This window comes from Bos indicus, chromosome 18, assembly GCF_029378745.1.
Source record: "Bos indicus isolate NIAB-ARS_2022 breed Sahiwal x Tharparkar chromosome 18, NIAB-ARS_B.indTharparkar_mat_pri_1.0, whole genome shotgun sequence".
Lineage (NCBI taxonomy): Eukaryota > Metazoa > Chordata > Mammalia > Artiodactyla > Bovidae > Bos > Bos indicus.
In genome coordinates this window covers 40,204,306-40,274,452 of record NC_091777.1, presented here as the reverse complement: position 1 = coordinate 40,274,452, position 70,147 = coordinate 40,204,306, and the positions used below count along the sequence as shown (strand labels likewise).

Here is a 70,147-nt window from a genome sequence, read left to right as displayed (position 1 = left end):
ACCATCAGGAGGGGGTCTATGAGGAGCCAAGATCTGCCCTTGGCCTTCGCTACTCTTTGGAAGCTAGTGCAAGCCTGGGGATCCTTTCTCTCCCAGAGGCCCACAGACATTCGCAGGTCAGTGCAGGGAATCCCACTCATCCCAGGAAGCATCCTACACGGATACACTCGTGTGTACACATAAAGCTGTGTGAACACAGGGGTCTATTACCAAGTTCTTTGGGATCCTGAACTTTTGAGAAAGAATGTGCTTCCCTAGGGAACAGGAAAATGAATCTTCTAATCTCTACAGTGCAATATTATACAACCAATGGGACTGAGGTGGGGCTTCTATACTGACATGGAAAAACACCCAAGATGTATTACAGACATTTTTTCCAATTGCAGCATGACACTATTATAGTATGAGCCCATTTTTGCTATTAATGAAACAAGTATGATGGAAAATATTAGAACATAACAATAGTGGCCTTCTCTGCAGAGTAGATGATGTCAAATTAAAAGGCATTTTCTTTAACTTTTGATGTTAATTTCTATAGTGTTTTACAAGAGCCTGTGCTTCTTGTGTAATTAGCAAAATAATAAAAAGAGTCAAGAAGAAAATAATTTTATGGGCACTGCCCCCCCAAAGAAATACATCTCTCTCTCCAGTTGTGGGCCTCTGCCCAGAGTTCTGCAGGCCTCTGTCTGCCTCCAGATGGCCCTGGTGATGCGGGAGGCTCTCAAAGCCTTGCACAGGGCCTGAGCCTTGCTCCATACGGTGTGGCCCCAAGGACTGAAAATTACTGACAGGGAGGACTACCAAGAACTAAGGAAGGCCCTGCCCAGTCTTCCCACCTCTCTCCACAGGGGTAATAACAGAAGCATCCTCCCAGCCCACCCCCTACAGGGAACACTGGCCGGCCAGACGGAAAGTGGCCAGGCCAGCTCTCAGTCACCAATGAGCTTGTGTCCCTGACGGGGAAGCTGAGGAAAGCTGAACAGCAGTGCCTCTCAGAGGTGGAGAGAGGCCTGGGCAGCTTGCCCTGGAATTCTCAATGAAGGCTTTTGAGATACTGAAAAGAAGACCTCTGTGCATAAAATAGGGCTTCCCTGGTGGCTCAGACGGTAAAGAATCTGCCTGCATTGCGGGAGACCTAGGTTCGATCTGTGGGTTGGGAAGATCCCCTTGAGGAGAGCATGGCAACCCACTCCAATGTTCTTGCCTGGAGAATCCCTATGGACAGAGGAGCCAGACAGGCTGCAGTCCATGGGGTCGTGACTGAGAGTCAGACACGACTGAGCAACTAAGCACAGCACAGTGAATAAAAGAGATAACTAATGAGAACCTGCTGTTGATCACAGGGAATATTACTCAATGCTCTGTGGTAACCTAAATGGGAAGGAAATCTGAAAAAGGGTGGATATATGTGTAACTGATGTACTTTGCTGCACAGCAGAAACTAATACAACAATGTAAAGCAACTGTACTCCAATCAAACTAGATAAAAGGAAAAACAAGAAGACTTGCCCAGAAAGGGTTACGGAGTATCCTGTACCTAGGCATTTACACAAACACGACAACTGTTACTGTGCAACACAACTGTGCTGTTCACAAGATGATCATGCTGCTAAGTCGCTTCAGTCGTGTCCGACTCTGTGCGACCCCATAGACGGCAGCCCACCAGGCTCCCCCGTCCCTGGGATTCTGCAGACAAGAACACTGGAGTGGGCTGCCATTTCCTTCTCCAATGCATGCAAGTGAAAAGTGAAAGTGAAGTCGCTTCAGTCGTGTCTGACCCTTAGCGACCCCATGGATTGCAGCCTACCAGGCTCCTGTGTCCATGGGATTTTCCAGGCAAGAGTCCTGGAGTGGGGTGCCATTGCCTTCTCCATAGGATTTATAAAAATGACTGCTTCTTAGAACATTAAAGTCAGAGGGTCTGAGGCCAGGAGGGAGCCAGCGCTGTCTGAGGGTGGTTTTCTTTTAACCCTGTCGGTGTTTCTCTGTGGGGTCCACGTGTCCCGTTTGCGCCTGAGGTCGGGATTTGGGGTTCTTTGGGAGCAGCGTCCCGCCCCACCTGGGTAAGCCCTAAGAGTAAGGCCCCCACCCCACCTCCGCTTTCACCCCCAAGTCCCCGTTTGTTTTGCCTACGGTGCCCTTTGGTGTGGATGGCCACAGCGCGCCAGCCCTGCACAGGGTGCCCTTCATGTGGACTCGTGCCCCATGGCCCAACCTCTCTGAGGGTGATGGTGCCAGCTGAGTGGGGAGGCAGCTGTGTCTGAGAAGAGCTGGGGCTCCCCAGGGAGGCAGCTATGGGGACGTTTGCACAAACAAGACACTTCAGCCTGCCCTGCCTCACCAGGGCAGCCAGCAGCGATCCTGCATCCCTGCCCTACTCGCCTTGTTTATCTCCCTCTAGACTTGAGTAGTTTCAGTAGCTGAGCCCCTGGGGGAGGTTTCCAGGGCTAAGGAGACCTCTCGGGGAAACCTCTTCTAGTACCCAGGGAGCCAGAATTAATAGAGCAGGCATGCGGCTCTTCAAGAACTGAGCCTCTCCAGCTCTGACCCACGGGGCTGATTGCATCAGATCCCGCCTCTGCCCAGCCAGTCCCAGCCGGGGCCTCTGGCTTCGGCCCTCTGCCTCCCCTCTTCTCTCACCCAATCTGTCCCATCCTTCTGGCCTCCACCCCTGGGAGTTGGCCCAGCATTAGGCTGCCAGATGTCCACAGGTTCAGGGGACCCAGCTCCAAAGCCAGTGTTCCAGAAGCAGCTCAGCGCAGAAACACAGATAAAGTCAAGTGTCTGAATACTCATGCAGTAGCTGTGCGCACTGGGTTCTTCCCCCAGGAGCCTCTGGGAGACGTATGTCTGTGTCCATCTGTCTGTGTCTGTGTAAGACTGACGAAGAGAAAAACCAAAACAAAACAGAGATATGGACAGAAGTTGCCCCTGGAGCAAGTCAAAGGAAAACAGGCTGTAAGCTGTGGTTCAGTCTCTTTCCCCTCAAACTCCTTCTCTCTAACGTGAGGTCGATAGCACCCGTCTGCTTACCTGGCAGGGTCCTGAAGACCAGATGGGACAGGAATTGGAGAGCTCTTTATATGGTGTACACTGTGCAAAGGTATATTATTAATACTGGAGCAGGGCCAGAGGAAGCCCGTTTCTTGCCACAAAGGGTGAGATGTGTCCCAAAGAAAACCGGGGCTGAAGGTAGAAGGTTACTTGCCCTTTCATAAATTTGAGCTCCTGACAGGGAGCCAGGAGGCATGGCCTCCTGGTTGCTTTCTTGGGCAGCTAACCTGAAACTGCCTAACTGCCCTCTTTGATTTCCTTAAACAGAAGGGACATAGAATAATACAGATTGGTGAGCACGCACCGCCACAGTCCCAGCTCCACGCTTCTCAAACTGGAGCATACAGGAGGGCTGGTTCAAAAGCACATTTTCGGGACTCACTGCCAACAATTCTGATTCAGCCAGTCTGGGGTTGGTTAGAAATCTGCATTTCTAACAAGCTCCCAGGTGATATTGACACTATCAGGCCCTGATCACTCTCTGAATAGTGCTGGTCTAGGCCACTCTTGTCCAAAGAGGTGCTGTCACTTAAAAGGAAACCCTGGTCTACCACCTCAGGGTTCACACCAGCCCTCCACCTCAACCTCAAAGTGAAAGCGAAGTCGCTCTGTCGTGTCCGACTCTTTTGCGACCCCATGGACTATAGCCTACCAGGTTCCTCCATCCATGGGATTTTCCAGGCAAGAATACTGGAGTGGGTTGCCATTTCCTTCTCCAGGAGATCTTCCCAACCCAGGGATTGAACCCAGGTCTCCCGTATTATAGGCACACACTTTACCATCTGAGCCACCAGGGAAGCTCAACCTCAAAGGTGAAACCAAAGGCATGGTCTCTCTAGGGAGGAGAGCTCACACTCAAAAGCAGCAGTTCCCAAATGTTCATGCTCCTATGTTGTTAAAATGCAGATTCTGATCAGCAGGGCTGGGGTGGGGCCTGGGATTCTGCATTTCTAACAAGCTACCATGTAATTCCAGTGTTCCCATTCCACAGACCACACTTTGATGTCAAGCTCTCATACTGCAGATCTGCCACGTTAGAACTTCCATTTTAACAAGCTCCCGGGTAATTCTCACATACCTTAAAATTGGAGACAGGCTGCTCCAAAGCAGTCCTTAGTCCTGACTGCACCTCACAGTTGCCCAGAGAGCTTTGAAAACGTGCCCGTGAGACACCCCCACCCCATTAAATCGGAGCTCTGGGGGCAGGGTCCAGGCGATGGTGCTGGTTTAATAGCTTTCTGGGTGGTTCTAATACCTAGCCTGGGCTGAGAACCAGGATGCTGAGGCTGAGCAGTAATACTGCAACTCTTTGGGCCAAAGGGTTTATAGCCATGGATTGGTTTAGAAGACCTTAAGAGCACAGAATATAAAATGATGCTTTTAAGTTATGTGAGATTTTACATTTTCCAGAATGCTATCACAGCTTTGTGTTGTATGGCTGTCACAATGACTCTATATAAAGTTTAAAAAAAAAAAAAAGCATAAGTAGTTTTGAGCATAAACAGTTACAGCCATTTTAGAGATCAAGAAAGATCAAGAGTTCAGAGAGACTGACTGGCTCAGCATCACGTGAACAGTCACAGAAATGGTGATAGCCTTACAGCTCTTACTCAGACTCCTCTTACCTGGTCAATGCTCAGAAAATCTGTACACACAAACGTCAGTGAGAAACAGACCCCTTTCTGCGTGGGGCAGGGCGTTCTTCAGTCAAGGTCGTCCAAGTGTCTGTGGCCAGATCAACTGTGAAGAAGTGCTGACTCACTTCAGAATCTGGGGAAACCGAGGTACGGTGGTGGTGAAGAATGGTAGCGACCCTAGAATGAGGCAAGATGCAGGGTCCCTGGCTCCACCCAGCCCCTCCCTAATGTTCACAGGGTGGGGTTTGATGTGGAGATTAGAAGGGATGGTTGTTGTGTTAACCACATCCTTATCAATGCCAATCCTCGAGGTCTGTGGGGTGGCCAGCCACCCCACCCCCATATAAGATGGTCATAGAAAAAGCAAACCACCTGCCTAGTGTTGAACTCCTCCCTGGAAGCTGGCAGGCCAACCTGTCCCCTACTCCCGCCTTGGATAACAGGTGCCTCCTGCCTGATGGGCAGGGAGTCACTCTGAGGGAAGCCAGGGTAGCGGAGGCCCTTCTCCCACGTCCGTGATGGAAGATGCCTCGTCTGCCCCCTGCAGCCTACCTAACCTCTGCTCCTCACCCTCTCCCTTCAGCTGGCAGATACCTCTGTTCCTGTGTGGCTCCCTCACCCCAGGAGACTATTAAATGCTCTTGGGGAACAGGCCTATGTCTAAACTTGGCTATAGTTCCCACAGTGTTGAACTTGTTATTCAGTTCAAAAAAAAAAAAAAAACAAAGGCTGTAGAATTGAACCACATTTCTGTTCCTCTGTTCAGCACAGAATGAGGTGCTGGTGGCAAGAGGGGTCATGCAGCCCCCTGCTACTCGGCCTGCACAAGTCGGACTCAAGGAGAAGTTTCTTTCCACTGGGGCGCTGGCCGGCTCCTGGCCCCCTGCTGCCTCTGCTAGTAGCTGGGGTTTCTCAGCGAGGCCTTCCCGCCCATGCTGTCCAAGTAGCCCCATAGTTATTTCAGCCTCCTCCTAGTACACTCGTGAAACAGACTCACAGCCACTGACTCACATGTCCATCCAGCCCTGGGCCAGCCCACCTCTGAGGCCTCTGCTACATTTAACCCCAGTGCATGCTCACTGTACGAGCTCCACACACAGCACCCCACTGCAACCTCAGCCTCGGGCTTCTCCTGGACCCAGAGGTGAGCTCAGCTTCCTGCCTGAGAAATATAAGAACAGCCAGATCACGGCAGGGAGTGACCCAGGGAGACACAACGTACTGGTTCCTCCAACTCAGAGTCACTGTCCACTGGCGACTGCCTTTTTGTCTAGAAAGCCCTTCATCTCCGCCCCCCTTTCCGCCACCCCATTCCAGCTGGCCTCGCTGGCAGTAGGCACACACTCGTGAAATTCCAGCTCTCCTAAGAAGCTTTGCAGAACATCCTAGAAGAAAGATGACCTCCCTAGCCTAAGGGAAAAAGGGGACTCAAATCTTTCCCCACCATGCACTACTCCCCAACCTGCAGTTACAATGGTATCTTTTCCCTGCAGATAAAAATACATAATTTATCTCACATGACGCCCTCCATACACTTTCCATATTGTGGCATTTTTCCTACTAGAGGGCACCAGTAAAGTTACTTATTATCATGGGGCACTGCAGGGGAGGCTGGGAAGAACATACACTCCCGCTCTGACATCCCCCTCCACCCTCCCCAAAGCCCCCACCAAGGCCAGGGTAAACACGTCTTCTTTATCCTCTTTGTTTAGTGTGTAACTCCATACGCCCCTGACACAAGCTACCACCTCCCTTTCCTTTTCAAGTTGAATACTCTCTCTGAGAAACTTCCTCAACTGCTTCAGTTCAGATTTGGAACTTGACCTTTAGCCAGTGGTTTCTTGCTATAGGCATGAAAATCACTTGGGGAGCTTTTTAAAACATCAGGTGCCCCCATACCATGGGATAGACACTCTGCCTTTCTCCTTCCACTCTTCCCTCTGCATCAGTTTCCTGGAGCTGCCATGACAAAGTACAACAAACTGGGGTTAAAACAACAAGAATCTATTCTCTGACAGTCCTGGAGGCGCAAAGCCCAAAATCAAGGTGTAGGCAGGGTTGGTTCCAGGCTCTGAGGGGCGGTATGTTCCATGTCCCTCTCCTGGCTTCTGGCAGTGGCTCACAACCCACAGCAGCCCTTAGTTTGGAGACGTACCACTCTGATCTCTGCCTCTCTTCACGTGGCCTCCTTTCCTGAGTATCTCTCTGTGTCTTCACGTGGACTTCTTTTAAGGACACCAGTCACTGGATTTAGGGCCAGTAGGATCTCATCTTAACTAATTACATATGCAAAGACACTATTTCCAAATAAGGTCACATTCTGAGTTCCAGGTGGACAACCTTCAATTCAGTATAGCCTCCAACTTGAGTACACCAAAGACTCAAGTTTTGCCTCCCACCCAATCCACCCTGGTGACCGGGGCTTGGCACCTGCCCACAAACCTTGAGGCTGATGACCTCTTGTCCCCTGTTAGAGCTCCAGCTCCTGCTGCTTGCCCAGCGGGCAACAGAGGGACAGCTGCCAGCCCCTGCTCCCTCTGAGGCATGGTCCTGACGCCAGCCCCTCCCAGTGCTTTCTGACTACTAAACGTACACTCCAAACACCGTTATTCATCTTGGATTTCTATGGTTGCAAATGCCTAGAGGACAGGACCCACATCCCTAACAGTCCAGGGTTGGCCCGGACACCTGCTTAATGACCAGTGAGGAGAACAAGTTCTCCGTGAAGGCCCCGACCTCCCCACCCCACCCACTGTAAATCTTACTATTTCGCTTGGAGATTCATTGCTTTTTTTTTCTTTGCTATCTTTGCAGGAAATGGGTATATTGAAGGTAAAGAGTTAGAAAACTTTTTCCAAGAATTGGAGAAAGCAAGAAAAGGCTCTGGCATGGTAAGCCCAGTCCCCTCTCCCATTACTTGGAATTTTCTGTCATCCTGACCATGGCTTTGAGTATCCTCTGTCCTAGGTCATGCATTCCATCAGCAGCCTGACATCTCTCATCTTGACCCTTAGAGTTTTTCTTTTATTTGGAAAGATTTTTTAAATTGATATGGTCCCTAAAAAGGGTACCTTACCTCACTATCCTTGGGTGTCTGGAACTGAGGGGTGTTCATGGCTACCATAGGTTGATAAATGCCCCCCAAACTGCAAATTTTGTGTCTGTGTCTATAAACATTATCTTTTCCCAGAGAAGAGTCCATAGCCTACCTAATATGCTTAGAGGCATTATGACTTAAGATTGGATGCCTAGGGGGTTTCCAGTGCCTTTATTCAAGACTAGAGTTTCTCAGCCTGAGCACTACTGATGTTGGGGTAAATGACCCTTTATCATGGGGGGCTGTCCTGGACACTGTAGGGTGATTAGCAGCATCCCTGGCCTCTACCCATGAGATCCTAGTACACCCCTCCAAACTGGAACAATCAAAAGTGTCTCCAGACGCTGCTAATATCCCCTTCAGGGGATACAGCATTGTCCCCACTTAAGAACCACTGTTCTAGACCAACCGAGGCTGGAACTCAGCAAGGACTTAGAGGAGATGGAGGACTGCTCCAAACCAGTATCTGAGCTGGATCGCACTGGCTCATTTGCGCAGGTGTCAGACTGCCCTTCATGGCCTGGAGTGACTCCAGATCACATCCCAGCCCCTTAATGGCAGGTACCTTGTCCCTCCTGGTGCCAACCTGCCACTACTGACACTAAAGCCCTTTGGGGGGAGTCTAACATATTGAAAAGGTAAGGAGATTGGAGCTAGTCCATTGTGATTCTCATGTCTGGCTCTCAAATATATGGAGTCAGACCAACTCCCTCCCTCCAGCTCCTGTGGGTCTTTTCACGGGAGGTCTCTCCATTCTCCCCTTATGCGTGTCTGCTGGCTAATCCACTGCTTATTAGCAAGTCTTCATGGAGCCTTTGGGAGATGAGTCACAAGCCCACCGGTGGGCGCTCAGTTCTGAGCTCGGCAGTGGGCCCCAGTGAGGAGGATGTCCAAGAGATGGGCTTAAGTGGTGGAGGTGATTCACGGGTTTGTTTATCAACAGTCCTCTATCACTCCTCATTACTAGGATAATGAAGCCCAGGTCATGGAAAACACAGGCTTCTCAGCTGGTTCTGGGATCTTGAGGTAGATGGAGGAATGTGATTTTACGAAGTGCTTCAAATCTGAAATCCTTCTCTTAGTCATTCCCTTCCTCAGATGGCATCAGGGGTGATTTTCAAGTCTGTCAACAACACTCTCAATTAACATCATCCTGGACTGGTTCTCAGAGCAGCAGGAAAAATGGCTGGTCTTGGAAATGGGAATCACGAGTTCACATTCTGGCTATACTAACTGGTGACCTCAGGAGAAGCCACTGCATCTCAGCCTCCATTTGTATGTAAAACAGTCAGGTTACTAGCTTCGTGGGGATTGTTGTGAAATGTAAACAGGGGTAAATAGACCCTTACTTGTGATAAGGGTCTAGGGTCATTCCATGCACATCTGCAAAGGTAAAGCAATAAGTATTGATAAACAAACACATATTGGCAAATTGAGACCAGTCCCAAAGGTTAAAGAAAAAAAAAAAAAAAGACAATAGAAGGGATTCAGAAAAGACTGTGAGAATTGGTAGAATTCTTCTAGGCCCAGTCCTAGGAAACACACACCCACTAGAAAACTTTCAGCGAAACAAAGAAAAGGCATCAAGTCCCAAAACAATTCATCACTGATTAAGGATAAGGAAGAGCTTGTTAATGGAAATAATCAATCAGCAGCACCCCAAACCAAGAGAAGCTCTGAGAACTTCAAGAAGGGCTTAAATTTAAGTTAGGTGACGATGGCCCAACAGAACTTGTGAAGTTCTGTGCTTTTTAGTAGTCACACTTATCTATGGACTATTTAAATGATCCCTCAGCTAATATAGACTTTCTCTTCACATTCTTCCTGGCCTAAAATCACAGTGAAAAGCATTGTAGAATTGCCAATTAGTCTTTAAAGAAGAAAACGAGCGATTCCCCTTGCTCTGGTGGAGTGCCTAGAACCTACTGGGGGGCCTTGCAATAAGCTGGGCTTATTAGAAGCTGCCTCAGTAAAATGTTGGGACCTGAGTTCTCACATCTGCAATGGGAATAAAGCCTCACCCTTCCATTCCAAAGGCAGAGGGTGTGTTTACCTATGTGGTACACAGCATCTCCACATGTCCTGTTCCCCTTTGCAAATTATGTGACTGAGCCTCAAAGAAGGCTTCCCAGGTGGCACAAGTGGTAAAGAATCTGCCTGCCAAGGCAGGAGATAGAAGAGACGCGGGTTCAATCCCTTGGTCAGGAAGATCCCCTGGAGGAGGGCACGGCAACCCACTCTAGTATTCTTGCCTGGAGAATCCCATGGACAGAGGAGGCTGGCAGGCTACAGTCCACAGGGTCACAAAGAGTCAGACACAGCTGAAGCACCTTAGCAGGCATGCACAAGCCTCAAAGAAGAGAACAATGAAAAGGAAGGACCCTGAAAAGGAAAGAGTACAGCCTTGATTACTCAGACCACTGGTTCAACCTGCATATTTGGGGTGCAAAATAACTCCCCATCATTGCCACACCAAAAGGGTGAGAGATCCCTGGTTTGAAGGGGACCTAGTAGCAAAATCAGTCCCCTTTGTCTTTCTATAGGTATCAAAGAGTGACAACTTAGGGGAGAAGATGAAGGAATTCATGCAGAAGTATGACAAGAACTCAGATGGGAAAATTGAGATGGCGGAGGTGAGTCCTAGTGTCTAAGCTGCTTATAGTCATCAGACCTGAGTCTTAGCTGCTAAGAGCTACGTGGGAAGGGTCATCAGTTGCTTGTATCTTTCCCATGCACAAGCATCCTTCCAGGAGTCTGATGAGGTGGTGGTCTTAAAGCCCCTAGCACTTAGGCTGATCAAAGAGAACAGATGGGACTTTTTCTTTGTCTCACAAAGAAAGAGGAACAAACATTGGCCTAAGACAGGGATAAAGAACTTTAATGCTCTCGGTCCCGTAGGCACTGTAAACATGTGATGAACTTAAGGCAGAAAACAGGGTGAGCACTGGGGAGTTAGGAGAGTTCGTGCCCCACCTAAGGCATCCACAGGAGGGTGTATGTGTGTATAACTTACATATGTAGTATGTATAACATTTATATATACACACACACATGTGTTTATATATGCATAGATATACACATATTGCTAAAAGATAAACCAAGGCATATTAAAAATTTTAAGAGTTTCTTTAAGCAAAAATCAATTCAAATGGGGCAGTACCAACCTGAAATAGTTAGGAACACTCTACCAACAGAAGCTAAGGGAGACTTCTGTAAAGAAGAGACAGTAGCAATCAAAGAAGTTCTTTGATGGGCTATAGCCTAAGTGGTTACATTATTTGGGAAAGCCTAGTTGGCTGTTTTGGTTGGGTGTTTAGATTTTGGTTTGCTTATGTAGGCTACTAAGGCATTAAGGCCACCTCAGTCCAAAGACTTCCTGTTTAACCATGGCAGAGGAGCCTGGCAGGCTACAGTCCATGGGGCTGCAAAGAATTGGACACAACTGAGCGAGTGACGCTTTCAGTTTTCATATGCACACTTATACATACACATATACACGTGCACCGGAGAAGGCAATGGCACCCACTCCAGTACTCTTGCCTGGAAAATCCCATGGATGGAGGGGCCTGGTAGGCTGCAGTCCATGGGGTCGCTAGGAGTCGGACACGACTGAGCGACTTCACTTTCACTTTTCACTTTCATGCATTGGAGAAGGAAAGTGCAACCCACTCCAGTGTTCTTGCCTGGAGAATCCCAGGGACAGGGGAGCCTGGTGGGCTGCCGTCTATGGGGTCGCACAGAGTCGGACACGACTGACACGACTTAGCAGCAGCAGCAGCATACATGTGCACATGTGTACAGGCCTAACCAAACTCTTCTGGAAATCAGTTTGCAACCCATGGTCAAGGGATCCAGAATGACAACTGGGCACACAAAGGAGGACACAGTTCTTCTGGGGTGGACTGGTTACCATGGCGCCTCAGGTCAGTGCCCTAGAAGCAGATACTGAGACAGAGATTCGAGTGGGTAGGACTTCAAGAGAAGGGAAGAGAGAGCAGCAAGAAAGGGCAGAGAAAGAAGCTAAGCACAGGTGTGGTCTCAGCTGATCTCATGGGGGCCCCTGGAGGGTGGACTGTGCCACAGAGCCAGTCCCACCTTGAAGTAAGGGGTGGTAGGGTGGTCCTTTGAACCCCTATGTCAATCAGGTATTGGATGCAGGCTGCCCACTCCAGGATGGGGGTTGGAGAGGAGGGTGGCTGAGGCAGCCCGTTTGGTGCAGGGCAGTTCTGCAGGGGGCAGCTATGAGCCACTAGCTCACAGCCTTCTCTGCAGCTGAGGGATGGCCCACCAGCCTAGCTAAAGGGGATCTGCAATAGGCACCAAGACCATCCACTATTGATGCCTAAAGTGCAGGTGTTGGAACATCCTGACTCAAATGGGCTTAAAGCAGGGGTCAGCAGGCTTTTTCTGTAAAGAAACAGACTGTGGTCAATGTTTCAGAGTTTGCAAGCTGTACAATCTCTGTCATGACTCTTCAACTCTGCCACTGTGGCACAAAAGCAACCATAAACAGTATGTAAATAAATGGGCCCTGGTGGGCTGCCGTCTGTGGGGTTGCAGAGTCAGACACGACTGAAGTGACTTCGCAGCAGCAGCAGCCACACTCCAATACAAGTTTCTTTACAGAAAGAGGCAAAGCAATTTGAGACGGGTGGTTGCTAGTACACAGAGGACCCTTTTGGGGGTGGAGAGCCAGATTTGGCTCACGGGCTGTAATATACTGACTCTTGGCTTAAACTGCGAGAGACTCCTAAGGAGAAAGGCCATTAGAAGGGTTGGCGGGTGGTCAAAGAGGCCAGGTCTCCAGCCTGGCTTCTCTGCAGTTCTCCTGGTTCTGTTCTCTGCCCCACAATGGCTTCATCCCCAGGCTGGATAAGAAAGCTAGCTACAGCAGTTCCAGACATCACATCCAGATACAGAAAGGGCCCACCTCACTGGTCCCTGATAAAAGCAAGGAAACCTTTCCCAGGAGTGCCCTCAGCAGACCTCCCCTCACATTTCATTGGCCAGGACTAGGTCACTCCTACCCAGAAGCCAATCACTGGCCAGGGAAATGAGATTATTACGTTTAACAGACTGATTAGGATTTGCCTGTGACTCCAGCATGCTGGGAGCAGAGAAGGGGGCGGGGGGCGGGGGGGTGGCGTGCGGTGGCACATCCTGCATTTTTTTAAAAACCAGATGTTTGCAGTATAATTTATATACAGTACGCAGCATCAATTTGAACTGTAAAATTCCATGAGTTTAGACAGCTGTATATAGCTGCAATCAAAATACAGCATCTCCCTCACCCCCAAAAGGTCCTCTGAGCACCAGCAACCACCCGTCTCAGACTGCTTTGCGTTTTCTAGAAGTGCGTATCCATGGAATCAGTAAGTGCTCCTTTGAGTCCTAACACATGCATTTCAAAGTGGCACTACTTTTGTCCCTTCAGCTACTCATACCGAGGCTTGGGGGCACCCAGAAGCGCGTCTTAGAAAATCCTTCTTCCCATTTAAAGGGCTGCCAGCCCCTGTTTTCAAGGAAGCAAGCAGAATGGAACAAAACGTGACTCCCACTGCTGCCTTGCACTGGCTGTTCTCCGTCCTTCCCTGGCAGGGCTGTAATGTTACTGTCACTCTCTGATCCCCACAGCTGGCACAGATCCTGCCGACCGAGGAGAACTTCCTTCTGTGCTTCAGGCAGCACGTGGGCTCCAGCACCGAGTTTATGGAGGTGAGACCAAGGCGCTGCCTTCTCTCTTGCACGCTGGGGCCTGCCTTTCTCTCACATTCAGAGACAGGACCACCCTATGCCTGTAATGGTCTCAGTAAGATACCAAACCCCTTCTGAGTAGCTGAGCTACTCCAAGTGTGGTCTGTGGACCAGGAGCATCAGTGTCACCATTAACTGGGTGCTTGTTAGAAATGCCGAGTCCCTGACCCGCTGAATCAGAATCTACATGTTAACAAGACCCCCAGGTGGTGTGTGTGCACATTAAAGTGTGGAGGATATGGTGAGAAGCAAGCTTGGGTGAAGTACCTTTTTGCTTCCCTTGTGTGGTTCAGCTGGTAAAGAATCCGCCTGCAATGCAGGAGACCTGGGTTTGATCCCTGGGTTAGGAAGATCCCCTGGAGAAGGGAAAGGCTACCCACTCCAGTACTCTGGCCTGGAGAATTTCATGGACTGTATAGTCCATGGGGTCACAAAGAGTCGGACATGACTGAGTGACTTTCACTTCAAAGTACCTTTGGGAAATCATGTGTACACCCTGCTTGCCATTTGGGTATCTGACATAGACGTTTGCATATTACAGGCTCTGGGAAGTCCTGCAGTAAGCAGACCTGTTTTACTCAGTTTGCTTCTAGACTCTTTCATGTTTTCATCTCACTCAATAGCATTAGTGTTCCTAGAATTCAGAGTTCCAAGAAGCATTCTTGAATAGGATGGATTCAGCTACCATGCTAAAACTGAAAAAGGCCAGTGAGAATTCCAGTTTCCAGTATCTTCCAGGCTTGATCTTTGACTGTGGTCACGGCTTCACTGTCCATCTTCAAAGGGACGTGGCAATCTCTGCAGTAGGGATTCTTTGAGATCTTCATGTGAACAGGACAATGAAACTCAAGTGTCTTCTGAGTAATATTCAAATAGATTGAACCATGAGAAACTGCTCATATTTAATCATTCTTTATTTATAAAAATCGGAAATTCCTTATAGTTTAACCAAATATATTACTAATCCAGCAAACTACCAAATATTTTCTCCTATTTTTCTGGGGCTCTGCACCTTAGCCACTCAACGTATGTGTCTGTCAAGGTGAGATTCAACTCATCCCCTCATCTTCCCAACACACACACACACACACACACACACACACACACACACACACACACTGCCTGCTGTGATAACTAACTGGCCTTCAACACAACTCCAGTTGCCATTTGTCATGTTAAATCCATTTCCAACCACCGGTAATCTCCTGTGATTCATGCTTAAAAATGACTGGAGAGCCAGTCCAGAAACACACATGGCAAGTGAGTTCCCCATACGGATGGAAAGTCAATTAGAAATAATGGATTCTCAGGGTAGAAGACTCATTTTTTTAAGTGGCAGTGTGCCTAAGCATTAGATATGGGTTTAATTTTATGGTGCTTTAAAGGATTTTCTCCGTTTTTTTCAAGATGGCAAAATCCCATAAGCTAGTAATTTGACATGCTGGATTCTGTTCTTAGCCCCCCTTGCCTATCTAGAAGGAGAAGTCGCGTATACATAGAACTTGTCAGGGGGGCTACTTTTCTGAGTGTCAATTTTCTGTCTATAGATAAGGGGCTTCCCTAGTGGTCTAGTGGTTAAGACTCTGCGGTTTCACTATAGGGGCACAGGTTCCATCCCTGATCAGAGAGCTAAGATACCACCTGCCACACCATGTGGCCAAAAAAGAGAAAAGAAAAGGGAGCATTTATACCTGGTTGCTCCTTTCTTGATAGGGAGGCAACCAGACACTGGCTCTGTTCCACTTATGATCAGGAAAATGGGAATGATAGCTTACAGGGTATAGAGACGCTTAAAGAGGAGCAAACCCCCCGCCCCTCTCTAAATCGTCAATGGTTTCTTTCTGTGTAGTTGACTTGGTTCCATGTTTTACCTGTCTCTATCCTTTAAGCTAAGCCCAGCATAACTACCGATCCCCGCCCCATCCCACAAGTTCCTGGAAACCCACTGCCTTACAGGACCGTCCCCTCCTGGGGTTGTGCATTGGTTCCATCTTTGTCAGCTGGAAACCTGAAAAGGCCCCTCTGTAGCCCCAAAAGCCTTGTGCTCTCAGATGGTTTCCATCCCACTGCTCAGAACCACATTTTAATTTCTAATTTTAGTGACACCTCAGGCTTTCTTTGAGATTTCACAAAGCCCAGGTCTCTTGAACTCTTTTCCTTGAATGGGAAGAGAACAATGACCCGCTGATGGCAGCGCACAAAGTGCTGGGAGGGAAGAGAAGTCCAGCATGAAGTCACGGGGCTGGGGTGGACCCAGGGAGGGAAGGCAGACCTGCTGGGAGGCTCTCACTCTGAAGGCAGCTGAATGCCTTGCTTTCTGTGAGCACTGGAGTCCCTTCAGTTTATCCCCACCTCAGGCAATTTGGGGGGGCATCTGACTTTTCTCCCAGTCAAGACTCAACCTAGAAACCAAATTCTAATGCACTCAATGCATGCAGGTGGTTGGTGAAGTCATATTTGAAAATCTGCACATATTTCTTTGTGCTTAACTCAAGGGTGCATTTTCAGAGCATGAGATGGAATATTTTGATGGAGCTGGGCATTTCTTTCCCCAAAGAAAGTTCTCTTCCCAAGTCAAAAGCTATCTATCCAAGTTTCATGTAGAATAAGTCTACAAGCAACATAATTTTCCAAAAAACCAGGATCAAATTTTTTGAGTCACTACTATATCAAAGAGTTGGACATAACTGAGCGACTGAACAAGACAAGACTTATACCATGAGAGTCACAGTCCAGTTTGGTGGTATGGAAGAAAGATCCTCACACACCTCACAATAAAAGGGGGATGTGCCACAGACAGATGCATATGTGGTACATACATACAATGGAATATTACTCAGCCATAAAATAGAAATAACGCCCTTTGAAGCTACGTGGCGGAGAAGGCAATGGCACCCACTCCAGTACTCTTGCCTGGAAAATTCCCATGGACAGAGGAGCCTGGTAGGCTGCAGACCATTGGGTCACTAAGAGTCAGACACGACTGAGCGACTTCACTTTCACTTTTCACTTTCATGCATTGGAGAAGGACATGGCAACCCACTCCAGTGTTCTTGCCTGGAGAATCCCAGGGACTGGGGAGTCTGGTGGGCTGCCCTCTGTGGGGTCGCACAGAGTCAGACACGACTGAAGCGACTTAGCAGCAGCAGCAGCAGCTACATGGATGGAGAAAGAGATTATCACACTAAGTGAAGTCGGTCAGAAAGAGAAGGACAAATACCATATGATATCACTTACACATGGAATCTAAATTATGACACAAATGAACGTATCTGTGAAAGAGAAACAGACTCCCAGACACAGAAAACAGACTTCTGGTTGCCAAGGGGGAGGTGAGGGGGGCAGGCATGGACTGGGAGTTTGGGATTAGCAGATGCAAACTATTATATATAAAATAGATAAACTATATAACGTAAGCCCCTGTATTTACAGGGAACTGTATTTATTATCCTCTGATAAACCATAATAGAAAAAAACATGAGAGAGAACATATGTGTGTGTGTTTATACACACACATATGTGTAACTGAATCACGATGCTGTACACCAAAACTAACAATATTTTAAATCAACTATAATGAAAAAAATTTGTTTAAGTGGAGGGCATGATGTGGAGTTAGGGATGCAGGAGATCAAATCTGGGAAAAGAATGAGTGCCTGCTGACTCTTAGAAAATCAAGTGTCGCTGGTGTCTAGGTGTGCTATTTGGGGTTAGGGGAGAAGGGAGTGAAAATTAAGGGAAGAAGACTTGAAAGAAAATCTAAGAACTATGGTCAGGCACCAAAACAGACCAAAGTTTAGGGAAACAGGGTTCCCTGGGCCTTCCTTCACAGATACACCCACGTCCATCACCAGCACCCCTCAACATGGCATTCCCTCCTCCCCACCAGGTGGCTTGGGTTTCAGGACAGCTGCACTCAGGACCAGATTTTTTTCAGGACCATTGTATTAGTTACCTATTGCTATGTAACAAATTACCCCCCAAAATTCACCAGCTGAAGGCAACAAACATTTTATCATCTCTCAGTTTCTGTGGAAATTTGGTAAGGCTCAGCCAAGTGGCTCTGGCTCAGAGTCAAGATGTCAGCAGGGCGGCAGTCATCTGAAGGCTTGACTGGGGCTGGAAGGTGCACCTCCGGGATGGCAGTCACCTGTGGCTGTTGGCAAGAGGCCTCAGGTCCTCACTCCATGTATCTTTCTATGGTGCTGCTTGAGTGTCCTTACCACATGGCACCTGGCTTCCTCCAGAGTGAGTGATCCAACGGGGAGAATAAGAAGGCAGCCTCACTGTCGTTATGACTTAGTCTTTGAAGCCACAACCACCACATCTGCCATATTCTATTCATTAGAAGTGAGTCACCGAGTTCAGTCCACATTCAAGGAGAAGGGAATTAGGGAGGTGCAGAATTTATGGGCATTTTAAAACCATTCCAACTGCTTTTCCTTGTTTCTCCTGTGTAATGTCTGCTCCTGCTCAGATGTACAGAACAGAGAGGAAAGAGGTGGTGAGAACCACATCACCTGCTGAAGCTCTGTTTCTCTCTGATCCTCCAGATGCTGTGGTCAGCAGGCAGTTCTCTGGTTTCTCACAGGGACCCAATGCACGTACCAAATAACTGGGACTCAGATCAGAGCCCAGAACCAGTAATGGAGCAAAATCCAGGGAGGGACTGACTCTCCAGGCCTAGGTCACATGTCTACCTCTGGAGATTGGTCAGCCCTTCTTGAACCATGTGTACTGAGCACAAGAGAGGGGTAGTTTCCTAAAAAACAAAGGAGGGGGGATGATTTTTATCAGAAAGATGGCGGAGTGGCCTTGGGATAGTCTGACCAAAATTCTGTTCCATCCTCAGACATGGCTGTCACAGGCATCGTGATGAGGGGTAGAGGACACAGTACAGTGAGGAGTGACAAAAATCTGTTTCTGCCCCTTCCAGAGGGGTCTTACCCTTGCCCCCAGGGCCCATGCAGAGAATGAGAGGCTTCCAGAACAGTAAAAGGACACTCAATACACCCACAACAAAAACAGGATCCACAGATCCTAGTGCTAGTCCTGGCAAAATCTGCCTGGCTGGTATCTAAGAAAACTGTAACCCTGGTTACAAGATGATCGTGAAGCCAGTTAGAGTAGGCAGACCCTGTCCCAGCAGGGTTTCTTCCTCCTCTATGTGACCTTGGCCAAGACACCTGCCCTCATTTCTTCATCTGCAACATGGAAGGCACTGGGCTAGACCATCTCAATGTCCCCGTCCCACTGTGATATTCTTGAATATCAAGACCCAGCCTGGTCCGTTAGACGGAGAGGGAGGGAAGCTTATAGGTGTGGATAAATCTTTGTGAATAGGTTGACATTCCCGTTGCAGGCTTGGCGGAAGTATGACACAGACAGAAGCGGCTACATTGAAGCCAATGAGCTCAAGGTAGGATGGGCCTTGTCAGGGAAGGTGTGGAAAGATGGAGAATGGGCCTGAGGCCCAAGTGGTGGTGGACTTAAGGAACCTGGGGAGGGAGGAGATGTTGGGTGAGGAAGTTGGGCGTGTGGCCTGATCAGGGATACCCAGGCCTGGCTCTGAATGGTCGGCCATGTGAAATCAGCAACCTGGAGCTGCAAGGTCCCAGAGTACAACCAGTCCACACACCTCAGCACATCAGTGCCCAGAAGAGGCATCCTCAGTCCTCCAGCAGTTTGGCCTTCTGGCTTGTACGTCTACCAAACTCCTCTAGACCCAGGGATCTCCAGGCACGACTTAGTATGTGTTCTGGGCTCTCTGAGGAGCCAGAACTGGTTTCTACCACCTGCCCTATGGGATGAGGTTGCATTTAGCAGCTCCTGCCTCCTTTGGGGTTACTCCACAAGCATTAAGGGGTGAGGGAATTATGAGGGCTGCAAGCTATGCAAACAATGGGCTTCAGAAAACAAGATCGAGTAACTGTCTGAAGAAACAAGTATGTGAGTCAGGGGCAGAGAGACTGGGTCAAGAGCTCTGAAGAGGCCTTTCATATTCCAGGGATTCCTGTCTGATCTGCTGAAGAAGGCGAACCGACCATATGATGAACCCAAGCTCCAAGAGTACACCCAAACCATAGTGAGTGGCCAGGGCACAGGACATGGGACCAAATCGGTGGGATTTGAGGTTTGCGGGGTCATTAGTTGGCTGATTCTTCAGGCTGGAGAGAAGTGAATCCCAGAGGCAGCTGGCAAGAGAGATGCCAGTTCATGGCCCCAGCACCTTCTCTCTGAGGTTCCCACTCAGCCAGATGCTCCTGGGCCAGAGTACGACCAGAGCATCTGTTTGTGTGGCAGCCTCCACAGCTCCAGGGGAGGGCAAACTTGGAGAGGGAGGCCTTCAGTGTTGGCCTCTGTCCTCTGCAGCCCTGTCCCTCAGAAAGCGGAGAGGAGAGCCATGACCAAGTCCCTGCTGATTTAGCCCATGCTGCTCCCTGCCTCCAAGTGACCTCAGAGGACACATGAGCATGCTCTGCCATGTTCCTCCCTCTCCAGTACAGGGGATGGCAGGTCAAGGTCTCACATGAGAGAAGGTCAAAGCAAATAATCCAAGTACCACTTTCTGTCCCCAACAGCTACGGATGTTTGACTTGAATGGGGATGGCAAACTGGGCCTCTCGGAGATGTCCCGGTAAGTGCCTGACCTCACTCACCCCAGCATCGCTGTTCACAAGACCCTGGCAGATAATCCCTGTGCTACCGTTCCATCACCAAGATCAACCAGTGGGGAAAGTGATGGGTCAGGTGTCCCGAAGCTCCAATCAAAGTTAGATCAAATAGTGACCATCATCCCCTCAATGTTCCGTCTCCCTCTTTTTTGAACTTTCCTCTGAAGTGCTCAGAAATCATTTCTGTAACTACAGATGCTACTTCTGCATCCCCCCAGGTCCTCGTTGTTCCTGCCTCTGCTCTGTCTCCTAATTACTGCTCTAACATTATCTTTCCAGACTCTTGCCTGTACAGGAAAACTTCCTGCTTAAATTTCAGGTAAAAGAGCGGCTTTGCTTTTCTTCAGTTCCTCCCTTCCCCTCGTCCCGCTGAGCTCACCCTTCCTCAAAACACACACACACATACACACACACACACACAGCAGGGCTTTGGTTTCTGTCTTTAATACCTTGGGCCTTCTAGGGCATGAAGCTGACCTCGGAGGAGTTCAACGCGATCTTCACATTTTATGACAAGGTAAGATAGAGGACAGTGTGGATGGAAAAGCAGGAGGCCCATCCCAGTCACCCCACCAGAATGCTCACCCTGGTCCTTAGAAGTAAACAAGCTGTTGGAGCAGCAGTCTGGGCCATGCAGTTCCTTCCTGCCCCTCTGGATTCCCTGCAGCATCTTCTGCTGTATGAGAAGATAAATGTCCTTAACAACGTGTGGCTTGTGGGACCCAAGGTTTTGGTTCCTTCAAAGTACAGGAGAGAATAGCTCGCGGAAGGGAAGAGGGTCATGGCCAGGACTAGGATGCGATTACACTGTTGGGGCCCAAAGGCAGGAGGTGCTTAGTACTGCCCCCTGGGGCCAGGTCATCACCTTGCTGTCCTTCTAGGAAGTGGGGAGAGGCCCTCTGTGCCATGTCACCCCTCTCTTAGCTGCCCTTGCCTAGTGACTCCAGTGGTTTTCCTCAGAACTACAGGTGTGGGGTAAATAGCCCCATGTTATCCTGACATATTATTGTGGGATTCAACACCCAGGGAGTTAGCTAAATGCTTCTTGAACCTCATTTACATTTTCAACGCAAATGTAAAATACCAGAAGGGAAGATTGCTGTTTGCCCTGGGCCCTCACATTGCTGCAGTGACTGGCAAAGTCAGAATGACGTGTTATTTGGGCACCTCTTTTGCTCAGAGTGAAGACCCTTAGCAAAGCTAGACTCTGGTCGGGGGTTAGCATGAGTTTTGAGGCTCTGTGCTGACCCTTGGCTCCCTTCCAGGACGGAAGTGGCTACATTGATGAGAATGAACTGGACGCCCTCCTGAAGGATCTGTATGAGAAAAACAAGAAGGTGAGGGGCTGAGCCCAGAGGTGGGGTGCTGCCACGGGGGTGGTGTGGAAGTGGGAAGGCTGGCCAAGGAGTGTATCTTGCTCCCCTCTGATTACCCCTAACAAGGCAACAGCAGTTTTTTGGGTTCTTTTCATGGTTGATTATTTTAAATACACATACCAGAGTTTGCCACCCTAACCACGTTTAAGTGTTCAGTTCAGTGGCACCAAGTACGCTCACAGCCTTCTGCAACCATCCCCGCCGTCCAGCACTCTTTTTGTCTTCCCAGAATTAAAGTCTGTACCCCGTAAATGATGACTCCCCTTGCTGCCTCCCCCAGCCACTGGCACTCACCATTCCACATTCTGTCTCTGTGAACCGCACTGCTCTAGATACTTCATACAAGTGGGATCATACAGCATTTGTCTTTCCGTGTCTGGCTTATTTCACTTCATGTACCTTCCTCAAGGTTCATCCGTGTTGTGGTATATGTCAGAATTTCCGTCCTTTTTAAGGCTGAGTAACGTGGTGTGTCTATCCCACATTTTGTCTGTTCGTCCACAGACAGACACGTGGGTTGCCCCACCTGCTGACTGATGTAAACAATGCAGCTATGAGGCCATGGCAGTCTTGACGTGGCACACTTCTTGGAAGTGTCAGTCACGTGGCCAAAAAAAAAAATTTTACACTAGGAGAGATTTGGAGGAGAAGGGCCAGTAGGAGTTGAGGGTATTCTGAATTGACTCTAGAATCTTGAGCTGGGGAAGGGGCTAACAGAAGTCCCTGACAAATCTGTTCCCTGGAAGGAAAGGCTGGGAACTGGACTCCATTACTTTGCCTGGTCATGTTGCCTCTTGGGCAGTCCTCAGGGGCTCATCTCGGTTCCCAGGATGGGAGGACACAGGCAAAAAAGGAACCAGAAGACAAGTCTTGGCAGTGTCTTCCTCCACCTCCTGGAAAATGTCTTTCTCTGAGCAAATAGCTTTTTTGCTGCTTTCTTTAATTAGATGCTGAGTGATCTATAATTCCCTGCATTGTCTAACTGCCTGGGAAGTCAGGCAAGAACTAAATTTAACTCCTAATTTCAGGGAAAAAATTTCATCGTGGCCGCTGAGTCTGTCTGTCTCCCTTTCCAGTTGTCTTCTGACCTCTTTATCCTGAATAGCATCCATTTCTTTCACCCTAAGTTTATTTTTTTTAATGTTACCTATAATAGCTTTTTGAAAGAGGCAGAAAATAAATCATGTGCAAATACTTCCTAGGAAGAAGGAATTACTCATCACGTGCTTGAACTTGGCAAACTTTTTCCTGCTACCAAACTCTAGGAGAAAATTATTTGTGTATCCTTATGTGTTCAAGGGATGTTCGGCATCATAATGAAAAATATGCTTAACTGTAATTAGAATAATGAGGTATAGTTTTTCTCCATATGACCCTACATTATGCCTGAGGCTGATGGGCCTCGAGGGCAGGCATTAAATCTTGGGAGAGACCTGAATTCCATGGTCATCATCTAACTAGGCTCTTCCCTAATTCCCACAAAAGACAACTCATATGGCTACAAAGCTTGACTTTCTGAGATGTGCAAATAAACAAACAAAAAGTCAGGTGTTGTGGTTAAGAAAAATTCTGAAAGTTAGAGAACAAGGATATTAATAAAGTTGTTTACCTGGAAACCTTCCACCAGTACTAAGCTTCAGACTTAGCACATGGAGATCAAGAAAAAGGAATCATGCCTGTAAATAACCTGAGTTGGGAAGGGAATGACCATTTTTAGGTGACCCCACAAGGCAGATGCACATGCCATTTTGATGGTGCCTACATGGACAGTGCGGAGAAGGCGATGGCACTCCACTCCAGTACTCTTGCTTGGAAAATCCCATGGGTGGAGGAGCCTGGTAGGCTGCAGTCCATGGGGTCGCTAAGAGTCGGACACAACTGAGCAACTTCACTTTCACTTTTCACTTTCATGCATTGGAGAAGGAAATGGCAACCCACTCCAGTGTTCTTGCCTGGAGAATCCCAGGGATGGGGGAGCCTGGTGGGCTGCCGTCTATGGGGTCACACAGAGTTGGACACAACTTAGCAGTAGCAGCAGCAGCAGCAGCACATGGACAGTGAATCGGTTTCGAAGCAGATGTCTCAGGCTCCTGGGGGACAGGCTGATGGGCTCAAACGTTGACATGTTCTTAGCATTCCTAAGACAACTGCAACTGCTAAAGCCTTCCCCAGCTTCACACACAGTGCTTCCAGACACAGAAAGGAAGCAGCCTCCTCCCTTCATTCTGCTTGAACTCCTCAGGCCATGCTGAATCAGAGGATTTTCTCAGGCTCATGGGTGATATATGGGGTCCCTTCCTTGGCTCCTGATGGAGGGATAGGTCACTCAGGCACACCTCAGTGTTATGGACGAGGTGACATTTCCAGGAACTTCACAACTTTAGGGAAGTTAGAGATGTTTGCAGAGTGCCTTGGGACTGGCTGGTGGCACAAACCCAGAGATCAGTCATGTGAGGAGATGTCACCAAAGAATTCAATGAAAGACTGACCCTCAAGCACTGAGTACAGGTGAGCCAGGTAAAGAATTACACAGCCTTCTGGACTCAAGGGACTAAGACTGTTCATGGCTATGGGGTTGGTTCCATCCTTTAGCCAATACCTTAGTCTTCACATCTCAGTTTTCTCATGGGGATAATGACCCATTAACATAGAAGTATTTAAAAAAAAAAAAATCTGCCAACAGGTTCAATACAAGAGGAAGAGGAGGGGAAAAGAAGGAAGGAGGGAAGGGAAGGGGAAGGAAAGAGGTGTAAAGGGGAAGAAGGAGGGAAGGAAAAAAAGGAAGGAAGGAGGGAAGGGAGGAGGAAGGAAAGAGGTGTAGAGGGGAAGAAGGAGGGAAGGAAGAAGCAAAGTGCTTCAGTGATTTTCCAGTGATGATGACTTTGCTGCCTTTCAGTAGTACTGGCTATTTGCATCCGAAGCCACACAAGGCGTATCAGATGCTGCTGTTCTGTCCAGTGCTGGCCTCCAAAACCCCACAGACAGAGAAGCCTGGCAGGCTACAGTCCATAGGGCCTCAAAGAGGCAGACACGACTGGATGACTGTCACTTTCAGTTTTCCATTTTATATGAGACCGTGAGTCGCCTGTCTTAGAGCCTCTGAAGGCCTCAAGGTGCCAGTGAACAAGAAGTAGGCTGGTAGGCTTTGCCCCTGGAGGAGAGAGGAATTAGAATTCCTTGTTCCGCTGGGTGAGGCTTAGGGCAAAGACAAAACCTTGGAGTTTCCCTGGCATTCTCTTTCTCACCCAAAAGGACCCAGCAGACTAGTGGGTGGAAGCCCAGTGAGGTAGAGGAATTTAGCGAAGCTGTATGTAGATAATGACTGGCGTGCATGCTGAGTGTCAGGGACTGTGCTTGATGCTGTTTACATTCATTTCTCATCTAATCATCGTTAACACCTCAGTGAGGCAGATTTATTCCTGTACTGATTTTACAGATGAGGCAGCTGAGACTTAGAAAAAGCTGAATACTTTCCCCAAGGCAATGAAGCTAGTAAGTGAAAGGGAGAGCACTTTAACCCAGGGCTTTCTGACCCCAAAGCCCATGCTCTGTATGCCTCTCAGCTACTTGCACTGAGATGGGATAAGGAAAAGGTTCTGGTGAATGAACACGAGGGCCATTTGGGGAGGGGGGGGCGGGGGCACCTTCCCCCGAACCTGCTCTTACCCTCTCCCTCTGTCTCCCAGGAAATGAACATCCAACAGCTCACCAGCTACAGAAAGAGCGTCATGTCCTTGGCTGAGGCGGGAAAACTCTACCGCAAGGACCTGGAGATTGTCCTCTGCAGCGAGCCCCCACTGTAAAACAGGGGATGGGGGCTGCTTCTCCACCTCCCCCTCAAACCTGCCCCTGCTGCCCTGCCACTGCCACCCAGACCCAGAGATCCTGATCATCCCTGTGACTGTCCCTGCCACCTACACACACCAGCCTGCAGAGCAGGAAAGGAGAAATGGAGAAGGGGCTGCTGCCGGGCCCCCTGGAGCCCCCCGCAACCCCCCCTGGCTGACCGGGCACAGCACTCTGTGTGCGGGGGGCACCAACCTCGTGGGAGGTGGGCAGGGGCACGGACAGGAGGTCCCTGGTTCTCTTTGCTGTGATGCATGAGCTCGCTCGCTGTATGATTTAGACTTCTACGTCCAACAGAGTGGACCCTCTCCTCCGCCTCTCCCCCATGCCACCGGCCACCCCAACCCCCAGGCCCCATGGCCCCACCTCGCTAATGGTGTAGCTGTCTCTCAGAGCTTTTTGTTCGTGGTGGGCGTCAGCCTTGTCCTTTTCTTGATGCAGTGTATGCCTTTTCCCTTTGGGTTTCTTGTTTACCAAAGAAGAGTTTACAGACAATAAAATGTTCTCCTGTGGAAGCTCTCCCATTCTGGCCAAGTGGTCAACTTTCTCTCTGCAGCCAACTCTTGACAGAGAGAGAGCCTCTTCTCAAGTGAGTGGGGAGGCTGGGGGGAACCAGCCAACTGGTGTGTAAGCACTGGAAGCGAGGGCACAGGACCCCAGGACTCTGGGCTCACCCTTGCCACGCACCGCCTGCTCTCCATCAACCTGTCGTTTTTCTGCTCCGTGTTTGTTTCTAGGTTTCTGAGATCATAAGAGCAGTTATCAGTTCACTGCAAATTTACTAAATGCCAGCTATTGTGCAAAACAGCTCACCCGCAGTGTCTCTCAGTCCCTGGAGAGGGGTGCTGGGACCGTCTCCTCTGAACAGACGAGGAAAACTCAAGATTAAAGAGGTTAAGTAATGAGCCCCATGTCTCAGGGCCAGTCGGCGGCGCAGAGCCAGGGTATGACTCCTGAGCGTCGGATCCACATTTTTTTTTTAATAGGCCATGCTGCATGTCTTGCAGGATCTCAGTTCCTTGACTGGGGATTGAATTCATGTCCCTGGCAGTGGAGCACGGCGTTCTGACCACTGGACCACCGTCTTCACAACAGGGATACCGCAGTCTGTGGTAATGGGACTGGGTGTCCCGAGTAGGGGTGACCTCCACTCAGGAGTTCCAAACACCAAAAACTTAACTTCTCCCCACAAAATGCAATTTACCCCACAACAACACATCAGGTGCCCCAGGGTCAGCATAGCCTTTGGGTGCAGAGAACTCTTTGGGACCTCAGAATAGAGAGAGAACTGTTTTTGTGTGCGTGTGGTTTTGTTTTTTTAATGCTATCAGGTTTGACTGTCTACAAGATGAGTTTTGACTTTACCTCATTTCATGCCCCAATAGTCCTTGCAATGAATATTACTTCACGTGAAGAAACTGAAGTTCAAAGACATTAAGTAACTTTGGAAGTGTCCATTTGATAACCAGGAACCTAGCTGGAGCAACAGAGCCCCCAGAGTGGATATACCTGGGTCAGATATACGAATCTATTTTAGGTTCTCTGAAAAGAGAATCTATTTAGGTTCTCAGAGAAATGGATGAAGTGAGAGGAGTGGCCATGCTGCCATCATGGGGCGGGGGGAGTCCAGATGGAGGAAACAGCAAGTGCAAAGGCCCTGAAGAGGGAGAGTTCAGAAATGTGGTCACTGGGGCCAGAGCAGAATAACGGAAGGGCGTGAACAGTAAATAGGGCTGGGGGAAAGGGTGAGGCCAGGTGGAGGCCAGGACAAAAGGGACTGGGTCAAGGGAAGCCGCAGAGAGGGGGGGATGTTAGAGAAGTGACATGATCTCAAAGGTCACTCTGACTCGTACGTCAACACTAAACTTAGGAGAGAAAGCAGAGACATCAGAAGAGGCCAATGCCCTAGGGCTGCTGAGAAACGCTGATGACTTGGACCAAGGAAGTGATGGGAGGTGACAGCAAATATCAGATTCTGGACCTATTTCTAGGATTGAATCAAAAGAGCTTGCTGAAGACTGGATAAGTCATATGGGAGAAAAATGAGTCAGGAATGGCTCCACGGCTATTAACTGGAGCAACTGGGTGCATGGTGGATGCCAGTAACCCAGCAGGCAGACAGCATGTTTGGGGATGGGGCAGGGGTAACCGGGATATGACTGTGGCTTTCATAAGAATAAGAGGCCTATGAAAGCTTCCTGATGCGAGGGACTGGTTGTGGGGGAATCTGGGTCTTGCTCTGATGGGTGGGGCCGTGCTCGGTAAATCTTTAACCCAATCTTCTGTTGGGGTGGGGCTGCGTTCCCTCCCTGTAGTTTCGCCTGAGGCCAAACTATGGTAATGGCACCTCCCTCAAGAGGGCTCACACCATCACACCAGTACGCTGCAGCTCCCAGCGCCCCTGAGCCCGTGGCAGGCCACTGCTGACCCACGCCTGTGCCGGAGACTCCTGGACACTCCCAGGCAAGTCTGGCTCAGCCTCTTGTGGGGTCACTGCTCCTCTCTCCTGGGTCCTGGCACAACAAGGTTTTGTCCGTGCCCTCCAAGAGTCTATTTCCCCAGTCCTGCAGAAGTTCTATAATCAAAACCCACTGGCCTTCGAAGTAAAATGCCCTGGAGGTTCTCAGTCCCTTTGCCAGATCCCCAGGTTGGGATATCTGTTGTGAGTCCTAGAACTTTTGCAACAGTTCAAGACCTTCTTTGGTGTAATTCTTCTCCAGTTTGTGGGGCAATGCTCAGTGGCTCTATGGTGGGGCTAACAGCCACCTCCTCCAAGAGGAATTATGCCACACGCTGCGCCTCCCAGGTCTGCTGCAGCCAGAGCCCCTGTCCTTATTACAAAATTCAGACTTAAACTGAAGGAAGTAGAGAAAACCACTGACCATTCAGGTATGACCCAAATCAAATCCCTTATGATTATACAGTGGAAGTGACAAAAAGATTCAAGGGATTAGACCTGATAAGAGTGCCTGAAGAACTATGGACAGAGATTCGAAACACTGTATAAAAGGAGGCGATCAAAACCATCCCCAAGGAAAAGAAATGCAAACAGGCAAAACAGTTGTCTGAGGAGGATTTAACAAATAGCCGAGGCAAGAAGAGAAGCAAAAGAGAAAAGAAAAGATATATCCATCAGAACACAGAATGCTAAAGAATAGCCAGGAGATATAAGAAAGCCTCAGTAATCAGTGCAAAGAAATAGAGGAAAACAACAGAATGGGAAAGACTATAGAGATCTCTTCAAGAAAATTAGAGATACCAAGAGAACATTTCATGCAAAGATGGGCACAATAAAGGACAGAAACGGTATAGACCTAACAGAAGAAGAAGATATTAAGAGGAGGTGGCAAGAATACACACAACTGTACAAAAAAGATCTTAATGACCCAGATAACCACGATGGTGTGATCACTCACCTGGAGCCAGACATCCAGAGTGTGAAGTCAAGTGGGCCTTAGGAAGCATCACCACAAATAAAGCCAGTGGAGGCGATGGAATTCTAGCTGAGCTATTTCAAATCCTGGAAGATGATGCTGTGAAAGTGCTGCACTCAAATGCCAGCAAATTTGGGAAACTCAGCATCGGCCACAGGACTGGAAAAGGTCAGTTTTCATTCCAATCCCAGAGAAAGGCAATGCCAAAGAATGTTCAAACTATCACACAATTGCACTCATCTCACATGCTAGTAAAGTAATGCTCAAAATTCTCCAAGCCAGGCTTCAACACTACGTGAACCGAGAACTTCCAGATGTTCAAGCCGGATTTAGAAAAGGCAGAGAAACTAGAGACCAAATTGCCAATATCCACTGGATCACAGGAAAAGCAAGAGAATTCCAGAAAAACATCTACTTTTGCTTCATTCACTACGATAAAGCCTTTGACTGTGTGGACCACAGCAAACTGTGGGAAAATTCTTCAAGAGATGGGAATACCAGACCACCTTACCTGTCTCCTGAGAAATCTGTACGCAGGTCAAGAAGCAACAGTTTGAACTGGACACAGAACAATGGACTGGTTCCAAATCAGGAAAGGAGTATGTCAAGGCTGTATATTGTCACCCTACTTATTTAACTTATATCCAGAGTATATCCTACTTATTTAACTTATATCATGCAAAATGCTGGGCTGGATGAAGCACAAGCTGGAATCAAGATTGTTGGGAGAAGTATCAATAATGTCAGATATGCAGATGACACCACCCTTACGGCAGAAAGAAAAGAGGAACTAAGGCGCTTCTTGATGAAAGTAAAAGAGGGGAGTGAAAAAGCTGGCTTAAAACTCAACATTCAAAAAATGAAGGTCGTGGCATCCGGTCCCATCATTTCATGGCAAATAGATGGGGAAACAATGGAAACAGTGACAGACTTTATTTTCTTGAGCTCCAAAAATCACTGCAGATGGTGACTGCAGCCATGAAATTAAAAGACGCTTGCTCCTTAGAAGAAAAGCTATGGCCAACCTAGACAGCATATTAAAAAGCAGAGACATTACTTTGCCAACAAAGGTCTGTCTAGTCAAAGCTATGGTTGTTCCAGTAGTCGTGTATGGAGATGAGAGTTGGACTATAAAGAAAGCTGAGTGTCGAAGAATTGATGCTTTTGAACTCTGGTGTTGGAGAATACTCTTGAGAGTCCCTTGGACTGCAAGGAGATCAAACCAGTCAATCCTAAAGGAAATCAGTCAATACTCATTGGAAGGACTGATGCTGAAGCTGAAACTCCAATACTTTGGCCATATGATGAGAAGAACTGACTCACTGGAAAAGACCCTGATGCTGGGAAAGATTGAAGGCAGGAGGAGAAGGGGACGACAGAGGATGAGATGGTTGGATGGTATCACCGACTCAATGGACATGAGTTTCAGCAAACTCTGGGAGATGGTGAAAGAAAAGGAGGCCTGGCGTGCTGCAGTCCATGGGTTGCAAAAAGTCGGACATGACTGAATGATTGAACTGACTGAACCAGGATGTGGGACATGCTGCCTGATATCAGGTGTCTGTCAGGACACCAAGAGAAAACAGACTGCAGGTTCACGGTATTTGCTTTTGACAAACATCTGCAAGATAAACAAATGCTAGGTGCCAGGGACACAGGAGCGAACAGACCAGTTCCTGACTGCTGAGAGCTTAAAGGCTCCCAGGCCTGAGAGACGAGGAAACTAGCAATTTCCTGGTAAGTGGTGGGTCAGAAAAAAAGCAGGGAAGAGGCCCCTAAGGGTGGAGGAATTCCTTGGTGATAATGCCTGGCAGGCACCAGAGCCAGATGAAGCCAGGCTCAGTGGGGTGGAGAGTGGGGTTGGTGGTGAATGCTAGTCCCTTGGGAGCTGAAGCTGAGAAGGGAGAAGCTCAGAGGATAAAGCTCAAAGACCAGACAGGACCAGCTCTTGCAGGGCCCTGCAGCCCTGAAAGCTTAGTCATCAATCTCTCCCCAGGCTGCTTTGAAGTTTCTCTCTTTTCCTTCTGGTCTTGTTGAGAAGCCACCTTGAGGAGGTGGCTCAACTGTCACCTCCTCAATGAGGCCCACCCTGATGAAACTGCAACCCACTCATCCACACCCCGTACCCCATAACCCCTTCCCCAGGAACATTTCTCTCCACAGCACATGACCACATGCCCTGATGTGCATTCAGGCGCTTCCCCAGCTAGAAGGCAAGTCCTCCAGGGCAGCTCTCACTCTACTGCCCCGCCCGTACCTTCTCCACCACATACCTGAGGGCACCAGTCCTCCCAGCCTCCTCCCCACCTGGTGTCCCTAGCTCCACAGAAGAGTGGCCCCAAAGATGTCTGAGTCTTAATCCCAGGATGTACAGTGAATATATTATGTGGCAAAGGCGAATTACTTGTAGAAGGAACCAGCTGCCTTTGGTGATGATCCAGGTGCACCTGAAGTCATCACAAAGGTCCCTGGAGATGAAAGATGGAGGCCAAACCCAGAATGAAAGTGATGCGTAAGTGAGAAGCATCTAGAAACTAGGAAAAGCAGGAGAATATTCTTCCTTAGAGCCACCCCACAGGCCTGCCGGTACCTTGATTTTAACACAACTTGGACTTCTGACCTGCAGGTCTGTAAGGTAATGAATCTGTGCTGCTTTAAGCAGCCAAGTTTGTAGTGACTGGAAGTGAACACACAGCACAGCAACATGAAGTGAAACACAGGCAAACACAGAGCCACCTCTTCCATGTTTGTGCTCCTGGCACATTATGAGACAGGGTAAGGGTGTGTCTTCCTGCAAGTGTTTCTGTGAGGGTCCAGACCATCCTGGCTTCACACGCTTTGCGTGGTGCCCAGCATGGAGCCTCTCTAACTGGCAGCTGTGGGGATGATGTGTGCTGTGGCTGGCGCACAGGAGGCTTCCTCTGCTTCACGCTGTGTGACTGGGGCTGCCCCAGGACTCAAGGGGACCCAGGTGGCTCCAAATTTGGGAAGTCTCACCTTTTAGAGAAGGCGTCCCCCTCCGGTGTACCACCTCCTCCTTCGGGGGTGTGAGTCTTCTGAGCCTGGCGGACACGCCAAGGGGATGGTTCTGTCTGCTGTGGCCCCGCAGCTGACCTCATACCCCAGGCCCATGAGGGTCCCAGAAACTGCCCAGAAGTCTGGCTCGGGGCGCTCAGTCCTCCTTATGCCAGCCCTTTGTTTCCACGCAGAGATCACAGTCAACCAAGAGAACCCGGCCAGACGGCCCTGGTTTTGCTCTCGAGTTCCCCATCTGTAGAATGGGAAGCTTGGAGTGGACAGTGTGCAAGCATCCTTCAAATTCTTACCCCTGACGTTTCACTGAAGAGTATTTATAAATGCAAATAAACACACTGGAGATGACTGACATCATCAGCCATTAGGGAAACGTCACTGTGAAAAACGGAGTATCATTTTTAAGTGTCTTATTCCCATTTACAAAAGCAAAATCTACGGAACTGTTGTGGATGACAGCGAGCTGAAGAAGAAAAAAGGCTTCCTCACAGAGCCAGTAAGCACAGTGTTATAAACACTACCAAAATTAAAAAAAAACAAACCACAATGAAATTCCCACATCCCTCCATGCAGTGCTCTGTAACTCATTCTTACCTGCTTCTGGACCAAAAAAGTCTTGGAAATCCCAACTCAGTCCACGGGAATAGTCTGAGAGCTAACTGAAGTCAACTCAGAAGCCCAAGAGTCTGTTCTTCGTATAAAGCATGGGCAGTTTGAAGTACCTGGTACAGTCTTTTATTACGAGGCTCTAAGACCATCCTCTTTAACTGAAGACTCAAGCACTCTGCAGCTTAGAGCAGAGCCTTCAGGCAAACACCAGACTAAACAAAAACATCTCTAAGATGACAGAGATTTCATGGCTGCGGTTAACGTATTACGCTAACCAATAAGATCAGAACGGAGGAGAATACACTTCTCTCTCAGACTATAGTACAGAACAATCTTTAGATGAGACTTCAGATGAACCGCGCCCCTAAGGGTAAAAATATACAGGCAGTGAGGCACCAACAAGTTGCCAGGAGCTTCCATAAACCATATAATTTCTAAGACACTCACATTAACATTTCATTTATATAAGCATAACCACAAGAAGGCCAAAAACACTCTCTGATCTGACAAGTCTTATGCAAATCTTAAAATAGTAATATATTAAATAAACCTAATTCGTTCTGGCACCTCTCTTCTAATAAGATGCAAAAATAAATCTTTGTGGTTTTCCAGGGCTGGCTGCTCTGAGAAATAAATGTCAGAGAACACAGTACATGTAAATGATATCCTGAAAGTTTTCTTCTTTTACTATGTTTATTATTTGAAAAGACAAAATCTACAAAGACTCATCAGAAGAGATATAGACACTTGATTAATATATGATTGTGGGTACCTGAGAAACAATCCCTGGTTACCCATTCAAATAACAGTGAAAAGTAGACAGACCCAAGAGTATGGAAGGCATGTTGTTCGTTTTTGTTCAGTCGCCCAGTCGTGTCCAACTCTGTGACCCCACGGACTGCAGCACGCCAGGCCTCCAGGTCCCTCACCATCTCCCGAAGTTTGCCCAAGTTCATGTCCATTGCATCAGTGATGCCATCCAGCCATCTCATCCTCCGACACCCTCTTCTCCTTCTGCCTTCAATCTTTCCCAGCATCAGGGACTTTTCCAATGAGTCAGCGATGCACATCAAGCGACCAAAATACTGGCATACTGAACACTGAAGGCTCAGTCCACATAAATATTTGCACACAAATGTCCATGGCAGCATTGTTCATGATAGCCAAAAAGGGGAAACAGACCAAAATGCCCATCAACTGATGAATGGATAAATAAAATGTGGCATATCCACACACTGGAATATTAATCACTCATAAAATGGAATGAAGTACTAATATGGGCTACAACATGGATCAGCCTCAAAAACATTACACACACAAGTTACACACAAAAGGCCACGTCCTATATGGTTCCACTCACATGAAATGTCCGGAACAGACAAATCCACTGATACCAAAAGCAGGCTAACGGCTGTCAGGGACTGGGGCCGTGGCTGGGGACAAGGAAGGGTATTGGGGAGTGAACGCTAGCTGGTGTGGGGTTTCGTTGTGCAAATGTTCCGGAATGAGGCAGAAGGACATCGGAGTGGCAGTGCTGACGGTCGCACAACCTAATAAGATACTAAAAACCACTTACCAAATAAGGAGTTTGTATTGTTTGTGTTATAAAATGGTCTGTTCTAGGATACAACAAATAAATTCAACATAAAGCACCAAAAAGTTTTCTGGTGGACACAGCATCTCTGCTGTCAAAAATAGCCTTCCCTGTTGTAGGCAGTGGTATTAATCGGTAAACCAAGGAGGCAAGCCCATCCAACCTGAGCGAACTTTGCTAAAGTAGAATGCACTGCAGTTTATCTCCAGACAGAGAGAGTGTAAAGTCATACAAACAAAAGGCAGACCTTTCACTTTGGGGAACAACCTGACCCTTTACTGTGGGACAGGGAGTCTGTGAGGTCAAAACTATTTTCATAATAGTGATAAAATGTTATTTATGTCAACACAATGTGTTCATCATTGCTATTTTCAAATGACTCAATAATTTTCAAAATGTTTCCATTCTGATATCAAATGCAGTAAATACCAATAGTTTTAACCCACATAAACAAAAGCTCTTTGGGTAATCTCAATGAGTTTTAAGAATGTAGAGTGGAAGACCACATTTGCCTGAAAGCTGTGTTAGGTGAGAAAGGAAACAGATTAAAAAGTGTGCTGAAATTCACCCTAGGCCCTGAAGGTTCCCACTCCCCCTCCCAAAGGAAGCTGCAGCTGCTCAGGACACACACAGAGACCCCTGTCCTGGGCTCTGAGCATCATCACCTTCCTAGAGGTGCTTCATCCTGGAGAACTTTCTCCAGCAATCCACACACAAAGAGAGCAGGGGAGAGCTGGCCTTGGAGGGAGCAGCTCCCAGGAGAGGGAAGGCAGGTGGGGCTGGGTGTACACCAGAGAGGCAATGCAAGCAAATTAATCGTGTATGGACCACCTGCATTGACCAAAGAGGTTGTATAGTTGCAGGGATAAGGCTGGGAACACTGGCCAGGTGGGAAGCATGTACCTAACATGGAAATAGGCAGGAAGTGACAGAAGTGGCTGGAGGGAGCGATCACACCGTCTGTCACCCTGTTAAGTGGACGTCTTTAAAAGGTGCATGAGTTGGAGCACCACGGTGCCCACAGTGAGAGGTGGGCGAGAAAAAAGAACCCAGGAGAGACACACAGAATCCCGACTGGAGGGCCAGGAGCTGAGAGAAGAAAGGTCTTTAAAAGGTGCAGAGAGATCCACGGGGTCGGCGCCACAGGCTCAAATCCCATGGATATGTCCTGAAGGGTACATGCTCCATCACGTTAAACCAACAATAGAAATATCAGTGATCAATGCCAAATCACCAGCTGGATTCCACTTAATCAGGGCCCTGACCGATCAGGACCTGGCTGCTTATCAAGAGATTTCACTGTCACTCAGCTCGTTATGAAGTTTGTCATCACTTGACAACTACTGTTTGGAGCAATAACCACAGGCTGTGAGCTACACTCACACTGGAGTTTATATCATGAAGAACCTGCCCATATCGGGCTCCTAGTGGAGGAGACAGCAAATACTTCCAGGGGTTGTCCTGCCCTTGGATTGCAGGGGTGTCCTTGTCTTTTTTGAGTCCCATACAAAATGCTAATCTCTCATACTCTTCATCCCCATTGATCCCCTTCCACTCCCTCCATGCTCACCCTCCACTCTCTCTCCTCAACCCCAGCCCCTGTGCACAACTCTTTTTCTGATGACCGTTCCCTCTTCCTTCACTGCCCTCAGTAATATTCCAGGGACACAATGTGGTCTGTAACTGCCCTTCTTCAGGACTAACCAGGCAAATGATTTATAGGGCTGATCAGTGCTAAAAGAAAACAGGGGGTCTCCCACTCCAGAAGATTAGGAAGAACTACAAGGCGACGAGAGCAGAGCATTAAACCAAGCAAAGGGCCTTTGCGGCTGCTCAAGTTGTGCGTTCCAAAAGCCAGCCCATACCCCTGTGACATGGATTCAGAAATGAGCTCACTGAACATCAGCCCAGGGCAGAAGAGAACCATCAGTCTGTGACCCCTTAGCTTGTCATAAGCAGGGGATGGGTTCTCATCTTTGACTGTCCCCAACAGGACCCAGAATCTCACCAACTTCCCATAAAAAATCCCTAACGCTTGTTAGAGCAGAAATTGCAAATGAAACTTAACAGTTAAAGAAAAGCAAGGCTCCTGAATGTTAATTTTAAAAACCAAACTGAAGTTGTGAAGGGTGCTTCATGACCACAAAACTACACTCTCAATCACAAAAGCCTGCATAGCAGGCCCGGTTTTGGGACAGGTGTGGTCAGGGCAGTGCATCCTCAGGGGGGATATTGTCAGCAAACAGAGAGATGAAACTGAAGGGGTGCCAGCTGTGCTCCCCTCACCCCAAAGTAGCCTCTCTAAGTCCTGAAGGAAGGAGGCTGCTGCTCCGGACTCCCTTCTCTTGGCTTCTACTTTCCTGAAAGATCATGATGTCAGGAGGCACTCCTCTGAAGTAGACTATCGTATCAAAGACTAAGCAGCTGAAACCATAGCTGGGTTAACTGGCAGAGCTGAAGAGCCCCAGGCGAAAGTATAAAGGGAAAGAAACGGACCCCAAAAGGCAGGGAGGCCACACAATCGAAAGGGTTATCACCTGAGGAGCATCCCTCAATCAAGGAGAGACTGGAGTTGGCAAGTAAATACCCCAGCTTCCTGGTGCCATTTCCTGCGGCTCACATCCCGCCCCAGACCCCAGCATGCAATGCACCACCAGCCAGAAAGCAACTGAATCCCAGGGTGAGAAAATCAGAAGTCTGATGAGTTCGATCATGATGAAACGATCCCAGAACAAAATACTGCCCACAATGATTCAAAAAAGGTAGCCTCTTTCCCATCCAAATGGAGACCGGGAACACCACTGTGTCATCGCAGAGAGACAATGAAGGCGCACAGGCCACATTCCACCGGAAAATCAAGAGGAGAGTCACACAGGCCTTCAGAGGCCATCAACAGCAAGTCACGGCTCCATAACACAAACAAATCAGGAAGAAAGGGAATGGTTTGAAAAAAGACGCAGCCTCCCAATCCCAGGTGAGATGATGTGTCCAGCGGGCAAGTGTTGGAAGAGGAAAGGGAGCAGTGAAGGAGGCAAGAGTTCCCTGCATCTGGCCACTCGACGCACCCCTGACAGACGAAGCCAAACCACGCAGGACCTAATGAAGGCCATGGGCCACGAGGCGGCGCTGGTGCACAGCCAGCCAATCGGGAAGGAGAAAGAGCAGACGCTCCTCGAGAAATTGAAAATGGATAACCAGAAAATCCAAGACCTGGAGAAAAAAAATTAGAGAAACAAAAAAGATCCTCTAAAATTTACATTTGCCATCTAAATAGGAAAGCCACAAACTCCTGTTCTGGGCACAGGATGTTAAAAGAGCTCTTGCCACAGAGGAGGTGGGAACTGCCAATTTGAGACATGTTTTAGGACAAACACAACAAGAAAAAGAGAGACTCTCCAACAAGCTGTCTCTTCAAGAAGTTCCAAGATGTAAGCAGTCCGCCAGAAACTTCCTGGAAGATGCCTGCGATGACCAGAGGTTCCTGTGATCTGTCCAACCATCAAAACGGGTGAAATCTGGCTCCCCAGGCCAATGGGGGTGGGGGCTCTCTCCCTGCTGAAGGACCCCGGGCTGGACTGGAAGCCCCAACAACCACTCCCAGGGGTCACCTGAGGCCTCTAGTGTGGCACCCACCTCCTGGCTGTTTAGCTGGGTCCCTCCACATATGCAACAAACCCTCCTCTTCTAGGGAGCTGGATGCCACAGGCTGCCTGTCATTTCCACAATTTCCATGGTCACACCGAGACAAAGACACCCACGCCACCAGGAAGACCCCCTGCACCCCCTTGCATCCTCCCACCTATGGTTCCCCTCAGACCTACTGAGAAAATACAACCTGTGCTCTACCCTGCCCCCCACCTAGTAAGAACTTCCTTTGGCCCAAGAGAGTCTACGCAGACGACAATCTGAGGTTTGGGTTTCAAACAACTATCTGACCCCTGTAAAGACCACCGGCTGAACTGTTTCTTCCCACCACCAACAATGAGACAGCCCATGAGCCCCTCCTAGCCCTTCACTGGAGGAGGGCAGCCTGAACTGGGGTCCCGGCCTGCAGAGGAAGCCCCTATACCTTGTCCTGGGCTCCTCCAAGGTCTCTTCTGGTCACATAGCTGTGCTCTGCTGAAACCCTTCACTTCTGCAGATCCGTGTAGAAGAGCCATAGTGTCATAGCCTCAAAAGGGAACCAACTCGATTCCACAAGCATGGCCAGTCCCGGGCCAACCCCATCATCACCTTCCTCAGCCTCCTCCCTGACTCTTCCAAGTGAGAATTCTAAGATGGCCCCCCCACCCGCCCCTGTGGAGCCTGTGCATACTCCAGCATTGGCTCTGCTGTCTACAGAGCAAATCAGAGGGCTCCACACTCTTGTAACTATTCACATCACAATCCTTGGCACAGTCTGACCAGCGTGAAGAGGTGTCATCTGCAATTAACGCCAAGACTGATAGCCCTGGCTTCACGGCTACCTCTCACATGGGAAACCAGAATCTCTGAACCTACACATCAGGGATGATCCGCAACCTCGACTTGGTCTATAACACGCAGCACTCAACATCCCAGAGGCATCTTTAGAGACTCCATGATAACGGCCATATTCGCTCCGCAGAGAACCACCTCCATGCTTTAAAGCACCCAGCAATGTTGCCAGGGCGCACACATCTTTCCCAATGTACCTCCATGTACGTTACATCTGTCGCACCACAGCCGTGACATCACAAGGCGCTAGCTGGAATCCTCATTATCGAACTCACAGGGACAGCTGTGCAGACGACCATCCGGGTACACACAACGGGAAGAGCGACTCAAACGGCCACACTCAACGCTACTGACACGCACCTCCCAGAGCCTGACTTGATGCCAGTTCTTACACCTGGGGTCTTTGTCAAAATCCCCAAATCCCATAGAGTGCAGAAGCGACTCAAGGCAAAAACCGGCACTGTCCTGCACCCGGAGGGGCTCCCTGCTGCACCCTGAGCATTTCCAAAACTTGCTTCTGCTGCCTGGTACCAGACATCACAGTCCCACAATGAGAGAATCGCAGGCTGGCTGACCTACAACTGAAGGACTGCCCAAACCAGGCCTCACATGAGTATTCAAACAAAAAACTTCCAAAGCCTGGAGGAACATTCCTCACTCCTGAGCAGCAACACATCCTGGGGTTTGGAATTCCTGGGGAAGTGCTGGAGTAGCTATACAAAGAATTAAGCAAGAAAAATAAAGCCTGATTTGACTATGAAGGACGAATCATCATTAAAAAAAAAAAGGCCAAAGATCCTCATGGCATTCAGGATGCCCCAGCATGACCGCAAGTGCATGGCGCTTTTACATCACCTCCTAAATAGTGGAGACCTCAAATGCTTCCAATTCCATGTTCCACATCCCTTCCTTGCTGGGCCTTCTCCTTAAAACCCTTCTCCTCTGGTCTCTCCCCTGAATAAGCAACTCCCACTTCTCAAGTTTGTGGTTAAAAAGAAAATGTATTCATCACACCAGGTTATCTCAAGATGTTATTCCCCACAGAATTATTTTAATAGTAAAGGACTTAGGGATTTAGAGCACTACGTATCATGCTCTAATAAAAACCCTTTGGATTTGAGTAAAAAGAAATACAATAAAAACAGAGTTCCAGCTCATGCCGATACCCAACCAGATTTAGGAACCAGTAATTCACATCTAAAAGGGCTAGGGTTTCAAAAGGCTGTGTCCGTCACCTTTGAAAACATTTTTGCCACGCCTTCATTGGACCCTCCAGACGGTGCAGAGGAGACGTGGGCAGAGACCACCAAGGTTCAGAAAAGTAATCTTGCGAGAGCACCTAACAGCCACGTTCTGTGGCTCACTCCACAGAGAATGTTGCAAAGCAGGAGTTCTCAACCAGAGGCAATCCTGGCCCCATCTCTCCTCCCTGAGGATATCTGGCAATGTCTGGAGACATTTTTGATTGTCACAAACTGGAGGGGATGCTACTAGCATCTCATGGGGAGGGCTAGGGACGCTGCTAATCATCCTACAATGCACAGGGCAGCACACTGCCCGCCACGACAAAGAACAATCCCGCCCCAAGTGTCAGGATTTCAGAAGCTAAAAAACTCCCAACCAAAAGTCACTTGAAATCCCCAAGGCATCCACTCTTGAGTCACAACCCCTCTGAGCAGCTTAGTCTGGAGACCGTCTCCCTGGCAGAGGAAACACTGTACCCAAGGACTCCAAGCTTTGCCGTTTTGAAGGGGTGGGGGGCGTCAACAACCCCTGATGGCCATTCGCGACCACTCTCCCTCACCCCACCCTGCAATGCCAGGCACCCAAGGATACTCAGGTCAGATACTCTTTTCAGAGTGTATTCCAAAACTTTTAAAGATACTTCTAAATCAATTAAAAAAAAAAAAAAACAAAACCTGTTCAAAACAAGCTTCAGCACTTATTACCTCATTTAAACTTCCTAGTCATCCTGTCATGCCGGGACTCGGAGTCACTATGTGACAGAGGAGGAGACTGGAGTACACAAAAAGGTTGAGGCAATTTTGCCAAGGCGACACAGCTTGCGAGTGGCAGACCCGCAGGCCGGGGAGCCTTAGGGTTCCGAAGCCACGTGGGAACTCGCGGAAGGATCCCAGCCCACGGCGGGGCTGGGGGGCGCGCCGACCCCAGCCTGGCTTCCACCCAGCTCGCACCTCGGCAGTGGCCGCCCTCCCCTTACGGATAGGTAAAAGCCTCAGAAAGGCCCGACCCGGCCCTCCTGCACCCCCACACTGCGGAGGGCGGCTCTCGGCGCAGACGCGGAGACAAGAACGTGGACGTGAGGACGTTGACAAGACGTGCGGACTTGACGTTGACACGTTGACGTGGACACGCAGCGTGGGGCGTGGGCAGCTCCTCCTCCCACGGGCCGGCGCTGCGTCTGCACAGAGAAGACCCTGTTCGGACCTTCCCCGCGGTGTGGGTCTCCGCAGGTGCCTCTCTGGCTGGCCGCTCCTTTTCCGCTGCAACCACTCCTGCCTGTGGCACCTGTCGGAGCTACTGGTTCACAGAGCAAGTCAGCGCCAAGGCCCATCACTTGTGCATTTAGGGTCCCCCAAACTTGCCTGCTCACTCCATCTGCTAGGACCCTTTCTGTGCTCCTTGGAGGCCAGAAGCCAGCCAAGACCTAGAAATCAATGAGCAGTGGCAAACCCCTGAGGTTTCCTTATTTTTCCTTCATTAAACTTCTTGCTTCCCTCAGTTTGTCTCTGCTTTTGTTTCACAGGAAGAGGTTGCTTGTGGACGAGGCGGGCTAGCGGTCCTGCAGGGGGAAACTTCACTTTCCTCCTCTGGCTGGGAATGATGCAGCACATTCATGCCCCTGGGTTCGTCCTGAGTCCTCACTTCCTGGTGGTCGAGCTTTTAATTTGATCACGGGGTTCCTGCTGAAAACCACCCAGCAGGGCTCCTTTGTATCCAGAGGCCTGTGACAGTCAAGAAATGGCATTTGGGGAAACTGTTCAGAGGCACATTTTTTTCTGCTACTTTACATGTATTCAGATCTAAAATTTGTGTTTCAGAAAACAACAGCCCAACAGATTTAATGGATTTACCCCTTTGACCTGTGTGCACCAGATCAGTTTTTTAAATTAGTAAACGTTATTCTAAAACTCTCCCACCACCACTGTCCTGCTCTTCCTTTCCGGAATCCACCCCTACTCTGGGACAGTCACTATATGAGTCAACAGAGCATCCTTTCTCTGGATATTTCTTACTGGTATGGGACACTAGTGTAGCCAGAGATCAGCATGTCATACCTGCCCAGTGAGTTCTGACAACTTACAGAAAAGGCATTATACTGCCCATATCTGGACCCTAATGGACTCATTCTAAAACAGCCCCAGCTCCTTTTCTTGACTGGATATCGGATGCCTGCAACTGGGCAAGGGTGGCTTTTTCCATTTCAGGCTGGATGGGATGAACCCTGACATCTGATGGAGGAGAAACAGGCCCAGAGAGAACTGAACATGTCGAGATCACAAAGTCAGTGGCGAGGCAGGGAATAGACCTGAGCTCTTGGCCTGGGCCAAGGTGCATTCATGATCTGGTGACATCATCAGAACCTTCTTCCTCTCCATCCCACAGAGAGTGGGCTCTGTGGACGGGGCCCTCCTTCCCCACTGCATGCCAGCCAGCTACAGGAAGTCGTGGCCTGAGGCTGTGAGCTGCTAAAATTCCGCTTGAGGGCATCCTGCCACTGGAGTCAGCATTTCTGGTCATGAGGGAGAGGACTAGGGCACCCAAGTTAAGATCTAGGTGGAGCCAGAGCGCCATCTGCTGGCTAATTGCTAAGTAACCCAAACCTTAGATCTGCTGCTGCTGCTGCTGCTGCTGCTGCTAAGTCACTTCCGTCGTGTCCGACTCTGTGCGACCCCATAGAGGGCAGCCCACCGGGCTCCCCCTTCCCTGGGATTCTATAGGCAAGAATACTGGAGTGGGTTGCCATTTCCTTCTCCAATGCATGAAAGTGAAAAGTCAAAATGAAGTCGCTCAGTCGTGTCCAACCCTCAGCTACCCCATGGACTGCAGCCTACCAGGCTCCTCCATCCATGGGATTTTCCAGGCAAGAGTACTGGAGTGGGTTGCCATTGCCTTCTCCGAACCTTAGGTCTACCTCTAAGATTTCTTGTGATCCCCACCCAGGAAAGCTGAGGGTTGGATTCAGGGCAGGCCCCTCCTGGAGAGATTTTCCTTTTTTCTCTAGATTACCCTTGGGAGAATCCCCAGGATTCCAACTGATGATAAAATCATATCCATCGTGTACAAGACCCTTTTTCTCTCTTACTGCATCCCTAACCCAGCATCCTCTATTGATGGCTTTATATGACCAGCCACTGGATACAATACTTTGAGGACTGGAAACAACAAGATACTGTTCTTCCCTCCATGGAATTTCTTGAGTGAGGCAGAAAAAGAAACACAGTGAGACAAAGATCTGATGGTAGGCAGTGGGATGGAGGGGGTAGAAAGGAGGACCAAGTACCATGTACATGGATCACAGGGGCTCTAATGACAGACAAGGTGTTTTAGCTGAGTTTTGAGGAGGAAACAGGTAGACACATGTGGGGAGAGGGGAAGGCACCCGTGGGGGGTGGAACAGACATAGCCAATACCCCTTCTCACTAGTCCCATGTCCCAGCTGCTTCCTCTTCCTCCCTCCCTCCATCCTAACTCACCATGGGTCACAGTGGCTGTCCACCTAGAGAAGCCACCCACCTTTCCTGGCTGCAGCTCCCCTCTCCCATCAGGTCCGTCTCCAGTGGGATTCCTGTGACTCTCCCAGCCCCCATACCTTGACCCTGCCCATGAACACTCACAAGCCCATCAACAATCTGGACACTTGAGAATTCAATACGTGGGAAATATTTCTTATGCAGGGGATTCAGCAAAGCCTAAACCATCCTTTGTCCCTAAGAAACAGAATTCATCCCAGGAAAGGAGAAAAAGTATGAAGGTGTCATGCCAAGAAGTGTTTTTGCAGGTTCAGAGGAAGGAGCAAGATCCCTGCAGGCTGTTAACGGTTGTTATACGTCCTCACCCATGGCAGGGTGGGTCCTGAAGGTGCAGGGAAACCCGGTCACCCTGGACAACAGCATTGTTTTCTCTGCTGCTGCTAAGTTGCTTCAGTCGTGTCCGACTCTGTGCCACCCCATAGACTGCAGCCCACCAGGCTCCCCTGTCCCTGGGATTCTCCAGGCAAGAACACTGGAGTGGGTTGCCATTTCCTTCTCCAATGCATGAAAGTGAAAAGTGAAAGTGAAGTCACTCTGTCGTGCCCGACTCTTAGCAACCCCATGGACTGCAGCCTACCAGGCTCCTCAGTCCATGGGATTGTTTTCTCTAGCCTTCTGATATTCCTATCTCATCTGGGGGAAATCAGCTTGAGCTAGAAATCTGTGCTGCCAGCAGAAGGCAGCAGAAGACCACAGTTTGATCAGAAAACAGCTCCTTTGTTACACTGTCTGTCCACGAGGTGGAGCAGCGGTTCTGAACCTTGGCTGCAGATCAGATTCACCCAGGGAGATTTATAGGAACAGTGACGCCAGGATCCCACCCCCAGAAATTCTGATTGTCCCAGGGTGCAATCCTAGCATCACACGTTCTGGTCTCCCAACAAAATCTTTATTTTTGTCTAATGGGGAAAAAATAAAGAAGGAGAAGCAGCAACCTCTCAGACCACTTTTTTCAGCCAGGGTTGAGAACCAGAGTTAAGCCTTTGTAACCCAGTCGTGGTTCACAGACCAGCAGCATCAACGTCACCTGGGAACTTGTTAGAAATGCAGAAACGCAGGACTCATCCCAAATCTCTTGAATCAGAATCTGCATTTTAACCAGATCCCCAAGGGTTTTGTGTGCATATCAGAGTTTGAGGAATGCTGGCCCTAGTAACCAGAAGGGCCCTTAGGGTGGGTGGTCTTAGTCCAGTGCCAAATCTAGTTTAGAAATGCAGAGATTGAAGCAAGAGGGAAAAGTCCATTTTCTCAGCATCACTGGCCATGTACTGGGTGGAATGCCACAGACCTCAAGATACTGACTCCAGGTTAGTACTCTTTTTCCCACAGCACCCAGAACTGGGCTTGGGCATCAGATGGCCATAAATGGTGGTGGGAGTTTGATGGGGTTTTGGAACTTCCCCATAGCTCTTAGTGCAAGGACAGTGGGTATCCCAGAGTTGGCGAAAGTACCATTGGCTCAAGGAACTTCCACCCAAACAACTCAACACACATACATGATATCACCCAAATATAACCTCTCACCTTGAGTGACGCTGTGGGACCATCTCTAAATCTAGGAAAACAGAGAAGAGAAAAACATCAGTGTGGACAAAAGTGTAGCCAGGGAAGGGTTCCTGCAGGCTGGGCTTGTGAGAGGGGTGGGTGAGATTTCAGTGGCTGGTGGAGGGAGAGGCAGGTTTCAGGCAAAAAGGCCAAGATGAATGAAGGGTATTAACAGGTCAGGAAGGGGATTTGGTAAGACCAGGGAACCAAGTTAAGTGTTGGGCAGCTGTGAGAGATAAAGCTGGATTGGGGCAGTGGCTCAGGGCTTCCCTGATAGCTCAGGTGGTAAAGAATCTGCCTGCAATGCAAGAGACCCCAGTTCGATTCCTGTGTTGGGAAGATCCCCTGCAGAAGGAATAGGCTACCCACTCCAGTATTCTTGGGCTTCCCTTGTGGCTCACTGATAAAGAAGCCGCCTGCAATGTGGGAGACCCCTGGGTTAGGAAGATCCCTTGGAGAAGGGAAAGGCTACCCACACCAGTATTCTGGCCTGGAGAATTCCATGGACTGTATAGTCCATGGGGGTCACAAAGAGTCATATATGATAAGTGGCTTTCACTCACTCACTCACTGGGGGAGTGGCTCAGAACATAGACAAGACCCTGAAAGTAGACAGAGGGCTGCTTAGTAAAGCTGATTCAGATCCTGGGCTGGAGGCCACAGGGAGCCATAGAAGGTATTGGAACCAGAGGGAAGTCTGGGCCTTTAAAAGGCCTTCTGGGATGTATTGGACATGGTTCAATGGAGGAAGGGGCTATAGGAACCCTTACCCTGGGAGCTTGCTGAGGGCAAGACTAGAGGCTCATTCATCTCAGGGTCACCAGCATTTTCGTAGAGCCTTGGCATTGAAAGGTCTCCTCTAGCTGACCATATCCATGGGAGGCCAGCCTTCAACACAGTGGCCGTTTAAGACTCAAGGTCTAGATCAGAACAGGAAATGTAAGTCAATGCTCTTGTGACCTTGGGCTTGTTCCATCATAGAGTGGGGACCATAACAGAAATTCCCTCGTAAGGTAAGAATTGCCTGTGATAAGACACATTCTACCCCTGGTGTCTAGCTGGTGCTCCATATCATGACGACTCTATTCTACTTCTTAACCCTTGTTCTTCCCAGGTAAGATAGCACTGCCTTGGTTATCTCTTTGAGTTACTCCTTCAATCTCTTTCCCCTAATTAATGCTAGCATCCGTTGAGTACTACATCCATATCAAAGCACAAGCTCTTTTAAGCCTTCAATAATGCTTTGAGATCAGTTCTATTCATTCCCTGATTTAAAGGTGAGAAAACTCAATGACAGAGTTTTACACGCACCCAATAAGGGTTTGAATTGGGTTAGGATCAAGCATCCCTCTCTTAACCACACTTCCATACAGCCTCCTAATGAGATGGCCCAGGACTCTGTGGCTCCTCCATGACTCTCAAGCTACACATTCTCCCTTAATAACTCCTCCTCTGGCAGTTGTAAGGACCAATCTCAATTTTTTTGTTTTTGGCCTTCATCTTCTTTGATCAACAGACCCACATTTCCAAAGGCCAGTATCTACATGGATGTCTGTCTTCTTCTGAAGCCTAACCAGTCCCAAGTTCCCAGCCCCCCTCCTCTAGCCTGAGCCTGGGTAACTCATGCCTTGTACCTCCCAACTTCATGCTGTCTAGAAGAGTGGCCATGCTGGTCTCCATCCCCAGGGTGGGGTCCTGGAGGACAGACTGTCTCCCGGTGCCTCTCAAAGACCTGAGCACACTCAACACAGGACCTACTGTCTCTCCAACCAGTGTCCCCTCCCTGCTCTCCCATTTTGAATCACAGCACTGTATCCTTCCTTCATCAGGTCCTTTAAGATCTGAAAGTTTTCCTGGACCATCCCTTTCCAGCAGGCTTCTCACTCCCCCAACAGTCTTCTCAACTCAGAACGGGCTCCCAACTGCCTCTTAGATTGTTCCCTTCCCCCACATTCCAGAAGCCCAACTGCTCCCTGCCGTCCTGCAAGCTCAGGCCAAATCCAAGCCCGCTTTCAGTTTTGTCCACACTGTGGCCCCTGTAAGAGTTAGTTCCAATTATGTATCTTACTCAGTGAACCATAAACTCCTTGGGGGCAGGAGCTGTGTCTTTTTAATTTTTGTCCCCTTGACACAGATCACAGTAACTAGCACAGAAAACCACTATAACATATTTGAATAAAAGAATTTGGGGATTCGGTTAAAGCAGAAAGTGTTTTGATTCATAGGGAGCATTTTATTAAAAAAAAAAAAAAAAAACCTAACAACTTGGAAGTTGTATGTATTTATGACACAGAAACTTATAAAACTGCCCACTCCCACAGTCCAGGTCACTCTGACCCTTGCATTGCACACCTGACCTCTTTTTATTCATTTATTTCTGTTTTCACCCACTAATGTGTGTGGACTATTCAAATACTTCTTGAGCTAATGAATCAAAGAGATGTTAATGGTTACCTGATCCAGGAGAATTTACAGCTGAATACTGGAAATACCTAGGAAGTTTGTTAAAAGTACAATCCCCAAGCCCATTCCCAAAATTTACTGAATCAGAATCTCTAAAGGAAGGTCTGAGGGCTTCCACTGTGATTCATTTGTTTTCAAATTTTAACTTTTCCTTTTAAAGTACTTTTCAGACTTACAAAACAGTTTGAAAATAATAAAGTTCCCATATACCCTTTACCCAGCTTCCCCAAATATTGACACTTAACCTGTCATGCAATGATCAAAACCAGGAAATTAATAGATACATAAACTCATCTACAGACTTTATTCAAATTTATGCAGTTGTCCATTGATGTCCTTTTCAAGTTTCAGTAGCCAATCCAGGATCCTATTGGGCACTCTAGACCCCCCTTCCTAACTCCCCTCCCTCCCCCCACGGCCTTGGTCACATCTCCCAACCTCAACCCCAAATCCTCAGATCTCCCAGTCCTTTGTAGGCCTTTCTATAGAGAAGTCTCTAGGTAATCAATCAATAAGCTAAAACTAGTTCTTGTGTATCTGCTGCAGAGGATTTAGAAAATTTCAGAGCAACCTCTGCCACAAAGGTAAAGGAATCATCTCAAGGGAAGAGTAAAGATTCAGGAAAGTGAAGGACAGGGAAACATTCTCTGTTGGTTCTGGGCCGCTGAGCAAGAGGAGTTCAGGACAGGGGGGCTTTGTAGGTGACCAACATCGGATTAGGATGTGTGGGTAGGTGGAAGGAAGGCAGGAGCAGAGGCTGGGAGCGGGGCTGGGAGGTTCCGAGTGGGTGTGCAGGATGGCGCATGGCCTAACTCTTCCAGCTGAGAGACCAAGCTGCAGAGCCCTGAGAACTATTTCCCCAAATGTTGTGAGGTGCCATTCAGGATTGGGCGCAGGGATACTTTGAAAAATGTGTTTAGAGAGATTCCTGGAACAAACCGTGTCCTCTGCTCTACAGCTTCTCAAGGCTGGACGACGGGGCAGGGTGGGGAGGAGGGGAGGCAGGGGCGGGAGGGGAGGCGGGGGGAGGGGAGGGAAGGGAAGGTTGTAGGGAGCTCTGGCCACACACCTCTCATAGCCTCCGAGAACCTGGCCCGCTGGAGGAGCTGCCTGTACCGCAGCCGGTTTCTCCCTGTTCTCGGGGCAGAATTTGTACCAGGCTAGGATGACCCGGAGGGAAAGCCACAAGGTCAAGATTGGGTAGTGGCTGAGAGAGAACAAATGCCAAGCCCTGACTCCCGGCCAAGTGAACTCTTTGTTCACTAAACAGGCGCACTGAGTCTAGGCAGGAGGTGGCAGTAGAGAGGGGCTTAGGGGTGGGGTCCAGAACCTCCTCGACCATCCTTCTGAATGTGGTGTTCCCAGGGGTGGCTCAGATTCTGTCCCTGCATTACAGAACACCCAGTCAAGGGAGAAGACACATAGGGAACAACTGAGAACAACCTGGAACCACAGGATGCAATACAGTCACTTAAGTGCCCTGGGAAATCAGAGCAGCAACAGGGAACCAGTGTGAACGACTGTCCAAGAGATGACCTGAAACCTGCGTTCAGCTGAGCACCAAAGCCCTGAAAGGGGTCAGTGGGGGCAAGGGGCTAGACCCACCAGATACACTGTTCCCTGGTGAAAACAATAATTCCACGAGGGCTGAGAGAGAGAATAAGCCGCCCAGCCCAAGGCAGTAATCGTACCTCGTAATAATTGTTGGATAAACGGGATGGGGTAGTGATTCCTCGGTAATAATGCCTTCTGGGCATCGGCAGCAGAAATTCCCGTGAAGAAATAAGGAAGAAATGCCTTCTGACTTATATGTTCTATGTTATATGTTCTGCCCATCCACTCATTCATCCATCCACCCTGCATTCTTGTAACAATAAGATTTTAAACCCTGCCTAGAGGGAACGCTGCTGCTCTTCCACTCTCCGAAATGCAATGCTCTATATGTAATAATGCAGAGTACATCGTGAGAAACGCTGGACTGGAAGAAACACAAGCTGGAATCAAGATTGCCGGGAGAAATATCAATAACCTCAGATATAAAGATGACACCACCCTTATGGCAGAAAGTGAAGAGGAACTAAAAAGCCTCTTGATGAAAGTCAAAGTGGATAGTGAAAAAGTTGGCTTAAAGCTCAACATTCAGAAAACTAAGATCATGGCATCTGGTCCCATCACTTCCTGGGAAATAGATGGGGAAACAGGGGAAACAGTGTCAGACTTTATTTTTTTGGGCTCCAAAATCACTGCAGATGGTGACTGCAGCCATGAAATTAAAAGACGCTTACTCCTTGGAAGGAAAGTTATGACCAACCTAGATAGCTGTGGTGTTGGAGAAGACTCTTGAGAGTTCCTTGGACTGCAAGGAGATCCAACCAGTCCATTCTGAAAGAGATCAGCCCTGAGATTTCTTTGGAAGGAATGACGTTAAAGCTGAAACTCCAGTACTTTGGCCACCTCATGTGAAGAGTTGACTCATTGGAAAAGACTCTGATGCTGGGAGGGATTCGGGGCAGGAGGAGAAGGGGATGACAGAGGATGAGATGGCTGGATGGCATCACCGACTCGATGGACATGAGTTTGAGTGAACTCCGGGAGTTGGTGATGAACAGGGAGGCCTGGCGTGCTGCGATTCATGGGGTCGCAAAGAGTCGGACACGACTGAGTGACTGATCTGATCTGATCTGATATGTAATAAGGACACAAAATGATTTGAAGGAGAAAGCAGAACCACCAGGTTGAATAAACAAGTAAGATAACAAATCCAAGGCAATCATGGTTTCTCCTCCGTCTTTCCAACTGAATTCACATCCAAGAGTCTTCTGGAATCTTCTCTCCCTTCTCCTAACTCATCCCCACTCCTAAGGCCGGCTCAGGGCCTGGAGAGTTCACGCCCCAAATTCTTCCGAACCCCTCTCTCCTCCTCCCGCCCTCCTGCCCTGGCCCCAGGTCCCTTCCCACCCTTCAGGGATGCCCCTCCCCCCCCGATGCCCATCTGCAGCGGGTGTCGCCCCCTCCAGCTTTCGTCCAGCCGGACACCCTCCGTTTGTCAGCAACACAAGCCCGAGCTCACGCCCCGAGCGCTCCGGCGACAGTGGCCGTCTGGGCGGACGCCCCCAGCGCCGCCCGCCGCTCGCGCCGCCTCCTCCCTGCTCTGCGCATCCCTGCCGCCCGTCCTCCCGCCAAAGCCAGGCGCGTGCTCTCCGGTTTCCCTCGGAGCCTGTGCCAGCGCGGGACCCTCGCGTGTTCTGCCGCGCCTACTCCTGCTCGCTCCGCAGAACCCCACCGGCCGCGCGCACCCTTCCACCCCCGGCGAGCGCGGCTGCACGAGCCCACCTCCTCTCTCGACCCCCTGAGCTCCAGGCAGGCGCGGGACTCCCTCCCGCCGCAACACGGCTCCATTCCCGGAAGAAGAGAGGAGCCGTCCTTCCCCAGCTGTCCCGGGACCCACCGGCGCTCTGCCTGCAAACACCGACTCCTGTGAGGCTGTTAGGCCAAAGGAAGCGGCTGCAGGCACTTTCCCTTTAGCGGTAAAGAAGATGTCCTGTCTGTCAGCCTTCTTAGCGCAGTGGGCAGCGCGTCAGTCTCATAATCTGAAGGTCCTGAGTTCGAGCCTCAGAGAGGGCATAATGTTTTGCTGCCATTCACAGAAAATAATCTGCTTTCCGGGATGGCGTTTACAGAGGCCCCGCGGACTCGGCAGGTAGAGGGATCCTCACATGCTGCCAGAGAACAGAAGTAAATGCTTAGGTCCACAGAGAGCCCATTCAGCCACAGCCACGAGGGCCGATCATTGTCCCATCTTCCTGCGGGGAAATGGATACAGCACTGCTGTGCAATTAAATTCGTCTCGCAACATCTGTGAAAAATCTGTTTCCTATACCACTTCTCGGAGAAGGCGATGGCACCTCACTCCAGTACTCTTGGCTGGAGAATCCCATGGACGGAGGAGCCTAGTAGGCTGCAGTCCATGGGGTCGCTAGGAGTTGGACACGACTGAGCGACCTCACTTTCAGTTTTCACTTTCATGCTTTGGAGAAGGAAATGGCAACCCACTCCAGTGTTCTTGCCTGGAGAATCCCAGGGACGGGGGAGCCTGGTGGGCTGCCGTCTATGGGGTCGCACAGAGTCGGACACGACTGAAGCGACTTAGCAGCAGCAGCAGCAGCAGCAGCATACCACTTCTGACTTCCTTTCCCCCAACTTCCTCTGTGTGCTCCCCTAATGGCTCAGCGGTAAATAATCCGCCTGGAAGGCAGGAGACGCGGGTCCAATCCCTGGGTAGGGAAGATCCCTTGGAGAAGGAAATGGCAACCCACTTCACTATTCTTGCCTGGAGAATCCCATGAACAGAGGAGCCTAACTGGCCCCAGTCCATGGGACTGCAGTCAGACACCACTGAGCAACTAAAACACGACCTCCTCTACGCAGATCAAGGCCGGGTCTCCACATTCTTTTTCTGCTGTCTCCTGAGACTGTATCCTTTCTCCAGTCCAGACCAGTTTCAGTTTCTGGGAAGAACTGGGCTGTCAGTGCAAGTCGTCCACGTGGCCCCGGAAAGCAAGGTGAAGGCTGGCATTGATGACCTAGGAGTGGCCAAACTTTAACTATAGCTTTAGCTAAATCCTTCCATTCTTTTTAGATTTTTTTTAATCCTTCAATTTTTGATTATTCAGTTGACAATAGCTTCCAGTTTCTTTGTGATTTTGCCTCTACTAATTATTTAGACATATATTTCTTAATTTCCAAAACAAGGAAATTTCTTGTCCCAAAAAAGTTTCCTTTTTATTGTTTATTTCTATCTTAATTGCATTATGGTCTTAGAATATATTCTGTAAGAATTAAATACTCTGAACTTTATGGCTCAGTATTTAGTCACATCTGCTGTTTGTCATTATTACATAATTTTATTTAGATTAACATCAAATTAATGTACTGAGTTAATAATAAATTATAAATATAAATAATAAAACTTATTAATATATTATTATACTCTATTATTCCAGTAGTTTTCCTGTATTAACTTGGAAGCTGTACCCTTGTTTAGTATTCTTTTAGTAACTAGCCTTGAAATTACACTACTCTTTGACTTATCGTGACTACTCTTAACTTGGACTTTACCTTCTTTCCACAAAAGAAGAAAAAGTATACAGTTCTCTTATTTTATCTTTTCAAAGTCTTACTCTCCCAATTTACATGCCTTTTTTTTTTTTTTTTCAGTTCTCTTGGGTATACATCTGATTGAATTGCTGAGTCTTATAACTCTACCTTTAGCATTTTAAAAAGCTACCAAACTGTTTTTCAAAGTGGCTGCAATGTGTTCTACTAATACAATCCCAGCAGCAAGTTATGAGGGTTCCAGTTTCTCCATAAACCCGGCAAATTTGTTACTGTCTGTCCTCTTTATTCTAGCCATCCTGCTCATGCAATATTCCTTTGCACTGTGGGTTTGGTTTGTGTTTCTCTGATAATGTTGAGCTTATTCCTGTGCTTATTGCCATCTGTATACCTTCTTTATAGAAACAGCTATTCAAATCTTCTGCCCTTTTTTAAATCGTTTTGTCTTTTGTTGTTGAGTTTTAAGAATTCTTTACATGTTTTGGATATAAATCCAATACCAGAAATATCTTTGCAAAGGTTTTTACCTCTTCTGTAGGCTGTCTTCACTTTGTTAATGGTTTTTCTTGAAGCCAACTCTTTTTTGACAAACATTACCCTTATGACAGAAAGTGAAGAGGAACTAAAAAGCCTCTTGATGAAAGTCAAAGTGGATAGTGAAAAAGTTGGCTTAAAGCTCAACATTCAGAAAACGAAGATCATGGCATCTGGTCCCATCGCTTCCTGGGAAATAGATGGGGAAACAGTGGAAACAGTGTCAGACTTTATTTTTTTGGGCTCCAAAATCACTGCAGATGGTGATTGCAGCCATGAAATTAAAAGACACTTACTCCTTGGAAGGAAAGTTATGACCAACCTAAATAGCATATTCAAAAGCAGAGACATTACTTTGCCAACAAAGGTCCATCTAGTCAAGGCTATGGTTTTTCCAGTAGTCATGAATGGATGTGAGAGTTGGACTGTGAAGAAAGCTGAGGGCCAAAGAATTGATGCTTTTGAACTGTGGTGTTGGAGAAGACTCTTGAGAGTCCCTGGGACTGCAAGGAGATCCAACCAGTCCATTCTAAAGGAGATCAGCCCTGGGTGTTCTTTGAAAGGACAGATACTAAAGCTGAAACTCCAGTACTTTGGCCACCTCATGCAAAGAGTTGACTCATTGGAAAAGACTCTGATGCTGGGAGGGATTGGGGGCAGGAGGAAAAGGGGACGACAGAGAATGAGATGGCTAGATGGCATCACTGACTCGATGGACGTGAGTCTGAGTGAACTTCGGGAGTTGGTGATGGACAGGGAGGCCTGGCGTGCTGCGATTCATGGGGTCGCAAAGAGTCAGACACGACTGAGCGAATGAACTGAACTGAACTGAACTGACCTTGAAGAAATAAACAATGCATATAGAGTTGAATGTGTCCTTTTTATCCTTTTATGATCCAGTTTCTCTACTTTAGTCTCCAGAAATTACCCATCTTGTGAATTTGATCTTTAGAATTCCCTACCTTTTAAAAATACTGTATAGAAAACATATAGACACTTGGAGTCTAATTGTTACTATAGCCCAGGACAGGATTACTATTGGACCCTACTCTCTGTATATTTTTCCATGGAAGCTAAATAAATATATTATCGAGAGGCACAATGGCTATAGCAGGAGTCAGCAAACTACAGCCAGCAGACCAAATGTGACCCACTGCATATTTTTATAAACAAAGTTTTATTGGCACACAGTCACATTCACATATGTGAATGCTACAACAGAGCTGAGCAATTGCAACAAGGCCTAAAATATTTACTATCTGGCCCTTTAAGTAAAAGTTTGTCATTTCCAGAGTTATAGTGACAAATACACTTCAACGTGTCTAACAATTCAAATACAAGTTTATTTCTCTCCCCTGAAATATTCCAAAGGGGGAAGCTTTTCTCCATGTTTGATTTGGGGACACAGGATGCTTTCATCTCATTGTTTTGTAATCCCCTTGGACCTTCACATCACTTGCCTGGAGCTGGTAGAAGGAGACAGACAGCCTGGAGGGGACATCCCCCTACTCCTTTAGTCTTGGCCCAGAAAGGAGGCACATTCTTCACTCGTTATCTGTCAGCAAGAACCACTACTGCACAGTATCTCAATGCAAAGGATGGTACAATTGGTCCCAATCTTCATGCCTCTTCCAGGTGAATTTTAACCTACAAACTTTAGTAGGCTACTAGCTGTCTCAGCCCGGAGAAGGCGATGGCACCCCACTGCAGTACTCTTGCCTGGAAAATCCCATGGGCGGAGGAGCCTGGTGGGCTGCAGTCCATGGGGTTGCTAAAGAGTCAGACACGACTGAGCAACTTCACTTTCACTTTTCACTTTCATGCATTGGAGAAGGAAATGGCAACCCACTCCAGTGTTCTTGCCTGGAGAATCCCAGGGACAGGGGAGCCTGGTGGGCTATGGTCTATGGGGTCGCACAGAGTCGGACATGACTGAAGCGACTTAGCAGCAGCAGCTGTCTCAGCCACGCCAACTCCAAGCAGAGGCTGGAGTAAAGCAGGCCTATATGGCTTGATTCAAGGAGCTGGGTCTTTTTCAGTTTGGTGAAGACCACACAAAATATCACATCCACCAACATGAGAAGATGCCCTGAAACAGACAGGCAGCTTCTGACTGGCTCCAGATGCCAGATTGAGAATCGAGATCTTGGATATGGTTAGATCAGCTCCTGGAGTCTTAACCTGCGTCAAGAGTTGAGTTTTGTTGGTCTACCAGCATCCTGATACAAACTGAAAGTTTGTACGTGGACATACCTTGCTTCCTGAGCTTTCTTAAGAGTCCAAGAATTCCCTGACACCCCCAAAAAGAGTTATAAACAAAACTAAGTACGGTCTAAAATGTTTTACCCACCCAGGAATTTGCTGAAAGGGGGTGTAAGCAATCCATCATGATGAGTTTGTTATCTGAAACAACTGACCACACACCCAAGCCACTTTAGTTTTTGCTTTTCTATTTTATTAATTACAAAATCCAGAAATCAGTGGTAGAAAAATAACAAAGGAAAAATCCTTAAGCTGTATAATAAAAACCTGGAGAGCAGGCTAGGCATGTGCTGGGCAAGAGGGGGAGTGGACAGATAACCAACACATGAGGAGAAGGAGGGGGAGTGGCAGGTGTGAGTGGCCCAGCACCCCAAGGTCACCCTCCAGCACGCTGGCCTTCTCTGGGTCTTCACCAGCGGGACCTTCAATACAAGAGCTGGTAAACCGAGGCACTATTCTTGGAGCCCGTGACCACGTACTGGTTGTCAGAAGATATGTCACAACACAGGATGTGTGCAGACTCCTCTACCTGGAGGGAAAGAGAGGCCACGGAGGAACAACATGTGGGGTGTTTCAGGCGTCATACAGGGCTCTTTTCAAGGCTCCATGTGGACCTGAGGCTTGGTCCAGAGGCCAGACTCAGTTCGGGGCTCAAGGTGGAGCCCAGGAGTTCCCAGGGCCTTGAGTCTTCATTCCCCTTGATGTACTCAATGGCCCTGGTTGCCATCTCAGAGGTACTCTCCAGCACTGTCTCTGGGACCCCACCATCTGGGGTCTGGGGTTTGTGAGCTCCAAGTACCTGGGTTTGAACACCCCTCCACCCAGTACCTGAAACAATTTATGCAGAGAAGGTGCAGCTATGCAGCGGATCGTCTCATTCATCGTGGCCACAAGAAAGCTCCCTGGCAGAGAAAAGACAGATGGAGGGGCCAAAGACCACGCCTGCCTTCCAGCCCCAGCTCTGCTCCCAACGAGACCAGGGAAGGAACCACTCTTTCTCTGCCTCAGCTTCCCCCATCTATAAAACTCAGAGACATGACCCAAATCATTCCATCTTCAGTCTGCTCCCTCCTGCCACACCCAGGATCCCGGGGAGAGTCCCTGGACATCAGGACGATCACATGGGGCTTCGTTCCTCCTCTGTCTATGGGCTGTGGTTCTGTGTAGGAAGCTACCATTACAGACAAAGTCAGAGAAGCAGAGGGAACGAGCAGAGAAAGAAGGGAGGAAAGAGACTTCCCTGGTGGTCCAGTGGCTAAGACTCTGCACTCCCAACGCAGGGGGCCCAGATTCCATCCCAGGTCAAGGAACTAGATAGATCCCACATGCTGCAACTAAGAGCTTGCCTGGCGCAACTAAGGCCTGGCACAGCCAAAGAAATAAGTGATAATGAGAAGAAGAGGAAGAAAGAAGAAAACCTAGCCATGCCAGCAGGGGAGAAAAACTGGTGGTGGGAGGAAGCAGAGGTGAAGGCAATGGGAAGGTGGCCCGAGACCTTGGTCCAGCCAGTTCTGGGGCCAAAGAGGGGGGAACTAAACAGTCTGAAAAGCGGTTGGGCCCAGACTCCCCAGATGAGCAGACAGCTTATCAGGTGACAGGGCACCCAGAGGTGTCCCCGGCCTGCTCACTCACCACAAGAGGCAAACTTGAGATTGTGATGGTAGGCGTATTTCTGTAGGACAGCCTTAAACTTTTCCTTCCGGTGTGTGTGCACGATCACGATGTCACTCATTCTCAAGCCTACTAACAACCACTCCTCACTGGGGTCATGGGTAATGCTGAGGATCTGTTGGGGAGGAGGTTTGGGGTCAGCACTCAAAGAGGCCATGCCCATCATTCATCGCACCCCCACTTCTGCAGGCACCCACAGCTCCCGGGCCCCAGGGACCACACTCAGACCCACGGTAGCCATGCGAGCACCTCATGCCGTAAATCATGTTGCTGCAGCCTCTGGTAGCTCCTCAGGTCCCAGGAATATAGCTTGGTGTCTTCACCTCCCGTCCAGAATTTATTGCCCGTGATGTCCACACACCGGGATCCGTATATGGGGACTTCATGCTTCCTGGTGGGAAAACAACTCAGAGGTTTGTGCATTGGTTGAACCCTTAGAAGTCTGGGGCCCAGGAAGTCCCTAGATACGCAGCCCTCCACACGGACTCACCTTGTCTTACTGCAAAGGAGGAAGTGAGGTAGGGCAAGCCCAAAAGCCTCACTGTTGCACCCCACCCCCTGGGGTCATACCTGATCAAGATTTGGTTCTGCAAATCCCAAATTTCAACAAATCCTTTGAAACTAGCCACACAGATCTGGGCGTTGGAAGAGAGAGCCAGGGAATAGCACACAGAGCCAGTGGAGGCCAGCTGTGCCCTGACACGGGGGGTGGGCACCAAGTCCCAAAGTGTCAGGCTCTGGGACAGACCCCCCGTGATCAGGCTCCGCTCATCGGGGAACAGCTTGCAGGTGAAGACACAGCTGTCACGGTCCTGTTGGAAGGGCCAATATTCTCAAATGGTCTCTAGGAAGCACGGGCTCTCAGTGTCAGGACAGAGGTCATCCCCGAGCTCCCCCAGCCTTCTGGAGGACCCCTCACCTGGAAGTTGAGCTGGGCCTGGGGTGCCTGGTCCCAGGCATGCAGGGCACTCTCATCCCACACTCTGATGTAGCCATGGCCACATGTGTACACGTGGTGAGTCGAGCCGCTGATGGCCACTGCATAGACTTTCTTCCCGTGGCGGAGTCGGCCAACTTTCCAGGACTTATGTGGGGCCCTCTGCCTGACCACCACGTCATCTGGAACGGGAGGCTGGGGTAGCCACGAAAGGGTCATAGCCTTGACCTGCTCTCATCGATAGGGGCCAGCCTGTTCCTAAGCTTGCATCCACCAGCTCCTCTCTGATCCCCAGGCAGGACCGTGTCCTCAACTGGGGTCCCCAGACCACTGACATCCTTTTGCACCAGCCCAGGGTGGCCTCTCTGGCAAACAGGCCATATCTTAGACACTTCTGAGTTCAGCGATGACAGCAGAGCCTGGCTCAGAATCCCTCTGAGGATGTCACTCTAAATGCGACCCTGAGAGCTGAGGCCCTACACACTGGTGACAGAAGGAGGGCAGCCCGGGTCCAAAGAAGCAGGGGCTCCATGCACCCACCACCTGTGGGGGAGAGAGTGAGGGTACAGACACACCCCACGCCCTCACCCTCCTCGTACTAACTTCTTGTTGGGGCGGGAGAGGGGAATAGGAAGGGAAAGATGCCAGGTTTAAAAAACAAAAAAGACACGTACAATTGCTCTGAGGAATGACAAGACTTCTTCACTGGGACCAGGCGAAGGACAAGGCTCACCTACAGGGAGAGACCAGTGGCCACCCGCTCAGAGAGGTAGGGTCTGGCAGCAACAGCATCACAGGACCCAGGGAGAAGGCTGCTCTCACACCCCAGGGTACCCCCACTCTGAAGCCCAGCCTCTGGCTGCACCCTGCCTGCTCACACCATCCCAGCTAGGACTTACCAAACTCCGCTCCTGGTGGGGGGCTGTGACACAGGGAGGAGACAGACAGGAAGTGAGATGAGTGGAGACTCCCTCTCCTGAGAAAGTTCACCGCCCCAGGCCAGCCTGGTTCAAGGGAGACTTACCTGAAACCGAATGCTGCATCTTCGGATTCTGCCTTGGAGAGCCAAGTGGCTGGCAGCTCAGATCCGTCCAGGGCCTGGGGGGCCTGCTGCTGGGGACTCGCACAGGTCATCTGTTGATAAGCTGGGCCGTGCTGCCTCAGGGAGCCCAGGGGCTGCTCCGGGGGACCGCACATCTCACCCAGCTGAGACCATGCATGGTGCTCTGGCTGGGAGGAAGCATCAGGGCTCTCTGGTACGTCCCTCCTCTTTTCAGGCTCATCATAAATTGGGAGCACATGGAACAAGGTCTCTTCCTTCTCTTCACTCATGGTTTTCGGTCAATGAAGTGCCTGAGCCACCTGGTTCCAGGGCTTGAGAAATGAATGAGTTTGCCACACAGATCCTGAGTCCCCAATTCGTCCCGATTCCCTGCAGCAAGAGAGAGAAGGGATGCTGACATGTGGATGTGATCTTTGGGGTCTATTGAGAAGACTGTGAGAATACTCCTCTGAGAGAGAGGATTCGCAATTTGGTCACAGACTCACTTTTGATACTAAATGTTGGCAGCGATGGTGCTGAGGGTGAAACGTCACTTGGACACTTTGAGATGTTATAATAGTACCAGGTGTGTGTTTTGTTTTTCCTTCCAGACACACAGACTGTACTTCCTATCCTCTAAAATCAAACTCGCCCTTCGATTTGAACATACAGATCAGGTCAGTGGCATTAAGCGCATACACACTGTTGAGCAACGATTGTACTTGCGTGCTCAGTAGAGTCCAACTCTTTGCAACCCCATGGACTGTACCCCACCAGGCTCCTCTGTCTGTGGGATTCTCCAGGCAAGAATACTGGAATAATGGGGTGCCATTTCCCACTCCACAGGATCTTTCTGACCCAGGGATCAAACCCGCATCTCTTGTGTCTCCTGCACTGGCAGGCCGATTCTTGACCATTGCATAGTGTTTTCAAGTGAGGGTTCATCCACCGGGTAAAAGAAACATGAGGCCACAGGAAACCATACACACGTCACGGGGTCTCTCTCCCCTAGAGGGGACAGCATGGAAGAACTCAGCAGTCAGGCAACAAGCCTTGGGCAAGGCTGCAGAAGGATGAAGAGGTTGGCTGGTGGGGATTTAATCTTTCCCATCCTAGGAGTTAATTCTGAGAACTGAATGCAAACATGCATGTGGAATACTCAGAATGATACAAGGCTAGTGGCAAACACTTAATACATGGCAGATAGTGCGTTTATCTGAGGGCTGTGCCAGGGACCAGAGCTTTGAGGATTAAAGGCAGACCAAATGCCTTCCTTCAGTCTGCCCAAAAGCCAACCCCAGAAGTCCCAGGCGAGACCCAGTATTCCGCTGACAGGACAGATCAGAAGCTGTAGGGACAAGACGACAGGCAGGGCTGAAGATGGGATCTTCCAGTTAGAACCAATGCCTTGAAAACCACAATGGGGTACCCAGGCTGCCTGCCCTTGGGAAGCTCCTCCTGACACTTGGCGGTCTCACTGTGCCTGTGGCCCTGAATCAAATACTTCACATAGCTGGTCCCATTTCATCCGCACACCTGTGCGGGCCACATTTGACAGGCTTTAAACGCTGAGGTTCTGAGTGGGTAAGCAAACAGCTAGAAAGCATGGAGAAGAGGTTCAAATTCTGCCGTGTCTGGCTCTCCACCGTCTCCTTCCTCCCTTCCCATCAGAGGGAGGAGGGTACTATCCACCACTGTCGCGATGTAGTTACCCAACCCCCAGCAGTTCCACTTTCAGCAATTTATCCTCAAGTTGCCCTCAAATATAAGCTAAATAATCTATGTCTAAACAGAAGCATTATAGCATTGCTTGTGATAAATGACTGGGACTGGACAAACCCAAAATCTGTACGAAGGGAATGGTAAAATAAGTCACAGTAATCTGTGTAAAGCAGAATGTGACACAACTGTGAAAAGGAACAAGGACGCTGCTGTCTGGACGTGGAAAATTCCAAGAGAAGTTAATGGGGGAGGGAGTGGATTCAATGTGTATCAGGCACAGCTTTGGTGTAAAAGGATGGAAATTAGAGCCTATCTTTGCATATGCTTGTATAGACTTAAGAAATTAGGAAGGGCGCTGCCCTTAGGAATAGAAATCGGCAAGTAGGAAGAGGAATGGCAGGAGGATATCACTGCAAAACCCGGGATATATTTTGCATGCCTGTGGCTCTTTAGACCTAAATTAAAATTGCTGGACCATGAGCCTTTTCCCTCAACCAGGTCCTTTCTTTGTCACTTTCCCCAACTGGCAATTTGAAGTTCTCATGATTCTTACTTGTTGTTATTGTTTAATTGCTACTTTGTGTCCAACTCTAAGACCCGAAGGACTGTAGCCCCCCTGGCTCCTCTGTCCATGGGATTCTCCAGGCAACAATACTGGAGAGGGTTGTCATTTCCTTCTTCAGGGGATCTTCCCCACCTAGGGATCAAACCCAGGTCTCCTGCACTGGCAGGCAGATTTCCCACCACTGAACCACCAGGGAAGCCCAATTCTTAATTACTTGTTTAAATAATTCAGCAAATTTGCCAAGACATGCAGCAGTCTCCTTTAACTGGGACCCCAGGTCTGGGTTGGCCCTGAGGGTGGTGGAAGGGCAGAGCACACACCTTCCCAGCCAGGGGGATGGGGATGCGCAGAGAGAGACGGGCATGAGCCCAGGCCCACGTGTGGGTAAAGCTTAAAGGCAGTGAAGCCATTTAGACAGGATTTCATGGATGAGAAGGATTACATGCTAAGAATAAGACAAGGCTTTCTGAAGTGTCCAAGGAAGAGTCAGCATCACCAATTCCCTTCTCCGCTCCACCCTCAGAACTGGGAATAAAGGCAACTCTCTTTCTCAAGCTTCAACACAAAATGCTAGAGCAGAGATTCACCCTGCCAGCAAGACGAGCACTCACCAGTCCCTCACAGCACGCAACTCACCTCCGTAGGCAGGTCAGACCCTGGAGACAGGAGGTGAGAACTGCACACATCTGGTTAGTAATGGGTATCTCTTCCTCCAGCTTCATCCACCCCTCCCTCATTCAGGCACTGCCCCTTGTGCTGCAGGCTGCTAGTTTAGACTAATTGATGATTAAGCCCTGGGTCAGAACCTGGGTCAGGTGTAGGGCCCTGGATGGCTCATCAGTTACGGGGCGTGACCTCGGCCACCACCCACCACAGAGCTGGGCTGCCTTTACCGATAAGGCTGGGATAAGAGTCCTGGGATAAGACTGGGATCTGCCCAATAAATTCACAGCAGGAGGCCAGGTGCAGTGAGACATTTTTCAGGGGATGGGTTCGGGGCACCCCATGCGAGGGAGTGTTTGCGCAAAGATGGAGAGCTGGGTGGAGCTACACCCGGAAGCAGTTTCACGTTCTCATCTCCAGGTGAACCCCCTGGGCATGGGGAGGCCAGCCCTGTCATCTCTCATCTCTCACCAGTCTCTCTCGGAAAGTGAGGATCAGGGAACTCTTCTCTGCGGAGGCCTCACCAGTGATTCTTACACTGGAGTGCTCAACACCTGGAGGGCTTGTTAAAACCCAGCACTGGGCCCACCCCAGGAGATTCTGATTCTGTGGCCCTGGGGTGGGGTCTGGCTCTAGGTGAGTGATCACACCATTGCGATTATCTGGGTCATGAAGATCTTTTCTGTATAGTTCTTCTTTGTATTCTTGACACCTCTTCTTAATATCTTCTGCTTCTGTTAGGTCCATACCATTTCTGTCCTTTATTGTTCCCATCTTTGCATGAAACGTTCCCTTGGTAATGTCTTATTTTCTTGAAGAGATCTCTAGTCTTTCCCATTCTACTGTTTTCCTCTATTTCTTTGCATTGATTGCAGAGGAAGGCTTTCTTATCTAGCCTTGCTATTCTTTGGAACTCTGCATTCAAATGGGTATATCTTTCCTTTTCTCCTTTGCCTTGCGCTTCTCTTCACATCCTAAAGGAAATCAGGCCTGAATATTCATTGGAAGGACTGATGCTGAAGCTGAAACTCCAATTCTTTGGCCACATGATGCAAAGAACTGACTCTTAAAAAGACCCTGATACTGGGAAAGATTGAAGGCGGGAGGAGAAGGGGACGACAGAGGATGAGATAGTTGGATAGCATCACTGACTCAATGGACATGAGTTTGAGTAAGTTCTGGGAGTTGGTGATGGACAGGGAAGCCTGGTGTGCTGCAGTCCATGGGGTCGCAAAGAGTTGGACACAACTGAGGGACTGAACTGAACTGGTGTGGGGTTTGAGACCTGATATTTCTAGCAACTTCCTGGGTGAGGGTGACACTGCTGCTGGCGGTCTGGGGACCCCACTGGAGAGGCACCGCCTAAATCCCTCTGTTTGGGGGTCCTTTTCTGGCAGGAAGGGAAGGGGTGACGAGCCTGGACCTCTCCTGCTCTGCTCCCCTTGTTCACCTCCAGTCATGGCCCACCCCTCCCACTGAACACACTCACTTCTGTTCTGTTTTTTCTTTTTGCCTTCCTTCTTTTGAAGTATAAGTCCTGAAATTGCTGCTGCTTACAAAGAAATCTTTTACCACCCCTGACTTCCAATATCCAAAGCTCTCTGTCTCTCCCTTTCTCTCTTCCCACTCATGAACACAGCCCTTGTCTCCAAAACTATTACCGCTGCCTATGGTCTAGTCAAGCTATGGTTTTTCCAGAGGTCATGTATGGATGTGAGAGTTGGACTGTGAAGAAAGCTGAGTGCAAAGAATTGATGCTTTTGAACTGTGGTGTTGGAGAAGGCTCTTGGGAGTCCCTTGGACTGCAAGGAGATCCAACCAGTCCATTCTGAAGGAGATCAGCCCTGGGATTTCTTTGGAAGGAATGATGCTAAAGCTGAAACTCCAGTACTTTGGCCACCTCATGCAAAGAGTTGACTCATTGGAAAAGAGTCTGATGCTGGGAGGGATTGGGGGCAGGAGGAGAAGGGGACAACAGAGGATGAGATGGCTGGATGGCATCACTGACTCAATGGACGTGAGTCTGAGTGAACTCCAGGAGTTGGTGATGGACAGGGAGGCCTGGCGTGCTGCGATTCATGGGGTTGCAAAGAGTCAGACACGACTGAGCGACTAAACTGAACTGACAGTCTTCTAGATAATGCCTGTATTTAAGGTATATCCCTAGGTGACTTCCCTGGTGGTCCAGTGGCTAAGACTTGATGCTCCCAGCTCCCAACGCAGGGGGCCCAGATTTGATCCCTGGTCAGGAACGAGATCTCACATGCAGCGGCTAAACGATCCCCCATGCTGCAACTAAGGCCAGGTGCAGCCAAATAACTAAATATTTAAAAAAAAGAGAGAGAGAGTTGTCCTGTCAAGACTTCATGTTTCCACCCTCATGCTGTTTGTTCTCTCATCTAGGACCCCTATTTTGAAAAAAAAAAATGATCAAAAATAAAAAAAAAGACCACGTCTGTCACTTTCAGACAGTCTGCCAGCCTGAGAGAGGCCAGTGAGAGGACCCCAGTGGTCAGCGAGGCAGCCCCTGGAGAAGAGGGTTCATAAAAGGGGCGTAGGGTCTGGATCACAATCCAGAGCACTGCTGGGCACTAGACGTTCATTTTCTGCATCATCATCATAGCCCACTCTCAGAGCTGACCCAGGAGGGAGGTTTACACTGAAGGGAGCTAAAGCTTTGAGAGTTTGAATAACTTGCTCAAGATCACACAGCAAGGAAGGGCTAGAGTTAACAGTTTGAGACTAGGTTTGCACAACCCCACACAGCCTTCTGTTGGAGTGCAGGGAGACGGAGGACGGTAGGAACAGGGGCCACTTGGCTGCAGCAGCCTGGAGGGGCGCTTTCTGGGCACTCTCAGGACAGACACAAGAATGCTAAGAGTTGAACTGTCAACTGCTGATAAGAATGCAAGTGGGGACTTGCCTGGTGGTAAAGAACCTATCTTCCAAGGCAGGGGATGTGGGTTTCATCCTTGTTGGTGAACTAAAATTCCACAGGGCAACGAAGCCCATGCATGTATCACAACTACTAAAGCCCATGCACCCTAGAGCCTGTGCTCTGCAACAAGAGAAGCCACCACAGTGAGACGCCCACCCACCACAGCTAGAGAGGAGAGCCTGCTTACCACAACTAGAGAAAGCCTGTGCGCAGCAAGGAGCAGCTGTGCGCAGCAAGGAGCAGCTGTGCGCAGCAAGGAACAGCTGTGCGCAGCAAGGAGCAGCTGTGCGCAGCAAGGAACAGTTGTGTGCAGCAAGGAACAGCCTGTGCACAGCAAGGAACAGCTGTGCGCAGCAAGGAACAGCCTGTGCACTGCAACAAAGACCCAGAGCAGCCAAAACCACTAACTTAAACACAGAATTACCATATGACCCAGCAATGCCACTCCTAGGTATATACCTAAAAGAACTGAAAACAGAGGCTCTAACAGATTTTTGTATACCAGTGTTCACAGCAGCATTATTCCCAATAGCCAACAGGTACAAACAACCCAAAAGTCCATCAACAGACGGATGGATAGGCAAGATATGGTATATTCATGCACTAGAGTATCAGTCACCAATAAAAATAAAGGAAGGATACATTCATGCTACAACTTAGATGAACCTTGAAAACATCACACTAAGTAAAAAAACAGACACAATAGCTCCATATTGTATGAGGCCATTTACATGAAATACCCAGAATGAAGATGAAAGTGTTCTTCAGTCACTCCTTGTGACCCCATGGACTATAGTCTACCAGGCTCCTCTGTCCATGGAATTCTCCAGGCAAGAATACTGGAGTGGGTTGCCATTCCCTTCTCCAAGGAATCTTTCTGATCCAGGGATCAAACCAGTGTCTCCTGAATTGCAGGCAGATTCTTTACCATCTGAGCCACAACAGAGATCAGAGACCATTTACATGAAATACCCAGAATAGTCAAATCTATATATAGAGAAAGCAGATTAGTGGTTTCTAGGGATTGGAAGGTGGGGGTGGGGTACAGGGAGCAACTGCTTAATAGTCATGGAGTTCTTTCTGGGGTGATGAAAAGGTCTGAAACTAGACAGTAGTGATCAGTGCACTGTGAAAGTACGAATGCCACTTTAAAATAGTTAAAACGGTAAAGTTCATGTTACGTGTATGTTACCACAATTAGAAAGCCAATGAAAACAGGCTTTGTGTCAATGAGTTAGAGGCCGTGCAAGTCCCAGTAGCATTTTCCCCTTCTTCCTCTTCATCCACCAAACCCCAAACAGTTTAGCTGGTAGTTTTCTCACCTTTGCTTCGGTAAGAGAAGAACCAGCAAGATGCAGGTAGGTACCCCTTCGTGCCCAGAGACCCTGGCCAGTGACAGCCTAAGGGGCAAGGGTTTGTTCACCCTCTGGTGGGCAATCGAAGAGCAACCCAATTCTAACCACTTAGCATCTCTTCATGGGAAATAGATGGGGAAACAGGGAAAACAATGTCAGATTTTATTTTGGGGGGTCCAAAATCACTGCAGATGGTGACTGCAGTCATGAAATTAAAAGATTCTTACTCCTGGGAAGGAAAGTTATGACCAACCTAGATAGCATATTCAAAAGTAGAGACATTACTTTGCCAGCAAAGGTCCGTCTAGTCAAGGCTATGGTTTTTCCAGTGGTCATGATGTGAGAGTTGGACTGTGAAGAAAGCTGAGCACCGAAGAATTGATGCTTTTGAACTGTGGTGTTGGAGAAGACTCTTGAGAGTCCCTTGGACTGCAGGGAGATCCAACCAGTCCATCCTAAAGGAGATCAGTCCTGGGTGTTCATTGGAAGGACTGATGCTGAAGCTGAAACTCCAATACTTTGGCCACTTCATGTGAAGAGTTGACTCATTGGAAAAGATCCTGATGCTGGGAGGGATTGGGGACAGGAGGAGAAGGGGACGACAGAGGATGAGATGGCTGGATGGCATCACTGACTTGATGGACATGAGTTTGGGTAAACTCTGGGAGTTGGTGATGGACAGGGAGGCCCGGCGTGCTGCAATTCATGGGGTTGCAAAGAGTCAGACATGACTGAGCGACTGAACTGAACTGAAGATATTTGTACTCACATCCCAAAGCACTTGATGGTTGTACTCAGGGTGCCACTCCCCCACCCTGGAATTTCTCTTTCTGCAGGACAGCCTCCGGAGAACTGACTAGGGCCCCTGTTGTGGATGAAAATGTATAAACCATATAAACATAGGCACGAAACACTTTTTCCCTTACTAATTCACTGACATCTTCCACTCAACAGAAATTATTCACAGGCAAGTTCCACCCAGCTTGTGAATGTTGGAGGTGGTGTTGGAACTGTGGTGTTGGAGAAGACTCTTGAGAGTCCCTTGGACTGCAAGGAGATCCGACCAGTCATTCTAAAGGGAATCAGTCCTGAATATCACTGGAAGGACTGATGCTGAAGCTGAAACTCCAATACTTTGGCCACATGATGTGAAGAACTGATTCACTGGAAAAGACCCTAATGCTGGGAAAGATTGAAGGCAGGAGGAGAAGGGGACGACAGAGGATGAGATGGTTGGATGGCATCACTGACTCAATGGACATGAGTTTAAGTAAGTTCCCGGAGTTGGTGATGGACAGGGAAGCCTGGTGTGCTGCAGTCCATGGGGTCGCAAAGAGTCACACATGACTAAGTGACTGAACTGAACTGAAGTTCCGACCTCACCCAAAGAGTTACCCACAATAAGCTTGTGGTTTGCAAGGTGAGTCAGTAAACCAGCAGCTCCAAGTAGAGAAGGCAGAAAATGATATCAATTAGACAGAGGTGAGGTGAGGACACAGAACAGGGGACACAGTGCTAACCAATCAAGGAGATCAGGGAGGCCAGCAAAGGGGAGGTGGCCTTTGGCTGAGGTGTGTGAAGGGGGAGGGGAAAAGTTCTCCAGGTAAAGGACTCTTCTCACAGTTCCCTGGGTCCCTTTGCTTCCTCTCTCTTCCTTCCTTCCTGTCCTCAGGAGCCTCCAACTCACCACTCCTTACTTTGAGCCCTTCCCAGGAGAGCATGGTGGTGGATCCCACCTCCCCCATCTTGTAGGTTCTTCCTACCCGTCTCACCCCCACAGCCTGGCTACTGAACGCTTGTGTTCTGAATTCTGCATTTCACTTTTCCTGATGGAACGACCTCTTACCTCCCAAGGGATGTTTAAGCAAAGCCCTTTCCCCTTACTCCCAGGGGCCTGGAACTGCCTCCGCCTTGAAGTCCTACAGCAGTTCTATTTACCTGCATTCACCTGCTGGCTCAGATAGTAAAGAACCCACCTGCAACATGGGAGGCCTGGGTTCAATCCCAGGGTTGGAGGACAGCATGGCAACCCACTCCAGTATCCCCAAGGATGGAGCAGTCTGGCGGGCTACAGTCCACGGGATCGCAAAGAGTCAGACACGACTGAGCGACTAAGCACAGCACGCAGTCCTACAGAAGCTCTATATTGTGTTCACAATATAAGCCTCGAGTCAGATTTCATGGGGGGTAGGAGTGAGGGTGGGGGTGGAAACAGGTTGTGCTTCTTTAAGAAAAGTTTGCAACGCCTTCTATGCGTCCTTCTGACTGACCTGCAGAACTCGGGATCCTTGCCGCACACAGTCCAATTCCGCGGCTTCACGCACCCCAGCATTCCCCCACCCCGACTCCCACCCCTGCGCCCTGGTCTCTAAGATCGTGTCCTCCCCCACCCCCGCTCCGCAGATCAACAGGAGACTTACCGTCAAGGGCTCAGACCGGCTGCCCCAGGACTCCGCCCGGGAGACTCCTCAGGACCAGAGCAGGGAGAGCCGGCCCGCGCCAAGGTGACCCCGGCAACCTCGCGCTCCTAGTTGTTTCTTCCCGCCCTGCAGTGAGCAGACCGGCCGCCGGGGGCAGCAGGGGCCAAGCTGGCGGTCTGTGCGTTTTAATGGCTGGCTCCTCGTGCCCACAGCGCCGGCCTCCGAGCCCTGGACCCGCAGGCCCGTCCTCTCCGCTCTCTCTCACTTCGAGACCAAAACAGAGTCCCAGGGCGACGAGGCGCACGCCCAAGGGCGACAGGAAGGGAGGCAACCACTGGAGGCGGCCACCGGCTGCCAGCGCCGCACGTCTATGGCCCAGGACGGATGGGACCCAGAGCCTCAGGCCCCCACCTGCAGCTGGTGGGCCCCGGAGCCCCGGCCAGCACGGCCGGCAGATGCGTCAAACCCTGGGCAGGACGACCCCTTACCTTGGCAAGCCGAGGAGAGGGGCGAGAGAGGTGAGTGTGGCCGCGCCGCTGGGAGGGCTTCCTGGAGGCTGGGCTTCGGCTGAGTGTGGGTGGGATTTCAGTGGCCAGGAGGGGCGAGGAGGGGGCCTGCCCTCGGGGGCACTGGAAACACTTGAGCACGGACCTGCGCAGGGTAGGGGCTGGTGAGTGGGGAGGGAAGGGTGGAAACCAGAGCCGGACTGGGACTCAGAGTCGGCCTGGGAAGCCTAGGAGCAGGCGGAGAACGCCGGGCCCCTGCAGAGCGGGCTCAGACCTCAGGCGGAAGCCCCAGGAACCCTGTGAGGTGTGGGAATTTGCTGAGACCACGTGGTCTGTGGTGCGAATAGGGCCCGAGAGAAGGCGGAAGGGGCTTCAGGGAGCTCGCGGCGGCGAAGACCGAAGTTCGCTCCTCTTCAGATTCCCCAGGCACTTCGGTAACCTTGGCCTGTGGATGGGTCCGCAAATGTTCAATTGAACTGAGTGGACTGTGTAAGGGAAGGGGTGTCCTCAGTTCCTTGCCAGGAGAAAGAACATCAGAGCGGCACTATGGTCTGGGAATAACAGGGATGTCAGAGGCGGAAGCGGAACATCTTAGGAGCCTCTTCTCAGAACCCCCAGCCCCACCACAAGGAGAGGGCTGCCACCCAGGGGGAGCTGTGCTGTCTCTTGTCTCCCCCCCGCCCCAACCCACCCCACCCCGACCAGATGTCACAGAAGCCCTGCCTCCACCCATTGCACACACCCTCCCTCCCTGATTGGGCCTCTGCTCACCAGGCTTCCCAGACCTGCTGGATGCCCTGAAGCAGCCATGTTTTCTTCTGAGCCTCAGTTTTCCCTCCTAATCTGGACAGAGCAGATCAGGTATTCTCTGTGGTCCCTTCCAGTGTGACAGGCCTGGGCAGAAGGGTGCCCTGTGCTGCAGGGATGGACCATGCTTACCTGGACTGAGAGAGACACTTGATTTAATCCTGACCCTTCCAGGCTCATGGCTCCTATTGAGAAAAGAAGTGCTTTTGCGAGGTCTCCAGTGCCATGGCTCTTCTTAGTCTC

At 49.3% G+C, this 70,147-nt stretch overlaps 2 protein-coding genes, 1 long non-coding RNA gene and 1 other non-coding gene across 7 annotated transcripts in view; 2 read left to right on the top strand and 2 right to left on the bottom strand.

The window, feature by feature from the left end:
• The window catches only part of CALB2 (calbindin 2), a 29,699-nt gene extending 3,737 nt beyond the window's left edge, over positions 1-25,962 (top strand). The window contains exons 2-11 of the mRNA XM_019978695.2: positions 7,506-7,582; positions 10,332-10,421; positions 13,423-13,503; positions 18,905-18,961; positions 19,550-19,627; positions 20,124-20,179; positions 20,496-20,535; positions 20,680-20,733; positions 21,482-21,553; positions 25,279-25,962. Of these exons, the coding sequence (XP_019834254.1) occupies positions 7,506-7,582; positions 10,332-10,421; positions 13,423-13,503; positions 18,905-18,961; positions 19,550-19,627; positions 20,124-20,179; positions 20,496-20,535; positions 20,680-20,733; positions 21,482-21,553; positions 25,279-25,395 (722 nt within the window). The 3' untranslated portion in view covers positions 25,396-25,962. The remainder of the gene's footprint in view (positions 1-7,505; positions 7,583-10,331; positions 10,422-13,422; positions 13,504-18,904; positions 18,962-19,549; positions 19,628-20,123; positions 20,180-20,495; positions 20,536-20,679; positions 20,734-21,481; positions 21,554-25,278) is intronic.
• Positions 25,963-38,404: 12,442 nt separating this feature from the next.
• Positions 38,405-46,833, bottom strand: LOC139177095 (uncharacterized). Of its 2 annotated transcripts, XR_011561523.1 has the most exons (4): positions 46,539-46,833; positions 45,675-45,824; positions 44,884-44,914; positions 38,405-41,550 (listed from the first exon to the last, which is right to left on the bottom strand). It is a non-coding gene; the product is annotated as an uncharacterized lncRNA (long non-coding RNA). The 2 variants fall into 2 exon arrangements; XR_011561522.1 differs by having other exon boundaries at positions 45,675-46,829.
• Positions 46,834-50,918: 4,085 nt separating this feature from the next.
• TRNAM-CAU (transfer RNA methionine (anticodon CAU)) lies at positions 50,919-50,991 on the top strand. Its single transcript has one exon. It is a non-coding gene; the product is annotated as a tRNA-Met (tRNA).
• A 4,458-nt stretch (positions 50,992-55,449) lies between these two features.
• TLE7 (TLE family member 7) lies at positions 55,450-69,756 on the bottom strand. 3 transcript variants are annotated; one of them, XM_070770876.1, is made up of 11 exons: positions 68,148-68,486; positions 66,941-67,036; positions 58,911-59,318; positions 58,786-58,808; positions 58,561-58,619; positions 57,869-58,081; positions 57,520-57,761; positions 57,199-57,340; positions 56,911-57,064; positions 56,107-56,180; positions 55,450-55,807 (listed from the first exon to the last, which is right to left on the bottom strand). In XM_070770876.1, exons 3-11 carry the CDS (start codon positions 59,216-59,218, stop codon positions 55,703-55,705), a joined length of 1,320 nt encoding a protein of 439 aa, XP_070626977.1. In that variant the 5' UTR covers positions 59,219-59,318; positions 66,941-67,036; positions 68,148-68,486; the 3' UTR covers positions 55,450-55,702. The 3 variants fall into 3 exon arrangements, with proteins under 3 accessions (XP_070626977.1, XP_070626978.1, XP_019835806.1); XM_070770877.1 differs by lacking the exons at positions 66,941-67,036; positions 68,148-68,486 and adding an exon at positions 69,080-69,756; XM_019980247.2 differs by having other exon boundaries at positions 66,941-68,486.
• Positions 69,757-70,147: the final 391 nt, after the last annotated feature.

Excerpts from the sequence above, each read along its gene's own strand:
- TLE7 (XM_070770877.1), bottom strand. The coding sequence starts at position 59,218 with ATGAGTGAAGAGAAGGAAGAGACCTTGTTCCATGTGCTCCCAATTTAT. Across the intron at positions 58,809-58,910 it reads GATGCAGCATTCGGTTTCAG|CCCCCCACCAGGAGCGGAGT; the intron begins GTAAGTCTCCCT and ends CCTGTGTCACAG. Across the intron at positions 58,082-58,560 it reads TGTCATTCCTCAGAGCAATT|CCTCCCGTTCCAGATGACGT; the intron begins GTACGTGTCTTT and ends TGGCTACCCCAG.